General features: G+C 47.2%; 2 protein-coding genes across 13 annotated transcripts; both read left to right on the top strand.

Annotated features, from left to right (window-relative positions):
* Positions 1 to 36,962: 36,962 nt before the first annotated feature.
* Positions 36,963 to 48,453, top strand: LOC125509000 (ycf20-like protein). 12 transcript variants are annotated; one of them, XR_007283903.1, is made up of 4 exons: positions 36,963 to 37,387; positions 37,572 to 37,606; positions 37,747 to 38,142; positions 45,820 to 47,613. XR_007283903.1 is itself a non-coding variant. In XM_048673837.1 (4 exons), the coding sequence occupies exon 4, from the start codon at positions 47,628 to 47,630 to the stop codon at positions 48,060 to 48,062; it is 435 nt and encodes a 144-aa protein (XP_048529794.1). In that variant the 5' UTR covers positions 36,973 to 37,387; positions 37,572 to 37,606; positions 37,747 to 38,142; the 3' UTR covers positions 48,063 to 48,453. The 12 variants fall into 12 exon arrangements, 11 of the variants coding, with proteins under 11 accessions (XP_048529791.1, XP_048529789.1, XP_048529790.1 ...); XM_048673837.1 differs by lacking the exon at positions 45,820 to 47,613 and adding an exon at positions 47,628 to 48,453 and having other exon boundaries at positions 36,973 to 37,387; XM_048673829.1 differs by lacking the exon at positions 45,820 to 47,613 and adding an exon at positions 47,621 to 48,453 and having other exon boundaries at positions 36,974 to 37,387; positions 37,581 to 37,606.
* A 3,193-nt stretch (positions 48,454 to 51,646) lies between these two features.
* On the top strand, positions 51,647 to 54,777 carry LOC125508999 (uncharacterized protein At3g52155, chloroplastic). The gene is made up of 5 exons (XM_048673826.1): positions 51,647 to 52,069; positions 52,662 to 52,761; positions 53,321 to 53,500; positions 53,648 to 53,765; positions 54,526 to 54,777. The coding sequence occupies exons 1-5, from the start codon at positions 51,802 to 51,804 to the stop codon at positions 54,580 to 54,582; spliced, it is 723 nt and encodes a 240-aa protein (XP_048529783.1). The 5' UTR covers positions 51,647 to 51,801; the 3' UTR covers positions 54,583 to 54,777.
* Positions 54,778 to 72,089: the final 17,312 nt, after the last annotated feature.

Below are 72,089 nucleotides of genomic sequence, written 5' to 3'. Positions count from 1 at the left end.
CCTTAAGACACAGATCAACCAAAACCCTAATGTCACCTAGATACTCCAATGTCACCTCAAGTATCTGTGGGTATGATTATACGATATGCATCACACAATATCAGATTCATCTATTCAACCAACACAAAGGACCTCAAAGAGTGCCCCAAAGTTCTACCGGAGAATCACGACGAAAACGTGTGCCAACCCCTATGCATAGGTTCATGGGAGGAACCCGCAAGTTGATCACCAAACATACATCAACTGAATCACGTGATATCCCATTATCACCACAGATATCCATGGCAAGACATACATCAAGTGTTCTTAAGTCTTTAAAGACTCAATCCGATAAGATTACTTCAAGGCGAAAACTCAATTCATTACAAGAGAGAAGAGGGGGAGGAGAAACATAAGATCCAACTATAATAGCAAAGCTCGTGATACATCAAGATCGTGCCAAATCAAGAACATGAGAGAGAGAGAGAGATCAAACACATAGCTACTGGTACATACCCTCAGCCCCGAGGGAGAACTACTCCCTCCTCGTCATGGAGAGCACCGGGATGATGAAGATGGCCACCGGAGAAGGATTTCCCCCTCTGGCAGGGTGCCGGAACGGGTCTAGATTGGTTTTCGGTGGCTACGGAGGCTTCTCGCGGCGGAACTCCCGATCTATTTTCTGTTCTGGAAGTTTTAGGTTACGTAGGTATATATGGGTGCAGGACGTACGTCAGGGGAGCCACGAGAGCTCCACGAGACAGGGGGCGCGCACTAGGGGTCCAAGTCCATCAGGTGTGTTTCCTTCCAAAAATAACTTCTCCAGTTGATTTCGTTCCGTTTCGACTCCGTCTGATATTCCTTTTCTTCAAAACACTGAAATAGGCATAAAACAGCAAATCTGGGCTGGGCCTCCGGTTAATAGGTTAGTCCCAAAAGTAATATAAAAGTGGAAAATAAAGCCCAGTATTGCCTAAAACAGTAGATAATATAGCATGGAGCAATGAAAAATTATAGATACGTTGGAGACGTATCACAGAGGCCGGCGGTTTAATGACCGATCAGATATGCGACTTGAGGAGGCCGCTTTGTACTTTCGGCTGTGATTCCCACAGTGTGCCCCTAGGTGCGGAGGGAGCATTCTGTGTTTCCGTTGACCGTTATGGTGTCGGGTGCTTCCTCTTGAGCACTGCGTTGGTTTTCCCTTGAAGAGGAAAGGGTGATGCAATAAAGTAGCGTAAGTATTTCCCTCAGTTTTTGAGAACCAAGGTATCAATCCAGTAGGAGATCACGCTCAAGTCCCATGCACCTACACAAACAAATAAGAACCTCGCAACCAACGCGATAAAGGGGTTGTCAATCCCTTCACGGTCACTTACGAGAGTGAGATCTGGTAGATATGGAAAGGCCTACCAAGAATAATAGGACATGAAGGATTGCGATCTATACCAAGAACAATGTAATCTACGGGCACATAGTTCCTATTTGCAACAATAAGAACATCATTAATTCTTCCCATAGGTTTCTTAATAATGGAATCCGCAAGGTGCAAGTTTAAAGAACAATCATCAAAATCACGGAATCCTAGCAAATCACATAAAGTTTTCGGAATTGTGGAAACACTAGCACCCAAATCACACAAAGCATAACACTCATGATCTTTAATTTTAATTTTAATAGTAGGTTCCCACTCATCATAAAGTTTTCTAGGGATAGAAACTTCCAACTCAAGTTTTCCATCATAAGATTGCATCAAAGCATCAACGATATGTTTAGTAAAAGCTTTATTTTGACTATAAGCATGAGGAGAATTTAGCACGGATTGCAACAAGGAAATACAATCTATCAAAGAGCAATTATCATAATTAAATTCCTTGAAATCCAAAATAGTGGGTTCATTGATATCTAAAGTTTTAACCTCTTCAATCCCACTTTTAACAATTTTTGCATCAAGATCTAAAGACTCTGAATTTTTGGAACACCTTCTAGGTAAAGGTGGCTCATATTCAGTCCCATCATTATCAAGATTCATATTGCAAAACAAAGATTTAAAAGTGGACACATCAATAACTTTTAGATCTTCATCTTTATTTTCATAGAAACTAGAAGAACACGCTTTCACAAAGCAATCTTTCTTAGCACGCATCCTAGCGGTTCTTTCTTTGCACTCATCAATGGAAATTCTCGTGGCTTTGAGAGACTCATCGATATCATGCTTAGGTGGAATAGATCTAAGTTCCAAAGAATCAACATCAAGAGAAATTCTATCCACGTTCCTAGCCAATTCATCAATCTTAAGCAATTTTTCTTCAATCAAAGCATTGAAACTCTTTTGCAAAGTAATAAATTCTTTAATATTAGATTCAAAACCAGAGGGCATCTTATTATAATTTCCATAAGAATTGTTGTAGGAATTACCATAATTATTAGAGGAATTACTAGGAAACGGCCTAGAATTAAAATTACCTTTATACGCGTTATTACCAAAATTGTTCCTACCAACAAAATTCACATCCATAGATTCATTATTATTCTCAATCAAGGTAGAAAAAGGCATATCATTAGGATCAGTAGGTGAACTCTTATTAGCAAACAATTTCATAAGTTCATCCATCTTTCCACTCAAAACATTAATCTCTTCAATTGCATGCACCTTTTTACTAGTAGATCTTTCAGTGTGCAATTGAGAATAATTAACCATAATATTATCTAGGAGTTTGGTAGCTTCTCCTATAGTGATTTCCATAAAAGTGCCTCTCGCGGCCGAATCTAAAAGATTTCTAGAAGCAAAGTTCAATCCGGCATAAAAAATTTGTATAATCATCCAAAGATTCAAACCATGTGTAGGGCAATTATGTGTCATTAATTTCATCATCTCCCAATATTGTGAAACATGTTCATGATCAAGTTGCTTAAAATTCATAATATCGTTTCTAAGAGAGATGATCTTAGCGGGAGGAAAATACTTAGAGATAAAAGCATCTTTGCACTTATTCCATGAATCAATACTGTTTTTAGGCAAAGAGAAAACCAAGCTTTAGCACGATCTCTAAGCGAAAACGGAAATAGCTTCAATTTAACAATATCATTATCCACATCTTTCTTCTTTTGCATATCACACAAATCAACAAACTTGTTTAGATGGGTAGCGGCATCTTCACTAGGAAGGCAAGAAAACGGATCTTTCATAACAAGATTCAGCAAAGCAGTATTAATTTCACAAGATTCAGCATCGGTAAGAGGAGCAATCGGAGTGCTAATAAAATCATTATTGTTGGTATTGGTAAAGTCACACAATTTAGTATTCTCTTGAGCCATCGTGACAAGCAAACAATCCAACACACAAGCAAACAAGAAACGGGGAAAAAGGCAAATAGAAATAGAGAAGGGGAACGGAGAAGAGAGGGCGAATAAAACGGAAAGGGTGAAGTGGGGGAGAGGAAAACGAGAGGCAAATGGCAAATAATGTAATCCGAGGGATAAGAGTTTGTGATGGGTACTTGGTATGTATTGACTTGTGCTTGACTTGGCGCGAATCTCCCCGGCAACGGCGCCAGAAATCCTTCTTGCTACCTCTTGAGCACTGCGTTGGTTTTCCCTTGAAGAGGAAAGGGTGACACAGTAAAGTAGCGTAAATATTTCCCTCGGTTTTTGAGAACCAAGGTATCAATCCAGTAGGAGATCACACTCGAGTCCCACGCACCTACACAAAAAAATAAGAACCTCGCAACCAACGTGATAAAGGGGTTGTCAATCCGTTCAGGTCACTTACGAGAGTGAGATCTGATAGATATGATAAGATAATATTTTCGGTATTTTTATGATAAATAGAAATAAAGATGCAAAGTAAAATAAAAGGCAATAGAAATAACTAAGTATTGGAAGATTAATATGATGGAAGATAGACCCGGGGGCCATAGGTTTCACTAGTGGCTTCTCTCAAGAGCATAAGTATTATGGTTGGGTAAACGAATTACTATCGAGCAATTGATAGAATTGAGCATAGTTATGAGAATATCTAGGTATGATCATGTATATAGGCATCATGTCCGAGACAAGTAGACCAAAACGATTTTGCATCTACTACTATTACTCCACACATCGACCGCTATCCAGCATGCATCTAGAGTATTAAGTTCATAAGAACATAGTAATGCTTTAAGAAAGATGACATGATGTAGAGGGATAAACTCATGCAATATGATATAAACCCCATATTTTTATCCTCGATGGCAACAATACAATATGTGTCGGTTCCCTTTCTGTCACTGGGATCGAGCACCGCAAGATTGAACCCAAAGCTAAGCACTTCTCCCATTGCAAGAAAGATCAATCTAGTAGGCCGAACCAAACTGATAATTCGAAGAGACTTGCAAAGATAAAACAATCATACATAAAAGAATTCATAGGAGAATAAAATATTCTTCATAGATAATCTGGATCATAAACCCACAATTCATCGGATCTCGACAAACACACCGCAAAAGAAGATTACATCGACTAGATCTCCAAGAAGATCGAGGAGAACTTTGTATTGAGATCCAAAGAGAGAGAAGAAGCCATCTAGCTAATAACTAAGGACCCGAAGGTCTGAAGTAAACTACACACACATAACCGGAGAGGCCATGGAGTTGATGTATAGGCCCTCCGTGATCAATGCCCCCTCCGGTGGAGCTCCGGAAAAGGCCCCGAGATGGGATCTCTCAGGTACAGAAGGTTGCGGCGGTGGAATTAGGTTTTCGTGGTGCTCCTGGATGTTTGGGGGTACGTGGATATATATAGGAGGAAGAAGTACGTTGGTGGAGCAATGAGGGGCCCACGAGGGTGGAGGGCGCGCCTAGGGGGTGGGCGCGCCCCCCTGCCTCGTGCCCTCCTTGATCGTTTCTTGATGCACACTCCAAGTCTCCTGGATCACGTTTGTTGAGAAAATCACGTTCCCGAAGGTTTCATTCTTTTTGGACCCCGTTTGATATTCCTTTTCTTCAAAATCCTAAAATAGGCAAAAAACAGCAATTTGGGCTGGGCCTCCGGTTAGTAGGTTAGTCCCAAAAAATGATATAAAAGTGTAAAATAAAGCCCATTAACATCCAGAATAGATAATATAATAGCATGGAGCAATCAAAAATTATAGATACGTTGGAGACGTATCACCGGGTGGACTGGGCATCTTAAGCTTTAGATAGGCGTAGTTTGGGACCGCATTGAAACGAGCAAAGGCGGTCAGCCCGAGCAGTGCATGATAGACAATGCGGAATGTGACAATATTGAAGATCAAGTCCTCGCGTCGGAAGTTTTCCGGTGAACCGAAGACGACTTCCAGTGAGATTGAGCCTGTGCCGTGAGCTTCTACGCCGGGTATTACTCCCTTGAAGGTAGTTGTGGTGGGCTTGATCCTTGAAGGGTCAATGGTCATTTTGCGGACAGTGTCTTGATAGAGTAAATTGAGGCTACTGCTACCGTCCATGAGGACTCGCGTGAGATGGAATCCACCGATAATTGGATTGAGGACCAGAGCTGCCGAACCTCCATGACGGATACTAGTTGGGTTATCCTTGTGATCAAAAGTGATAGAGCAGGCATCCCATGGGTTGAATTTTGGGGCATCCGGCTTTATGGCATGGTCGTATCGTAGTTCGTGCTTGCGCTCCCTTTCAGAGGTATGGGTCACGAATATCACGTTTACTGTTTTTACTTCGGGGGAAATTGCTTCTGTCCCTCGGTGCTCGGTAGGCGAGCCTCATCTTCTTCACTGTCACCGGGCGGACCCTTCCCTTTTTGTTCGGCATTGAGCTTGCCGACCTATTTGAAAACCCAACAATTTCTGCTGGTATGGTTGGCGGGTTTGTCGGGGTTGCCATGGATCTGACAGGGCCGATCTAGTATCTTGTCTAGACCGAACGGACCATCTCTGTTTGCCTTAAATGGCTTCTTCTGTTGACCAGTTTTGGAGCCCCTAAATCCGGCATTGATCGCTCTATCTTGGGTTCCTTCATTATTATTGTGGCGCTTGTCTTTATTACATCATGGCTTGCCATCGCCATCCCTGACTTCGAAGGTGCCAGGATCGCTCGCGCTATTGCTTCTACGAGTGAGCGAGCTATCTTCTCTCGCGCAAAAGCGGGTCATTAGTGTGGTAAGAGCTGCCATGGATTTTGGCCTTTCTTGGCCGAGGTGGCGGGCGAGCCAATCGTCACGAACGCTATGTTTAAAGGCCGCGCGTGCTTCGGCATCCGGACAGTCGACAATTTGGTTCTTTTTAATTAGGAACCTAGTCCAGAGTTTCATGGCTGATTCTCCGGGCTGCTGGATGATCTGACTGAGGTCATTGGCGTCCAGAGGCCGGACATATGTACCTTGGAAATTGCCGTGAAAAGCATCTTCCAAGTCTTCCCAGCTGCCAATGGAGTTTTCTGGGAGGCTGTTTAGCCAGTGCCGGGCTGGTCCCTTTAATTTTAGTGGGAGGTATTTAATGGCGTGGAGATCATCACCGCGGGCCATGTGGATATGGAGAAGGAAATCCTCAATCCATACTGCGGGGTCAGTTGTTCCATCATATAATTCAATCTTCATGGGTTTGAACCCCTCTGGGAATTCGTGCTCCATTACTTCATCAGTGAAGGAGAGGGGTGTGCAGCGCCTCTATATCGGGCCAAGTCGCGACGTAGCTCGGATGGAGTCCGTCTGCGGTTTTCGGCCCGGATGTGGTTATGCTTGTCACATCCGGCTAGATAGTCGTCATCGCGCCGGGGCACGCTCCTGTGATCTGTAGATCGATCTATTCTGACCTGCTCTACGTTCCAGGTCCTGCCGCGGGTCATATGTATATCCCCGAGCTGTTGTGTCTCTATCTTTACGGCGAGGTAGTATGGGCTGGTGTTCGGCTTGAGTTGTCGTTTTGTCCCGGCCACGTGGTGGTCGGTCAGCCGCGTTACGCGCTGATGGTACGAGCTCTAGTGCCTCATCGTCTAATTGAGGTAGTAGCTTACGCTTCGGGTAGCTTTTGGTTGGTCGTGCAAGGCCATATTCCTCGGCTTCCAGGACATTAGTCCATCTTTCGTTGAGTGTATCCCGTCCGGCTTGAAGCCATTGCTGCTTCCTTTTCAGGCTCCTCGCGGTTGCGATGAGCTGTTGCCTAAAGTGTTCTTGCTTGAGGGGCTCCTTCGGCATGATGAAATCTTTGTAACTTGGGCTTATGTCGTCTTCGGAGGGTGGCATGTAATTGATGTCCTTCGAGTCCTCGCTTCCGACTGACTCGTCAGGGTTACCCTGCCCCTCCTCCCTATCATCATGTTCGAGTGTTGGTTCGACGGGGGCATCTGGGTCTTCGGCGTTCTCCGGAGTGTTATTGTCTCCATTGATGGTATTGCTTTCCTTGACACGACATCGCTGATGCTGCTTCTTTGGTGGTTTATCAGTGTTGTTTGTCCTTGATTGGATCCTTACTGCCCTCACCGCCATCCTCTCTTGGCGTATCTACCATGCATACGTCAAATGTGGAGGTGGCCGCCCAGCGTGTGGTATGCAGCGGGTTTTGGCTTTGTTCGTCTCTGGCATCAATGTCCATATCGTAGATGTCTTCGGAGTTACGGTCAAGCATGTCGGTAAGGTCCTCGACAGTGGCTATGAAGTGGGTGGTGGGTGGGACGTAAAATTTCCCGCTCTCAACCCCTAGTCCGGGCTGGGTGTAATTCGGATGTTGCTCCTTTGTAATGACGAGTGATCGCATTAGGTCCAGAGCCTCGCTTAAAGGCGAGGTTCGGCCGGGGGAAAGAAAGTCTGTGGAGTATGGCGGGAAGAGAATCCCTTGGCCGGGCTCGCATAATGGTTCGGGGCCTGTCCGGCTTCATGACGATTGTCGTTGATACTACTTCCTCTGGCTCTCCCATGCTAGGCTCAATGGCCGCAAAGAGTCCGGCGGGCTCGAGAATCCCGTCTTCGGACCTGGTGATGTGCTCTAGATCTAAGGCCAGAGCGGGGGTTGGGGTCGCGAACCCATGGAGGATAAAGTCTCCTCGGATATCAGCGACATAATCCAGACTTACAAAACTAATCTAGTGATCTGGGGCGTAGTTGTCGATCTGCTCGAGACGACCAAGCGAATTGGCCCGCAGTGCGAAGCCGCCGAACACAAAGATCTAGCCGGGGAGAAAGACCTCCCTCGGGGCAGTATTGTTGTGGATGATGGATGGGGCCATTGAACCTTTTGGCGACGACACGATGGAACTCTCAATGAAAGCACAAATGTCGGTGTTAAAACCGGCGGATCTTGGGTAGGGGGTCCCGAACTGTGCGTCTAAGTTCGATGGTAACAGGAGACGGGGGACACGATGTTTACACAGGTTCGGGCCCTCTTGTTAGAGGTAATACCCTACTTCTCGCTTGATTGATCTTGATGAATATGAAGATTACAAGAGTTGATCTACCACGAGATCGTAATGGCTAAAACCTAGATGTCTGGCATGTATGATTGTGATCCCCTCTACGGACGAAGCCCTCCGGTTTATATAGATACTGGAGGGGTCTAGGGTTGTACAGAGTCAGTTTACAGAGGAAGGAATCTCCATATCCAAACGCCAAGCTTGCCTTCCGCGCAAAAGAGAGTCCCATCGGGACACGGGAGGAAGTCTTCTATCTTGTATCTTCACGGCCCATCAGTTCGGCCCACATCACATGGCCCGGACGCCCGAGGATTAATTCAGGACTCCCTCACTATGATAGTTGATCTACATAGTATGTGGATTTTTTTCTTTGCGTGCTTTCGTATGAATTTAAGATTTCTAGTACGAGGTATCCAAATGTAGATGAGTAAATTTGATGACTGATCGTTCACTGCTCGTGGAGGCTCCCGGACGTGTCCGCAGATCATTTGAGAGTCCGGGTTTGACTAATACGGTTGTAGATGCTCTTACAGTCTGGCCTTAGAGCATCTCCAGCCGCGCCCCCAATAGACCCCCAAGGCCCTTTTTTATCATCGACGGGAAAAACGGCCCAGTCGCGCCCCAAGAAACCCAGTTCTCTCGCCTGTTAGGGCCGAATTTGGCGCCAGCAGACCCAGGTCGAACCTGGCGCACTGGGGGTTGCCCGGGGGCGTCAGGGGAAATAGTTTTGGCGCGAAAACCCGAGGGGAGCGCTGAGTCAGCGACTAGACGCATTTGTCGTCCTCATCGCCTCGGTTTCCCGCAAGGAATCAATGCCAAGGCTGCCGCCGGTCAGCCTTCCATTGATTCCTCACGGGCAGCGCAGTGAAGGCGCGCCGCCACGCGGCCACAAGGCTGCCGCCCACTCGCCTCCCACACGTCGCTATAAGTACTGCTCTCCCTCGCTGCAATCCCTCTCTCACCGTCGACGCCCCATCTCTCTTCTCGTCTACCTCTCTCCCCGTCTGCAGCCACCATCGATGGCCCACAAGTTCCCCATCGACGGACAACCACGCTTGGTGAACGCCGTACTTTCGGCACCGCCACAAGGAGCAGCTCGCCTCCACCAAGAACGCGCCGGTGAGGGGCTGTTACAATAACGAGGGTCACCGCCTGTGGTGGGGCGTCCCCGGGCGCACGCTCCACGCCGTCCTCGAGCACCTTGAGGGCGGCAACGAGCCGCCGCTCGAGTACCCGACGGCCCCGGTCCCGGTCCCCCGCCAGAGCGGCAGCTCTTCTTGGCTGTCGAGGCCCATGGCGGGCGGCTCCTCCTCCCGCTCCTCCGGGTCGCCGGCGCTCGCCCCGGTAAAGGCCGAGCCCGTGGAGACGCCGCTCGGGCGGCGCACCCGTGGTGGCCCCTCCCCCCCCCCCTCCCGCCTCGTCAAGCCGAAGCCCGAGCCGGGGCTCGTCACCATCAGGAAGGAACACGATGACATGGCCGCCGACGAGTAGGCCGCCCTCAAATGGGCGCGGGACGACTACGTCCAGCTAGAGCTGGAGCGCCAGCGCCGCGCCCACCAAGAGATCACCGCTCGGCGCCGCGCCCGCGACGAGGGCGGCGTCATAGTCCTCGAGGACAGCGACGACGAGGCACCATCACCCACCAACCCCATCCGCCAAGGCGACCCACGGCAGGGCTGCAGCAAGGACGGCAGCGGCATGCACGGCGGCGGTGGCGACGACGACGACGACAAGAACACGGCCTTCTACAAGCTCTTCGGTATGTAGAAGGCTCGGGACGACGGCGGCTGCGGCGAGCGGCAGCGTAGTTTAGGTTTTAAATTAGGTTAAGTTATTATGTCTTCTAAATTATGTACAAATATGAATGAGTTTCGTCCAAACTTCGTCCAAATTGAGCCGAACTTCTTTTAGAAAAGGGCGCCTAGGGGCCAACTTGGGGCGGCGAGTGGGAACTCGACCGCTTTCACGATAAAATCAACGCCGGCTCGCCTTCAGGAGGCACTATTTTCATCCCTGGAACGCGGAACGAGTGGAGATGCTGAAACGAGCTTGATGGGTGAGACCGCATTCCGCATGGTGTCCGATCACCACGGCGCGAACGTAGAGCAGCTTGCCGGCTCGTCCGGGTCCTGCGTCTGTTTCAACTCCGTGTGAACTTTTGTCATGACGGCTGGCTGGCGGAGTAGCTCGGCCATCGTCCCCTACACAGTAAAGAGGGTTCGTGTCCGTCCCTGTCACGAAGAGAAGATGCAGGGCACGTAGTTTTTCTGATTTAGTTTAAATTCAATTGGATCAGCTTGGCCAAAGAGTCTGCAGTCATTGTGTACGTTAAGTGGTGATAGTTTTATTTTTTTTCTCCTTATTATCAGTTGTCTAAAATTTTCATAATTTTTTTCTTTGAACATAGTACAGATGCATACGCTCATATACATATAATTTTTTTATTTGCTCATAAATTTTTCATAAACTATATGTAGTGATACAAATAATCTGGTGCATCCGTATATGATAAATAATGAATAAATATGTGGCTTCCTGTTGAAAAACAGGGCTGGAGGAAATAAGAAGAATATGAGTTCAGTATATCATTTGGACCAAACTAAGGAACGTGCAGACCAGAACGCCATCAATTTATCGGGAAAAGAATACAATTTCTCTTGAGATTTTACGACTACTAGTAGTACTACACTTCCAATCTTCCACGTGAATGTATGTTAAGTTTTATAAGAAGTGAGGACGAGAACGTAGCTAATGGCCAACACCGTCGCTCGGCGTCGACCAAAGCGTCCGGCCACGACCAGCGCCGTCGTTCGCTGGTGCATAAGCTGGCGTCAACGTCACCGGAGCATCGCCTTTGGCGATGTCAGTGTTACTGGAACCTTGGCCGCCATGCGTGTGCCGATCATCCGGAGCAACCCGAGCATGAACCTGAGACGGTGCGGCCACTAGGAAGATGAACAAGAACACCGTGGCATGCGGCAGGAGAGACATGGACATGGTGATTTGAAGCTAGCTAAAATATCTAGTACTGGCTGTGCACCTGTGGACGATCTTGCGTTGTTGCGAGCTCTGTTTGGATATGTTAGGAAGTTGGAAACCTGGGACATATTTATAAGGGAAGGAAAATATCATCCAATGCAAAGGAATTAATCTTTGACAGTCAAGTACGGCTAGCGAAGTCAACCAACTTGGCGTTTCCCTCGGATTCAGGCACAAACATTTGAAAAAGTCCATGTCGATTGCCCCTTTTCGGGATATAGGATTCGCGCGCTGTATGTGAGACAGCTCTATCACAGTCTTGCATACCAGCAGACAACGCAGTAAAGGGCGCCACCGGTATATCATCAGATGTAGCAACCAGTCCGTAGCCAAGTTGGTTAGAGCATCTAAAGCTGTGATGGGCAAATCCGGTGCCTCAAACCCCTGCAAACGCGCCCTCAAACACCTGCGGATACGTCCGGACATGTCCTCGAATACTAATCGGGCACTTTTCAAATTCTATCGTTCACATATGTGTATTTCATATCCGGTATCCTATGTTCATACTAAGCATGCAACATAGAACTAAACTACGTAGATCATCGAACATACATGGAATCAGACGTACAAATGCACATTTCGATTACCAAAAGATCACCAACGGATCTTCAAAAGATCGCCAAAATTCACATAATTCACATAAACAATGGACAAGTTTAAACTAGATTACTAAGAACTTGAAATTAAAGACGGGACGGCGGAGCTTCACCACTTCCTCGCTGGTCCTTTGCGCTTCCGGTTGCCGGCACAGCTGTAGGCATCCGCGGTTAGTGGAGGGTCTTGGTCATCCGAGGAGGAGGTGCAGCTGTCGCGGTTACCGTCATCGGAGTCGGAGTCGGATTCGGAGAGGACGATGAGCCCCTTCATCCGACGGATTGCCCTGTCCTGCTCCCGCTTCAACTTGGCGACCCGAGCCTTCTGCGGCGCTGCCTCCTTTGCCTCGCGCTCCGACTGCTCAATAGCAAGCCGAAGCGCCTTGGCGTTCTTCCATCAAAGGCGGCGAGTGTCCGTCTCCACCATCATGAGGGACCGGCGTTAGACCCATGCGAGGAGCCGCGCGTCCTCATCGGGGTCCACCTCCATCCCGCGGTGGCGGCGCACGGACTGCTCCACCCTGTCCCTCTCCAATGCACGTTGCCTCTCGCGGAGCGCGCCTCCGATTCCAGAGTGCGCGTGCGGGCCGGCGGCTCGGGCACTAGCACCGACCGTTGCCTGCATGGTGGAGCGGCCGGCGAGGGAAGGAACGGCATGGGGGCGGTGCGGATTGCGCTGTCCCGGCGTCGCTGCGCACGGGCCGGGAGGGTCCAGCTCTGGCATCTTTTGGCTGTGAGGTGGGATCATTTCCGTTTATGTACCTAGGGATTCCCATTCATCACCGTAAGCTCACTAACAAGAAACAAAAAATTATTGAAGATCGATTCAAAAAGAAGCTCGACAGTTGGAAGGGTATGCTTTTGTCATCTAGAGGATGACATGCCGTCAACAACGTTGTCCTTACTAGTCTACCCATGTTCATGCTATCCTTTTTTGAGATACCTAAAGGGGGTGTTGAAAAGGCTATACTCTTATCAGTTTAGATTTTTCTGGTAGTGCGAGGAGGAAAGGAGGAAGTATAGACTAAATGAGGCATAGTGTGTAGGCCTAAGGATCAAGGTGGATTGGACATTGAAAACCTCAAAATAAAAAAACAAGTGCTTACTCAACAAATGGTTATACAAGCTACTGAACCTAGAAGGTGTTTGACAAGAGTTGATGCATAACAAATACTCCGAACTCCGAAACGTTATAGAAAACAGAGGCTAAGCCTATCTATTCACCATTTAGGATGGGCTTGATGAAGGTTAAGTCATCATTTTTTAAGAAGAGAATCTTTTAAGGTTGGTGACAACCAATCGCGAGTTTTTGGGAAGATGCCTAGTTGGATGACACTCCATTAGCTCTGCAATATTCGCCATGTATAATATTGTGTTTAGGAAAGATGGATCAGTGGCTTTTATTCTTGGGGCTAACCCGTTTGACATCTTATTCCGCGGGGCTTTATTGGGTGACAAAGGGACTAAGTGGACCCATTTGGTTTCTACGTTGATGTCGATTAATCTAATTCAGATGCTAGATTCGTTTGGGTGGAGGTTAACCACTAACGATGTCTTCATTGTGAAGTCTATGTATGCGGATATTATGGACTATGGACTGATTCTTCGCAAGAAGAAAACATGTGTGGAAAACAAAGATCCTTCCAAGATCAAAGATTTCATATGGTCTTTGCACAGGGAGGTAGTTCTTACCGAAGATAACGTTGCTAAGCGTAACTGGCATGCTAGCAAAAAAATGTTGTTTTGTGATCATTTATTTCTATCATGTTCGTTACTACCTTAATCGGGTGCACAATTCATGCTACATAAAATGTCGCACCATCTACGGCCATTCCAAATTTGTTTCCAAATTCTTTGGATGGTATTCATCATAAGCTGAAAGGTTAAATACGTGTGGGAGTTTGCGCCATTCTCTGGAATTCCCTGAATGGCTATGTTTTTAACACATTATCTACTCCTAATTTCTTGCAGGTCATCTATAGAGCTATAACTTTAATCTGTGTGTGGTCATCATTACAGCATGTGAACACGCGGGCGCTTATGTCCTCAGGGTACAGCCGGCTGAAAACAGTTATTCGGTATTTATTCAACTAGCTTGGCTAGCGAGCCACTCGTAGATTATGTGGGTGAGCCATGTAATCTCGAGTTTGAGCGGTTGTGGCCGTGTTTTCTGTTTACTTGTATCATTATTTGGTACTCTGCGGCCTGAACTTGATTCATGTTTAATGAAATGGTTGCATGCATCCTGCAATGCAGAAGCCATGGAACTCCCTTTTAAGAAGAAAAGATGATGAATTGATTGAAAATTATTTCTCATAAAAAAGGGGACAACTATCTTTCTGGGTAGCCCCTAAGATATTATTTAAGGTATTGGTAACCATATAGAGGATCTACTGGAGTACATTTTCTCCACTTTTGGTAGGTTTCAGGAGTTGGGCCAATAGTAGGACCTTTGGAGATGCTTTTATACCCCTTACCCGCTCTGAGTTTTCTTTTGATCCAACGCTCTGAGTTTTCTAGTCGTCTTAGGTAGTTTTTTTATGCATCTCCGTTGATTTCTTATTTCAAATATTGCTTTTTTTGAAACGTCCAGCATTGCTGGCTTTCCATCGATTTTAGCAGAGAGAGAGAGAGAGAGAGAGAGATGACAAACAGGGGTGATCAAGTGATCAAGTGCTGGAAAAGAAAAATACAGCTAGTTCGAAGATGAAAGTCTGCGGACGTAGAGGCACTTGAGGGGATAATCTCATGTTACATCCCCGAAGGGTTGCTCTATGCACCGTGCACCTGCCATCCTCCACTGTTCCATGTCGCGCCTGCATGCATTAATAATGTGTCTCGCGTTTGCCTGCTTTCCTCTAAAGACATATGAATTGCGCTCCAGCCAGATATGCCAGGAGATGAGCGCCACAATAGATTTCGTGCCCTTCCTGTGTCCGAGGGCTGTTGCAGCTTCAATCTTTTGCACTTTGTGCTTCAATCTCAAATATAGTGTCACGGGACAAATTTTTTTCCCAAGACTGTTTAGAAAAAATCACAGCTAAAGACAAAGGATGTAAACGTCGAATCAACCAAACAATGTTTAGCGTAATCCATTTCATCATATTCAGCTTTTTCTTTAGAAAAGGAAGTAGGGCATAGACGCTCGCAAATAGGTACACACACTCATCTCTAAAACCATATGCCACTAGAAAAATAGCGTTAGAAAATCTGAAATGAATTCAGAAAATATGTGAGCATCCATGTCAAATCTAAAACTTCAACCGGGGTGAGCTGATTCCACTGCAAAGAACCTAGCCATCCAAACTAGGCTTTGTTTTGTCTTAACTCTCTTTTTTCAAACTTAACTTTTTTGCAGGTACAACTATATTTTTGCGGGGTTGCCCATAAAACTTAGCTTAACAAAGCGAACACAAAATATATTTGTCGGATGGAGAAAATATGTGAGTACATTATATTTATTTCATATATTAATTACCAATATCATATGAGTTTTGCTTTGAACAGTAACATACTTTACATAAAAAAAGGGCGTGCTTTCAGAACTCTATCTTCGACAGCTAGCACATGATGCCGTTATGCCGAACAAATGGCATAAATACTGAAATGGACGGGAGCAATAATACATAATCCACTAGCATGGCCAACCTGGATATTCCTACAAACATGCTTGTCACCAGAAAATGGACCAAGTTTTCTACAGAAATTTCAAAGCTGTATTAATGTTATATTCAACGTTCATCAATGAATGGACCGAGCCTTCAGGCCTTAATTAGCAGGCCTGTGGCTTGGTGAAATAGTCCAAACTAGAAGATGTCAAAGATGATAATACACTTAGTTAGGACGCGTGCTTAGCTTATCATGGGTATTTGTCTAAAAAAAACTGATCATGGGTACATCTCGTGTCTGCAGTTTTGGTATTGAAATAATACACTTTTTAAGTTTCAGGAAAATAAGAAACATGCACGTAGAGGTTGAATACAAGTATGTACTCCCTCCGTAAAGAAATATAAAATATTTAGATCACTACATTAGTGATGTAAATGCTCTTATATTTCTTTACAAAGGATTCTTTAATTTATCTCATAAAATATTCTAATTATAGTACAAATTGCTAGGTTTCAAACTTAGGGAAAAGTACATCGTGGTAATTTGATTTAATTTTGTGCCAGTACAAAGTAACACTACGCAACCCATTACACACACGGGAATATTAGGTGATTCCCTTTTCGCAAAATAATACTCCCTTTGTTTCTAAATATAAGTTTTTTTAGAGATTTCACTATTTTTTTTTGCGGGGATCTCTAAAAGGGCTTATATTTAGAAACGAAAGAAGTATTACATATGAAGAAAAAATGATTAAACCTACAGTCTAAAATACGTCTATACACGTTTATATGCAGTAAACATTGAAATCTCGAAAAGGCTTATATTTAAAAACGGAGAAAATAATAATTAGGTGCTCCCTGCTCTTGCAGTCCTTTCATGCTACAAAACCTCAACCCAAGTTATTAAATGTTGAAAATATTTTTGTATTGATAAACTGTAGGTATCATTAACTTTCAAAGGGCCAGTGGCCGAATTATATTAGATAGGAAGAGAAGTATATAGTACAGCCGCGAAGCAGTCTAGGCGGACTAGAGCTGGGACCCAACACAAAATTAGGCGTTCGCCGGCAGGTCGCGGATGCAACCTGCAGCCCGCCACATTCTAATGTCTTCCTTAATCAACTCCAGTACCCTGTCTACGATGCTGGCGACATTATCAAAAATTCTCGCGTTTCTCTCCTTCCATATCCTCCAGTGTATCAGGATAGCGATCGTGTCGAAATTCCTCCATAACGGTTTCGGGATTGCCACCCTAGCCTTCAGCCACCGGTCTTCCGTCGTGCTAAAATGCTCGCTGGGAACCTGGAAATCAGCCCCCGTCCAGGTCCTGAAGCTCCGCCAGAGCTGCTATGTAAATCTGTAATTTACAAACAAATGTGAGCAGTTTTCCGGCTCCTGCGCACAAAGGGGGCATATGCCGTTGGATGGCCAACCCCTTCGCTCAAGGTTGTCCGCCGTGAGACACTTTCAGTGGACCGCCAACCACATAAAAAACTTGCATCTCGGAGGTGCCTTAGATTTCCATATTGGTCTGGAGCAGGCAAATCGTGTGTTGCCCATGAAGAAGAGTTGATATGCACTCCGGACAGAGAACTGGCCATCCGAAGTGAGCTTCCATACAAGGCGATCATGGGAGTCCGGAGCCAGGGTTGTTTCCTGAACCAAGTCCCAGACTTGAAGGTATTGTGCTATGGCAACGAGGGAGGTCCCTCCGGCGATGTCCCTGATCCAAGATCTGTTGTGGAGAGCCTCTCTGACCGATCTGCCCTTGTCCCTGACAAACGAGTAGAGGGCCGGCGCCATGGTCGCGATTGAGCGTATGTCCGGAAGCCAATTGTCAGTTCAAAAGTTGGCACTCGCTCCATCCCCCAATGTCATACGGCAAGCAGCAGCAAACATGGCCTCCGCTTCCTTTTCTGTGCTGTCCGGAAGCCATTGCCACGGCCGCTCTTCCAGGTTCCGCCTCAGCCACGACCATTTGCATCGCAGGGCCATCCCAAAGCACTTAAGGTTAATGATCCCTAGTCCTCCAAATTCCCTTGGCATGCAAACCCTTGCCCAAGGCATGAGGCAATGCCCCCCACTAATCTGCTCTTCTCCTTTCCAAATGAACCCTCTACATTTTTTGTTGATGATTTTAATGGCCCACATCAGGAGTGGTAACACAGCCATAAAATGGATCGGTGGCGCCATCAGCACCGATCTTGTAAGGGAGAGGCGGCCCGCCGTGGCTAGCATCTTCGGCTTCCACCCTTTTAGTTTTCCGGAGAACTTGTCAATTATGGGCATCATATCATGGCGCCTAAGCCTGAAGATAGACAGTGGCAAGCCCAAGTACTGAATCGGGAATTGTTGTCATCTGCATTGGAAGTGTCCCTCAACTGCCATGGCAAGGTCGTCCTCACAGCGGATGCACGTGATCGTGCTTTTGTGTAGGTTGATCCGTAGCCCTGACGCCTCCCCAAATAACTTTAGGATCTCTGATATAACCCACAGGTCCGAGGGCACTGGTCTGAAGAACATAACTGCATCGTCAATGAATATAGATGTCCTAGGCACCTTGCTTTGACATCCCATATCAGAGAGTAATTTCTGTTGTGCTGCCCACTGTAGTTTGCAATGGATGGTGTCCATGGTCAGGATGACAAGAGCTGGTGAAAGGGGGTCTCCTTGACGGACTCCCTGACCGAGAGCGAAGGCCTCAAAGAGCTCACCATTGATGAGTACGGAGGAGGAGGCCGTGGATAGAAGCCCGTAGATCCAGGCGCACCACCTCGATCCAAAGCCCCTTTTTTCTCAAAACCTCCAAGAGGAATTCCCAAGATAAAGTGTCGAAGGCTTTAGAAATATCTATTTTCATGAGTACCGATGGTAGCTTCTTACGGTGCAGCAGCTTAGCAGTGTTGCGTACAAATTTCAAGTTCTCGTGGATATTGTGTCTGCTGACGAAAGCACTCTGAGCCTGCGATATTAGAGACGGTAACAGAGGGGCCAACCGAACAGCTAATACCTTGGCAAAAATCTTCGCTGCACCATGGATGAGGTTAATCGGCCTGAAATCGCCGACGTCCAGAGAATCAATCTTTTTAGGCAGCAACGTGACAATGGAGTTGTTCACGATTCCAAAAGAAGCGAACTGTCCCTCATACAGTGCCTTCATGACGGCCATGAAGTCTGCAGCGATGATCTCCCAGCAAACCTTGAAGAACATGCATGTGAAGCCGTCCAGCCCCGGCGCCCAATCGGATGGCATATCCTGAATGACCCGCTTGACTTCTTCCTCAGTGAATGGGGCTTCCAAGGCACGTGCCTGCTCCGCAGATAGTTGTTGCAGATCAAGAACATCCAGGTTGATAGAGTGTCCACATTTGGTCGGCTTGCCCATCAAGTTACCAAAGAACTCCCTTGCAAGGCTCAACTTGTCCTCAATTGACGTGACCGTCCTGTCGCCTGTTTTAAGATATGGGATAAGGTGCTTCCTGCAGCGACCATTAGCCTTCATATGAAAATATTTGGAGCTGGCATCACCCTCCCATAGATCCCTCACCCTTGCTCTCTACCTTAACCGCACCCTTTCCAGGGAAGCATACGCGAGGCACTTGCCTTTGAGAAAGGATCTCAAACTTCTCTCGGCATCAGATAGATGTCTGCTCTCCTCGGCGCTATCCAAACGCAAGATCACTTCACTAGCTATTTGGAACTGCAGGTTCATGAAGCTCAACTTCTTCTGGCCCCAGCGCTGAAGTGCCTTGGCGGTCCGCAACAGTTTGGCATTGAAAATCTTCATGGGATCAGACCCATAAACCTGCTCCTCCCATGTTGCTTTAACCGTGTCGAAGAATCCTGGTAGTTTGCACCAGAAGTTCTCGAAACGGAATCTGCGCGCCCGCGGCCTCGCCGAAGAGCATGTGCGAAGCAAAGGGCAGTTGTCCGAAATCGTGGAGCTTAGCGGGAGCAGATCGCTAATAGGATATAAATCCTCCCAGGAGTTGTTAAAAAATACTCTATCCAGCCTTGCCATGATGGAGTTTTCTTGCTGGTTGCACCACGTGAAGTGTCTCCCCACCATTGGCATGTCATGGATGTAACACCCTGAGAATCATGCTACAGTAATCCCCTTCTAATGATGCCTTGTCATCATTGTTACTGTTGCTAATCTTCACTTGATCCAAATCACCGATTCAAATTCAAATCCAATCTAAAGTCAAAAACTCTTATTTGTCAGACAGGAGATCTAAAATGTTCATCTTGTGGCAAATAGTCATTTGTTAATATTGGCGGTGAACCAACATTTTTGCAAGGTGTTTAAATGGCCTAAAGCAATTAAAGCAGTGGCTAAAACAATAGTTTAAATGGCTTTTACTTTATAAAAATTTCAAACTATTTCAAAAGCCTCACAACCTTGTTATGGCAGTGCTAACTATTGCAATGTAATTATGTGGCCAAGTCCCACATTTTACAAAATCCTTTTGGCACCCCAAATATTACCATGATTTTTCTATAAAAAGAAAAGAGCAAAAGTAAAAAAGAAAAAGAAAAACCCCCCTGGGCCTTAGTCATCTGGGCGGCCCAACCCAGCAGCCCACCTCCCCCGGTCGCCTCCCTCCTCTCTGTTCACCCGACCGAGCGACCGCAGCCCTGTCGCCGTCCCCGTCAGGGAAGGGATAAGGGCGACGTCCCCTCGACCCCGCGGGCTCCCCGCACCCACTCACTCTCCCTGGACGCCCCCTCTCCCCTCTCTCCCTCTGGCCTTGCCCCCTTCTCTAGTTTCACCTCGCCCCGACGCACCGTCGCCGCCTCATTGCGGCGCCACCGCGGCCATCGTACCCTCCTCGCCGCTCCGATGTCCCCGCGAGCCCCACGGCTGTCTTCTGCTTTGTCTGCACCGACGACCTCAAGGCCGGAGCCACCCCAGCGTCGGATCCCCTTCGTCTTCCTCCTCGGTGGCCACCGGGCGACCACGCCGTCGATCTGCTCCACTGGTTCTCCTCGAGCCCGCTGCACAGACCCCACGCTCCCGCGGTGAGCTCCTGCGCCGAACGGGCCCTTCCCTACCCCCCTTTAGTCGCCCGTAGCCCGTGCTCCGGTGTTAGGCCGCACCCTACACCGCCTGGCCTCATCGCCGGCGTAGCCATGGTGACCATAGGGTCCCGTGCGTGCCACCATCGCGCTCACCGCACCGCGTAGGCCTCATCTAGCCGCTTGGGTTGCCCGCAAACGCACCCCAGCCCCGATACCGACGACGATCGAAGTCCGGTGTCCGCCTAGCCGCTCGTCGTCGACATTCCCGACCACCGCAGCCTCTGCCACCACCCCAGATCACCTCGTCGTCGTCTTCTCGTTCGAACAAGCCCAGCCACGCTAGAAACGATGCCCTGTGCGCGAAACCCGGCCACCTCCCGAACGCCGCTGCCGCCTCTGCTCGCCGTCAGCAATGCTCCGGTCGTCCCCGACGTCGGTCGTCATCACCATCGTGTGCGCGGCGCCGGGTCGCGCCCTTAGGTCCAAGCCGCAGGTCCTGAGGCCCCCTGTAGCACGGCCCCGGCCAACTCCGGCGAAGCGCCGCTGCGGTTTTGGTTGCCGGAGCTCCTCTGGCGCCGCCGCTGACCTGGCAACCGTGGGGCCCACCCTGTGTGGCTGACCGTGGGCCCCAGCGGCTCAGTTGACCGCGTTGACCACGGTCAACGCGGGCACTGTTCACCCCCTGCCAGACTTGTGGGCCCTCACGCTTAATTAAGATAATTAAGTTTTTAAACTAATCTGCTAAATAGAATGCTCACTGACACATGGGGCCCACACCCCTAATTAACCCTGTGTGAATAATTAATCCACTGTTAACCCACAGAGGCTGACATGTGGGTCCCTGTGGCCCCACTGGTCAGTTTGACCTGGTCAGCGAGTCTGTTGACTACTGACGTCATCTCCGCGCCTAGTGTGGGGAAACCCTAAAAGGAAGAGTCCTAGGAGGGGAAGGCACCTCCTAGGTGCCTTGGGGGGAGGGAATCCTCCCTTGGCCGCCACCCCTTTCCCATCTAGGGCTGCCACCCCCCCTAGGGGTGGGAACCCTAGAGGGGGCGCACCCTCCTCCCTCTCCCCTATATATAGTGAGGCCTGGGGCTGCCCATAACACGCGATCTGATCTCTGCCTGTTGGTGCAGCCCTCCCTCTCTTTCTCCTCTTCTGCGGTGCTTGGCGAAGCCTTGCAGGATTGCCACGCTCCTCCATCACCACCACGCCGTTGTGCTGCTGTTGGATGGAGTCTTCCTCAACCTCTCCCTCTCCCCTTGCTGGATCAAGGCGTGGGAGACGTCGTCGGGCTGTACGTGTGTTGAACGCGGAGGTGCCGTCCGTTCGGCACTAGGATCTCCGGTGATTTGGATCACGACGAGTACGACTCCATCAACCCCGTTCACTTGAACGCTTCCGCTTAGTGATCTACAAGGGTATGTAGATGCACTCTCCTTCCCCTCGTTGCTAGTCTCTCCATAGATGGATCTTGGTGACACGTAGGAAAATTTTGAATTTCTGCTACATTCCCCAACAGACGGATGTCGCCCCTGTGATCGACTACGTCACCGACGAGCCCTCCTTCTCGTCTGAGTAACCAGGCAAGCAAACCCCCCTTGAGCATTCCGATATCGCCCATTTCTTTCCCTCTCATGCTTGCATTAGAACTGCTACTGCTTTATGTATGATCCTACTCTGATGCATAGCCTGTTTTTGTTACCTGCTTTCATACCTTACCTGCTTATCCTAAACTGCTTAGTATAGGTTGGTTAGAGATCCATCAGTGACCCCACCTTGTCCCAGTTGCCTCGCTTTATGTTCGATGACTCGATCAACGTGATTGACGTCCAGGCCCCGACACCGCACATCACCCCCTAGTTGTATGACTCTGTAGAGTTACCATCGAGTGCCGAGGGTGGAACCTCTTACCTCACTCCTGATGAGATCTCTGTAGTGTAGCTATACGGTCGAGGTCATCGAGGGTGATTTCCTCCTTAACCACTTCCGTTACGGCTCTGTCGTGCAACCCATCAAATGTGAACCTCGAGGGTGGATCCTCTTACGTTCACCTTGATGATAACATCGAGTGGGATTCACCGGGGGTGATTCCTCGGGTTTTCCCCTTGGTGTTAGACACACAGTTACTATGGTTACTATGACTTTGCACTAAGCCATGTTAATAAAGATGGGTCGGCCCTGAGGGGTACCCGCGCGAGCTTAATTGCGAGTGATGTGGAGTCGGGTTGACCTGGAAGGTGCCCGCGAGATACTACGAGGCGTGGTCGGGCATTCTTAGCCCTTGCCGCAAGTACTCGAGACGGGGCGATGGGGTCACATCGATCGTGAGTCTCTGCTCGTTACCGCATGCTCCTAATCCACTACGGTTTGGATATTTGATCCGAGGGGCCTCTGTCCTGATAGCACTAACCATCACGTGGGCATAGTATGGGCATTCTGCGTCGTATGCATCAGCCGAAGCTTAATAGACGTTAGCGACTGAGCGGCGCGCGCCGGGTTGGACTGCGTAAGCTCCTGCCTTGTTGAAGAAGGTAGCTAGGTCTGCTCACCGGCCGCCCACGCAACGTGCAGGAGTTCCCGGGGCGATGGCCCATGACCCCTGGGGCATAGGTTTAGTCTGGCATGCTGGCCTCTCTATTAAGCCTAGGTCGGGTTGCGGCGTATTGTTTGGCCGAGGCCGGGCATGACCTAGGAAAGTGTGTCTGGCCGGAGTTAATCAAGCGTGGTGGGTAAGTTGGTGCACCCCTACAGGGAAGAAAACATCTATCGATAGCCTGTCCTACGGTAACGGACACTTGGAGTTGTATCTCGATCGATACAACTAGAACTGGATACTTGTGATGAGAATTGGATTGTGATGAGCAATGGATAGTATGGCTCTGGGATTGCTTTCTCACAGGGAGTCGAGAAAGGATCTTTGGCCGAGGTTGATAACACTACTGCTACTTTACTTTATGCTACTCTACTCCCTCCTGTTGCTGCAAGATGGTGGTTTCCAGAAGATGCTAGTCATCGATAGGACTAAGCCTTTCCTCTATTCTGGCATTCTACAGTTTAGTCCATAGATACAGCCCATTTCCTTTTATACATATGCATACTTAGTTTAGATCTGATGTAAGTCTTGCGAGTACTTTGGATGAGTACTCACGGCTGCTTTGCTACCTCTTTTCCCCCATACCCGATTGTTGCGACCAGATGACGGATCTCAGGAGCCAGATGACACCACTGATGACTACTGCTACCCCGAGGGTGACTACTACTATGTGTCGGCCGCTGACGACTTGGAGTAGTTAGGAGGCTCCCAGGCAGGAGGCCTTGCCTTTTCGATCGTTGTTGTTTTTGTGCTAGCCTTCTTAAGGCAAACTTGTTTAACTCATGTCTGTACTCAGATATTGTTGCTTCCGCTAACTCTTGTGTTTTTCGAGCTTATGTATTCGAGCCCTCGAGGCCCCTGGCTTATAATATAAAGCTTGTTTTATTTTAATTTGTGTCTAGAGTTGTGTTGTGATATCTTCTCATGAGTCCTTGATCTTGATCATACACATTTGCGTGTATGATTAGTGTACAGTCAAATCGAGGGCGTCACAATGGAGACCCAACCTGTTGATAGTGTGTCTGAACTTGTGCATCAGCCTTCTGTTGACCCGCCGTGAACTGCGTTCCTCCTCGCTACACACAAGATTGAAGTCCCCACCGAACTGAACAATCTCATTCAGAAATCTCTCCTTATCTTCGTCTCCTTGCGGACCATACACTGTTGAGACCATCCATTCTTTTCCGTATGTCAGAGAGAGAACCTTAGCCGAGATCATGAATTCGCCCTTGTGAATATCAGTCACACGCAGGTGATCTGCCTTCCATGCCAACAGAATACCACCCCTAGTGCCCACCGCTGGCAAGAAATCAAAACCATCAAAACCTAGCCTGAGACTCTGGCATACCACCACCGAGTCCACAACAGCCAACTTGGATTCTTGAAAACAAACAAGAGGTCATTGCAAGTCTGCATAAACAACCGGATCGAGATCGCCTAGCGGGGTTATTGAGCCCCCTAACATTCCATACCAAGACTCCTAGTGACCTATCCATGGATAACTTGGTACAACCACCGAATCCGTGTGGGGACACCTATGCGCCGCATGGTTCCACCACCTCGGGGAGGTCGAAGGCGCAGAATCCATGGTGCGCCGGCTCGTCGAAGTCGACATCTTCAGAAGCAAAGATGGCAGCCACCGCCTTGATGTGATGAGGGGCGAGCGGCTTGTCGAACAGCTTGAGGTACTCGACAATCGCCTCATCAGAGACATGTTCTTCAGCCTTGATCACCCCCATGCGCCGCAGCAGGACAGTTTGGGCCCGTTGCACGGGTCCCATGTTGCGGTCGTCGTTGTTCTTGCCGAGTCGGGCACTCCGTCTTGGCGTGAAATTAGGTGGCAGGGCTTTCTTGCAAGGTGCCGGTGCCGACGCTGCTGGCCTGGGCCCCAAGATGGATTGAACAGGTGTGCACCCGATGGCCTGTAGCAGCGCCACTTCTGCATCACAAGGCCTGAACACATTGCCTTGATCTGCCTTGTTCATCACAGGAGGGAGAAGCTGATGTTGCTCAAGTGGCACCCCTACAGGAGTGTGCACTGGGCTTAGAGTGATGTTGCTCCCCGGGATGCTCTGAACTGAGATCGCCTAGATGTTGTGCTGTATCTGGATCATGTCATCAAACAGTTGAATCTCTGTATCCCCATGCCCACTAGCCAGAGTGTTGTTAACAAGAGCGCCCGGTGAGCCAGGGGGCCCTTGGCAACCAGCAGATGAGCGCCTGCAGCAGGCTTGGTAGCCTATACTAAAGAGCTCAAAGAGTTGAGCTCGTCCTCATCCAGCTCACCACCGTGTATCCTTGCCTCCTGCACCACCCTAGCTGGAAATTCCGGGCTGAAGGCAAGCCGTCGTGGCATGGCCACGCCCCAGAATGATGCCTTGTCGATGACCGGGGTTGTACCCAACGCCTTGGAGTCAACTGCCGTGGAAGCAACGGATCGCTGCAGCTCCGGCGTGTCAACACATGCTCTCGAGCCGACGACGGTTGCTGCCAGCGACCCGGATGCGTCGACGCCCCCAGTGGGCACCATCTTTGTGGTGGTGGCCACATCATGGCCGGAGGAAATGTGCACTGGCGGTGGACCAGCCCCTGGCTTGCAGAAACGGGGCGAGCATGCCCCCTGCCGGCGCCAAGAACCCGGCGACCCTGCGGTCGTGATGTCTACTACACAACCTTCTTCTTGTAGACGTTGTTGGGCCTCCAAGTGCACAGGTTTATAGGACAATACCAAATTTCCCTCAAGTGGATCACCTAAGGTTTATCAATCCGTGGGAGGCGTAGGATGAAGATGGTCTCTCTCAAGCAACCCTGCAACCAAATAACAAAGAGTCTCTTGTGTCCCCAACACACCCAATACAAATGGTAAATTGTATAGGTGCACTAGTTCGGCGAAGAGATGGTGATACAAGTGCAATATGGATGGTAGATATAGGTTTTTGTAATCTTAAAATATAAAAATAGCAAGGTAACTAATGACACAAGTGAGCACAAACGGTATTGCAATGTGTTGAAACAAGGCCTAGGGTTCATACTTTCACTAGTGCAAGTCCTCTCAACAATAATAACATAATTGGATCATATAACTGTCCCTCAACATGCAACAAAGAGTCACTCCAAAGTCACTAATAGCAGAGAACAAACAAGAGATTATTGTAGGGTACGAAACCACCTCAAAGTTAACCTTTCTGATCGATCTATTCAAGAGTCCATAGTAAAATAACACGAAGCTATTCTTTCCATTCAATCTATCCTAGAGTTCGTACTAGAATAACTCCTTAAGACACACATCAACCAAAACCCTAATGTCACCTAGATACTCCAATGTCACCTCAAGTATCCGCGGGTATGATTATACGATATGCATCACACAATCTCAGATTCATCTATTCAACCAACACAAAGAACTTCAAAGAGTGCCCCAAAGATTCTACCGGAGAGTCAAGACGAAAACGTGTGCCAACCCCTATGCATAAGTTCATGAGGTCACGAAACTCGCAAGTTGATCACCAAAACATACATCAAGTGGATCACGTGATATCCCATTGTCACCACAGATAAGCACATGCAAGACATACATCAAGTGTTCTCAAATCCTTAAAGACTCAATCCGATAAGATAACTTCAAAGGGAAAACTCAATCCATTACAAGAGAGTAGAGGGGGATAAACATCATAAGATCCAACTATAATAGCAAAGCTCGCGATACATCAAGATCGTGCCGAATCAAGAACACGAGAGAGAGAGAGATCAAACACATAGCTACGGGTACATACCCTCAGCCCCGAGGGTGAACTACTCCCTCCTCGTCATGGAGAGCACCTTGATGATGAAGATAGCCACAGGAGAGGGATTTCCCCCTCCGGCAGGGTGCCGGAACGGGTCTAGTTTTTGGTGGCTACGGAGGCTTCTGGCGGCGGAACTCCTGATCTATTCTGTCCTCTGGTGTTTTTAGGGTATATGGACATATATAGGCAAAAGAAGTCGGTTAGGGGAGCCATGAGGGGCCCATGAAGGTGGAGGGCACGCCTTCCTGACTCGTGGCTTCCTCGAAGCTTCCCTGACGTCTACTCCAAGTCTCATGGATTGCTTCCATTCCAAAAATAACTCTCTCGAAGGTTTCATTCCGTTTGGACTCCGTTTGATATTCCTTTTCTTTGAAACACTGAAATAGGCAAGAAAACAGCAATTTGGGCTGGGCCTCCGGTTAATAGGTTAGTCCCAAAAATAATATAAAAGTGTTTAGTAAAGCCCATAAACATCAAAAACAGATAATATAATAGCATGAAACAATCAAAAATTATAGATACGTTGGAGACGTATCAAGCATCCCCAAGCTTAATTCATGCTCGTCCTCGAGTAGGTAAATGATAAAAACAGAATTTTTGATGTGGAATGCTACTTAACATATTTATCAATGTAATCTTCTCTATTGTGGCAAGAATATTCTGATCCATAAGATTCAAGACAAAAGTTTAATATTGACATAAAAATAATAATACTTCAAGCATACTAACAAAGTAATCATGTCTTCTCAAAATAACATGACCAAAGAAAGCTATCCCTACAAAATCATATAGTCTGGCTATGCTCTATCTTCATCATACAAAATATTTAAATCATGCACAACCCTGATGACAAGCCAAGCAATTGTTTCATACTTTTGATGTTCTCAAACTTTTTCAATCTTCACGCAATACATGAGCATGAGCCATGGACATAGCACTATGGTGGAATAGAATGGTGGTTGTGGAGAAGACAAAAAGGAGAAGATATTCTCACATCAACTAGGCATATCAACGGGTTATGGAGATGCCCATCAATAGATATCAATGTGAGTGAGTAGGGAATGCCATGCAACAGATACACTAGAGCTATAAGTGTATGAAAGCTCAAAAAGAAACTAAGTGGGTGTGCATCCAACTCGCTTGCTCACGAAGACCTAGGGCATTTTGAGGAAGCTCATCATTGGAATATACAAGCCAAGTTCTATAATGAAAAATTCTCACTAGTATATGAAAGTGACAACATAGGAGACTCTCTATCATGAAGATCATGGTGCTACTTTGAAGCACAAGTGTGGTAAAAGGATAGTAGCATTGCCCCTTCTCTCTTTTTCTCTCTCTTTTTTTTGGGCATTCTCTTTTTTTATGGCCTCTTTTTTCTCTTTCTTTTTTATTTTTCGTCCGGAGTCTCATCCCGATTTGTGGGGGAATCATAGTCTCCATCATCCTTTCCTCACATGGGACAATGCTCTAATAATGATGACCATCACACTTTTATTTACTTACAGCTCAAGAATTACAACTCGATACTTAGAACAAAATATGACTCTATATGAATGCCTCCGGCGGTGTACTAGGATGTGCAATGACTCATGAGTGACATGTATGAAAGAATTATGAACGGTGGCTCTGCCACAAATAAGATGTCAGCTACATGATCATGCAAAGCAATATGTCAATGATGGAGCGTGTCATAATAAACAGAACGGTGGAAAGTTGCATGGCAATATATCTCAGAATGGCTATGGAAATGCCATAATAGGTAGGTATGGTGGCTGTTTTGAGGAAGGTAAATGGTGGGTTTATGGTACCGGCGAAAGTTGCACGGTACTAGAGAGGCTAGCAATGGTGAAAGGGTGAGAGTGCGTATAATCCATGGACTCAACATTAGTCATAAAGAACTCACATACTTATTGCAAAAATCTATTAGTTATCAAAACAAAGTACTACGCGCATGCTCCTAGGGGTATATATTGGTAGAAAAAGACCATCGCTCGTCCCCGACCGCTGATACGTCTCCAACGTATCTATAATTTTTTATTGCTCCATGCTATATTATCTACTGTTTTGGACTATATTGGGCTTTATTTTCCACTTTTATATTATTTTTGGGACTAACCTATTAACCAGAGGCCCAGCCCAGAATTGCTGTTTTTTTGCCTATTTCAGTGTTTTGAAGAAACGGAATATCAAACGGAGTCTAAACGGAATAAAACCTTCGGGAACGTGATTTTCTCACCGAACGTGATCCAGGAGACTTGGACCCTACTCCAAGGAATCAAAGAGGCGGTCACGAGGGTGCGGGGCGCCCCCCCTGCCTCGTGGGCCCCTCGTTGCTCCACCGACGTACTCCTTCCTCCTATATATACCTACGTACCCCCAAACGATCAGAAGAGGAGCCAAAAACCTAATTCCACCGCCGCAACTTTCTGTATCCACGAGATCCCATCATGGGGCCTGTTCCGGAGCTCCGCCGGAGAGGGCCGTCATCACGGAGGGCTTCTACATCATCATAGCCTCTCCGATGAAGTGTGAGTAGTTTACCTCAGACCTTCGGGTCCATAGTTAGTAGCTAGATGGCTTCTTCTCTCTTTTTGGATCTCAATACAAAGTTCTCCCCCTCTCTTGTGGAGATCTATTCGATGTAATCTTCTTTTTGCGGTGTGTTTGTTGAGATCGATGAATTGTGGGTTTATGATCAAGTCTATCTATGAATAATATTTGAATCTTCTCTGAATTCTTTTATGTATGATTGGTTATCTTTGCAAGTCTCTTCGAATTATCCGTTTGGTTTGGCCAACTAGATTGGTAGTTCTTGCCATGGGAGAAGTGCTTAGCTTTGGGTTCGATCTTGCGGTGTCCTTTCCCAGTGACAGAAGGGGCAGCAAGGCACGTATTGTATCGTTGCCGTCGAGGATAACAAGATGGGGTTTATTTCATATTGCATGAATTTATCTCTCTACATCATGTCATCTTGCTTAAGGCGTTACTCTGTTTTTAACTTAATACTCTAGATGCATGCTGGATAGCGGTCGATGAGTGGAGTAATAGTAGTAGATGCAGAATCGTTTCGGTCTACTTGTCACGGACGTGATGCCTATATACACGATCATGCCTAGATATTCTCATAACTATGCTCAATTCTGTCATTTGCTCAACAGTAATTTGTTCACCCACCGTCGAATACTTATGCTCTTGAGAGAAGCCACTAGTGAAACCTATGGCCCCCGGGTCTATTCTCATCATATCAATCTCCATCACTTTAATCTTGCTTTGCTTTTTTTACTTTGCCTTTACTTTTTACTTTGCATCTTTATACCAAAAATACCAAAAATATTATATCTATCAGATCTCACTCTCGTAAGTGACCGTGAAGGGATTGACAACCCCTAATCGCGTTGGTTGCGAGTAGCTATCGTTTTGTGCAGGTACAAGGGACTTGAGCGTGGCCTCATACTGGACTGATACCTTGGTTCTCAAAAACTGAGGGAAATACTTACGCTACTTTGCTGCATCATCCCTTCCTCTTCGGGGAAACCAACACAAGCTCAAGAGGTAGCAACCGCCACTCATAAGGAAGACAGACAATAAATAAATCATGCTCCGACTTCATCACATAACGGTTCACCATACGTGCATGCTACGAGAATCACAAACTTTAACACAAGTATATCTCAAATTCACAACTACTCAACTAGCATGACTCTAATATCACCATCTTCATATCTCAAAACAATCATGAAGTATCAAACTTCTCATAGTATTCAATGCACTTTATTTGAAAGTTTTTATTATATCCCTCTTGGATGCTCATCGTATTATGACTAGTTTCATAACCAAAGCAAACTACCATGCTGTTCTAAAGACTCTCAAAATAATATAAGTGAAGCATGAGAGTTCAATAATTTCTATAAAATAAAACCACCGACGTGCTCTAAAAGGATATAAGTGAAGCACTAGAGCAAATGACAAACTACTCCGAAAGATATAAATGAAGATCAATGAGTAGTCGAATAATTATGTAACTATATGAAGACTCTCTAACATTTAATAATTTCAGATCTTGGTATTTTATTTAAACAGGAAGCAAAACAAAATAAAATAAAATGGTGCTCCAAGCAAAACACATATCATGTGGTGAATAAAAATATAGCTCCAAGTAAAGTTACCGATGAACGAAGACGAAAGAGGTGATGCCTTCCGGGGCATCCCCAAGCTTAGGCTCTTGGTTGTCCTTGAATATTACCTTGGGGTGCCTTGGGCATCCGCAAGTTTAGGCTCTTGCCACTCCTTATTCCATAGTCCATCGAATCTTTACCCAAAACTTGAAAACTTCACAACACAAAACTTAACAGAAAACTCGTAAGCTCCGTTAGTATAAGAAAATAAATCACCACTTAGGTACTGTTGTGAACTCATTCTAAATTCATATTGGTGTAATATATAATGTATTCCAACTTATCTATGGTTCATATCCTCCGATACTACTCATAGGTTCATCAAAATAAGCAAACAACACATAGAAAACAGAATCTGTCAAAAAACAGAACAGTCTGTACTCTGTAGTAATCTGGAGGTTTCGAATACTTATGTCACTCCAAAAATTCTGAAATAAATTGATGGACCTGAGGAATTTGTCTATTAATCATCTGCAAAAAGAATCAACCTAATCGCACTGTCCAGTAAAAAATGGCAGCAAATCTCGTGAGCGCTAAAGTTTCTGTTTTTTACAGCAAGATCACAAAGACTTCACCCAAGTCTTCCCAAAGGTTCTACTTGGCACAAGCACTAATTTAAACATAAAACCACATCTAAACAGAGACTAGATGAATTATTTATTACTAAACAGGAGCTAAAATCAAAGAACAAAAATAAAATTGGGTTGCCTCCCAAGAAGCGCTATCATTTAACGCCCCTAGCTTGGCATGATGATTTCAATGATGCTCACAAAAAAGATAAGAATTGAAACATAAAGAGAGCCTCATGAAGAATATAACTAGCACATTTAAGCCTAACCCACTTCCTATGCATAGGGATTTTGTGAGCAAACAATTTATGGGAACAATAATCAACTAGCATAGGAAAGGAAAACAAGCATAACTTCAAGATTTTAAGCGCATAATGAGGAAACTTGATATTATTGCAATATGTAGAAGCATATGTTCCTCTCTCATAATAATTTTCAGTAGCATCATGAATGAATTCAACAATATAACCATCACATAAAGTATTATTTTCATGATGCACAAGCACATAAATTTTACTACTCTCCACATAAGCAAAATTCTTCTCATTCGGAATAGTGGGAGCAAATTCAACAAAATAACTATCATGGGATTGAAAATTGAAATCAAGATGACAAGTTTCATGGTTATCATTATTCTTTATAGCATACGTGTCATCACAATAATCATCATAGATAGGAGGCATGCTTTCATCATAATAAAATTGCACATCAAAACTTGAGGGAGAGAAAATATCATCTTCATCAAACATAGCATCCCCAAGCTTGTGGCTTTGCATATCATTAGCATTATGCGTATTCAAAGAATTCATACTAACAACATTGCAATCATGCTCATCATACAAAGATTTAGTGCCAAACATTCTAATGCATTCTTTTTCTAACACTTTGGCACAATTATCGGAAACCTTATTTTCATGAAAGACATTAAAAAGATGAAGCATATGAGGTATCCTCAATTCCATTTTTTATAATTTTCTTTTATAAACTAAACTAGTGATAAAACAAGAAATAAAAAGATTTGATTGCAAGATCTAAAGATATATCTTCAAGCACTAACCTCCCCGGCAACGGCGCCGGAAAAGAGCTTGATGTCTACTACACAACCTTCTTCTTGTAGACGTTGTTGGGCCTCCAAGTGCACAGGTTTGTATGACAGTAGCAAATTTCCCTCAAGTGGATGACCTAAGGTTTATCAATCCGTGGGAGGCGTAGGATGAAGATGGTCTCTCTCAAGCAACCCTGCAACCAAATAACAAAGAGTCTCTTGTGTCCCCAACACACTCAATACAATGGTAAATTGTATAGGTGCACTAGTTCGGCGAAGAGATGTTGATACAAGTGCAATATGGATGGTAGATATAGGTTTTTGTAATCTTAAAATATAAAAATAGCAAGGTAACTAATGACAATAGTGAGCACAAACGGTATTGCAATGTGTTGAAACAAGGCCTAGGGTTCATACTTCCACTAGTGCAAGCCCTCTCAACAATAATAACATAATCGGATCATATAACTATCCCTCAGCATGCAACAAAGAGTCACTCCAAAGTCACTAATAGCGGAGAACAAACGAAGAGATTATTGTAGGGTACGAAACCACCTCAAAGTTATCCTTTCTGATCGATCTATTCAAGAGTCCGTAGTAAAATAACACGAAGCTATTCTTTCCGTTCAATATATCCTAGAGTTCGTACTAGAATAACACCTTAAGACACACATCAACCAAAACCCTAATGTCACCTAGATACTCCAATGTCACTTCAAGTATCCGCGGGTATGATTATACGATATGCATCACACAATCTTAGATTCATCTATTCAACCAACACAAAGAACTTCAAAGAGTGCCCCAAAGTTTCTATCGGAGAGTCAAGACGAAAACGTGTGCCAACCCCTATGCATAAGTTCACGAGGTCACGGAACTCGCAAGTTGATCACCAAAATATACATCAAGTGATCATGTGATATCCCATTGTCACCACAGATAAGCACATGCAAGACATACATCAAGTGTTCTCAAATCCTTAAAGACTCAACCCGATAAGATAACTTCAAAGGGAAAACTCAATCCATTACAAGAGAATAGAGGGGAAAAACATTATAAGATCCAACTATAATAGCAAAGCTCGCGATACATCAAGATCGTGCCGAATCAAGAACACGAGAGAGATAGAGAGGTCAAACACATAGCTACTGGTACATACCCTCAGCCCCGAGGGTGAACTACTCCCTACTCGTCATGGAGAGCACCAGGATGATGAAGGTGGCCACTAGAGAGGGATTTCCCCCTCCGGCAGGGTTCCGGAACGGGTCTAGATTGGTTTTCGGTGGCTACGGAGGCTTCTGGCGGTGGAACTCCCGGTCTATTCTGTCCTCTGATGTTTTTAGGGTATATGGACATATATAGGCGAAAGAAGTCGGCCAGGGGAGCCACGAGGGGCCCACGAGGGTGGGCGCGCCTCCCTGCCTCGTGGCTTTCTTGAAGCTTACCTGACGTCTACTCCAAGTCTCCTGGATTGCTTCCGTTCAAAAAGTAACTCTCCCAAAGGTTTCATTCCGTTTGGACTCCGTCTGATATTCCTTTTCTTCAAAACACTGAAATAGGCAAGAAAACAACAATTTTGGTTGGGCCTCCGGTTAATAGGTTAGTCCGAAAAATAATATAAAAGTGTTTAGTAAAGCCCATAAACATTCAAAATAGATAATATAATAGCATGAAACAATCAAAAAATTATAGATACGTTGGAGACGTATCAGGCCGCCACCCCAGTCCCCGCGATGCCATATCCTCTCGGGCCTCCAAAAGGGTGACCGCCCGAGTTGGGCACATTCCCCCTGCCGGTGCCATCGATCCTCCCTCTGTAGCAGCACCGGGAGTAGTCATGCCTCCTTGTGACATCCTCGTCGTCGTCAGGTTCGAAGTTGGGGTCGAACTGGAGGTACGATACGGTGTGATCCACCACATCCAGGACGTGAATGGTGAGCGGGTGAAGCAGAGTTGCCCTCTCAGTAGGCGGGGCAGGGAGAGGTGGTGACATTGGGAGTTCCTCTTCGAACGAATCCATCAGGCCAACCGGCTCCGGCACCTCCAGATCATAAATCTTCGGGATGCCCGACGGTTTGCGCATCCATGCAGTGACCTCCAGCTGCCAACGGTCCTTCGGAGGTAATATCTCAATGAGCTGCCCGTTTAGGTTGTTGATGAGCTGGCTGATGGCCCCGCATTCCCAGGTGCTCGCCGGCAAGGCCTCGATCCCGAGCTTGCAGAAGAAACCAAGCTTGCCGCTCGATGCAAGCGCACTCCTGTGCCATTGCCGGAAGGCAATGGGTGCCCCCGCGTAGCGCAGCTTGCCAGAGAAGGAGAACACCCTGTCACAATCCGCGTTGGAGGCGAACGTGATGAAGAAATCGGCGGGGTGGGTGACCTCGACCCTGACATGCCGCCTTTCCACCCCGCAGATTCGAGCCAGGGACTGGACCAAGGCCTCGGGCGAGACCGTAGGCCGCCTCCCCCCACCGTGGCAAGCAGTGCGCGGTTGCGGAAGTCCGCCTCCAGCTCCTCCATACCAGCTGTGCGCGAGATGAGCCTGCCCCTTCCGTCCCGGCATCAGATCCGGGTCACCATGGGTCAGGATCTCCCCTGGAAAGTGGTCGCGAGCAAGAGGGGGGTAGTGTGCCATCGTGACTGGAGGCGGCGGGCGGCGGGGTGGGGAGGGGGGGGCGGGGCGGCGCCTGCTGGCGGACGGCGGCGGGGTAGCTGGGACGAGATCTGGCTGGACGGAGCGTAGTGTTGTTGGAAGCAAGGGGGGCACGCGAGGACAGCACAGTGGAGGCGCGAGTGGGCGGGCAACGGCCGGATCTGGGATGCGGTGGGAAGGAAAGCGACGAGTCTGGGCGTGGCGGACAATCACGGGCGATGTGGCCGGATTCCCAGCAACGATGGCATCGAATCTTCCCAGAGCACTATGCTTTATTGTGACCTGAGTCCAGGCACTTAAAGCATCTGCCCACCGACCATCTAGGAATCCAAAGCTTGGGGTGGACGGGCCGGCTGACGGAGGCTGCCTCGTCATGACGGCGCTGACGACAACGATGACGCACCTCGACCCAGGCGCTGTTGTCTGGCTCCAGATCGGCCGAGGCGGGACGAGACCGACCCAAAAGCGGCGCGTCAAGGACAGTGTGGGATGTAGCAGCCGCACCAACTCCATTTTGTCTTGGGGCGTTATCTGGCCGCCGGACCTCGGAGTGAGCGACCGGCGGGCGAGGCTGTGGTTGGGTGCCGCGGCGACCGTGGATTGGGCCGACGGTGGTGGTGGATGCGCGAGAGCAAGAAGACCGTTGGGACGCCATCTCTCGAGCCCACATGTGAATTTGTTCCTGTACGGACTGGTATCATTAACTTTTAAGTCAAAATTCAATTCATGGTTTGAGTAAGAAAGAAAATGCATGTCCAACTGTGAGCAATGCCCGATATCCTAATTCACAATATATTATAGACACACAAGAGCAACGATTCGGTGCCCAGACTCATTTGCACCTGCGATGAAAGAAAAAAATCAAAACAAGTAGTAAAAAAGTTCAGAAAATATCAGTTTTCTTTGCATGGTTGATACTTTAGTGCGTGAGGTTCACTTCAAATTTCAGAACATTTGGACATTTGAGTAGCTCTCGACAAAAAAAGACAAATCAAGATATGTAAAAATGTTTACTGTACTCTTCTCACCCAATTTGTCTTTTTCTGAGAGCTACTGATATATTCAAATGATCTGAAATTTGTAACACACCTCACGCATCAAATTATCTACCAAGCAAAAAATAAATTTAGATTTTTAGAATTTTTTGTGAATTATTTCTTGACCCGGTGTAGATGAGTCCGGACTCAGAGATGGATATTCAATAGACTCTATATTATTCTTAATAAATCTTAGTTTGGTACTCCTTCGATTTACAAACTAGTATAAGATATTTCAACTTTTTTCCTGACCAAATGTATATTGACATGTTTAGTGTGTTTTTCACTCATTCCAGTCCGTATTTAGTCTATATTGAAATATCAAATCATCTTATATTTATTAACTGAGGGAGTCAGTACTATTTATAATCAAATTCAAGGCTTTGCGTCTCACTCGATGAATGAAGTTTATATTAATAAAATAGTTAAAAAACGCAGTTTTCTAAAGTTGGGTCTAATCGACGATCTACCCACATGTCCGTTTTCTCAAAATCGCAAAATTACCCTTCTCACAAACCCTATCTCCTCCTCCTTTCCCCATCCCGTAGCCACCATCCTCCACCCCACTACTCTCTCCGGCCGGCACGCCACCGCCTTCCAGCCCGCCCCTCGTTTCCTCTGGCCGGCGGGCCACCCCACTCCCACTCCGCCCATAGGCTTGACTCGCCATTGGAGAGCACGGACGAGGCCAGCGCGTCTCCAGCGGGTAGACGAGGCGGCGCGCTCCCTGTCCTTGTAGCAGGGTGAGCTGGCGCCCTACGCCGCCCCCACTCCCTCTGCTCGGCCGTCCAGACGCAGGAGCTGTCCATCCCTCGTCGGTCCCCCTCTTCTACCACCGGCTGGTTCTTTCCAACAGCACATCCTAGCTGCTGCTTCATACATGGCGAACGTGGAAGAATCTCATCAAAGTAAAGGTCTTTAGTTATCTCTACTTTCTGTTCTGTAATTTCTGTGTGCTTCGATTGATACGGTAGGAGTCTGTTCTGTCTTGTAGAGTTTATTCGAAGGATACATTTCATGTAGAAATAGATGTTCTGTCGTATTTTTACTCATTTATGCTGCTGAAATTTGTACTGATTGTGTGTTTCGAAGGAGATGAAGCTACAAGGAGCTCCTGGTGTGAAGAGGTAAGCGTTGAATGGTCTTTTCCTTCTCCAGTTAATTTCTGTTAGTACATTTTGGCTATGAAACTTTCAAAATACATTCTGGCAACACTAAAGTTTATAATGGTATTTTGGAGTTTGACCGAAGTTTTAATGGTACACAGGCAATTTTCTGCTCATAGTCTCAGCCACACTCTGCTGTTCTTACGCTCTTGATCTGGTCTGCCGTCGTCCCTCCCCCTCCCTCAACATCCTCTGTGTCGGTCCAGTCCTCGCCGGGCCGTCAGCCCTGCAACCAGCACCGTCCTGCCATCTGTTGCACTACTCCTCCTCCTCATATCCCTCCCCTCCCACCGCTCTCTTCCACTCCGTCCTGAGCGCATAGCCCCGGCTCACCAGACCATGCTTCTGCGGCACGGTGCACCTCTCTGCGCGCCACGACCGCCAGCAGGAGGCCTCTGCGCTGGAGGTGGCCGCCATGGCTCCACGCTGGCGCGACCCAATGTCCTTCGCCAGACCTGCTTCTTGTGGGCTGCAAAGACGAGCGGAGGAGCAATCAGGTTAGCTCTCCAGACCGCTGATTTACGCCACACCCATGATCGCTAATTCAGTGATTTTGTTTGTTGCCTAGCTGTAATAAGCTTATTGATTCTTTCAAGCCTAAGTCCAAAGTAGATTCATAGTGCTTGAAATATGTGTTTGGTGGCATCGTTGCCATCTGCCTCCAGTAAAAAACTTGCAATTTAGCAGAAACTTGAAGATTTGGGTTGTTGTTTACTGCCACTTTGACTATGTGCTTAAGTCTCTATCGGTAGCAGAGGATCGATGATTTCCTTCTTACCTACAACTCTCCACCGTTATATACTTAATGTGCCAGTCTTCATGAATTGTATGGCAATGGATGCGTCAATATTAGAACAAGAAGATTTATCGAATGGAACATGAGAAGCAAGGTCATATTGCTATTTTGGGGGAAGAAAATGTTCCCTTCACTGCCTGACTCCTGATGATATACCCACTAACATACTTGCATGTTGATCCAACATTAGTAGGATGATATATACACTTGAGACTAACCCATTTGAACCTCAACTTTGCCCCTCCACTGTTCACATATTTCTGCTCAGTGGCCTGAGGAGCTAGGGTTCTGCCGGTTCTAGGGCGGAGATTGTAGGGGAAAGATGGAGGAAGACGAGGTCGAGGGCGCGGCGGCCGGCGGCTCAGCGCCGTCCTTGCGTGGTGGAGAAGAGGCGGCGGCGGCGCAAGAGGCGGCTAGGGTTAGGTCTCCCGGCTCCCTAAGGGAAGCCGAGCAAATACTGATTGCTTCTTGCTTCCTTAGATTGATACATCTCCTCTCCTTATATAGAGGTTTACTTGACTCGTAAGCAAACGACCCTGATAACGATAAGATAATTGGGCTAAGCCCCTAATAACGGTAAGATAACTTGGGCCACAGCCCACTGGGCTAAGCCCCTAATATGCCGGTCATAACACTTCTCTCCGCCTGCACAAATAGCTCGTCCTCGAGTTGTAAGGCGGGGAAGCGCTTGCTGAACTCCTCGAGGTGATCAACCAGCGTCAAACACCTCCGCGACAGCTGGGGCGGCCAGGTCGTCGAGCCCGGCGGCAACGGCGTCCTCCTCAATGTAGTCTGCAGCCTCAAGGTAGAATAGTCGGGGGCAGACGTGGCCGGGCATGTAGGTCTCGTCGCAGTTGAAGCACAACCCTTGGCGGCGACGCTTGAGTACCTCGGCCGAGGTGAGCCGGCGGAACGGGCGCGCCGCGGTAGCGGCAAGGGGTGCCGCGGAAGCCTGAGCATGCCGACCCTGCGCGGGAACATCTGGCCAGGGTGGCGGCCCGGCGGCCCGGGACGGTGATGCCTGCTGGATGGCCACTGCGCGGTGCTCGAACGCGCGGGCATAGTACATGGCCGTCTGGAGGTCCTGGGGTCCCTGCAGCTCGATGTCCACGCGGATATGATCTGACAGACCGCCGACGAAGAGTTCGGCCCGCTGTGAGCCGTCACGCCGGACGCGTGGCACGCCAGGGCCTGAAAGCGGTCGGTGTAGTCCTGCACTGTAGAGGTGAAGGGAAGGTGGTCCAACTCCGCCAGCCGGCTCCCACGTATCGGTAGTCCGAATCGAAGGAGGCAGAACTCGCGAAAACGCTCCCATGGGGGCATGCCGCCCTCGTCCTGCTCGAGGGCGTAGTACCACGTCTGTGCGGTGCCGCGGAGGTGATAAGAGGCGAGCTAGGTGTGGTTCGACACGAGCGTCCGTTGCCCCCGGAAGAACTGCTTGCACTGGTTGAGCCAGTTGAGGGGGTCCTCGGCACTGTCGTAGGTGGCGAAGGCGAGCTTGGCGAAGCGCGGCGGTGTCTGAGCATGACCGTCGTGAGTGTACGACTCGGGGGTACGGAGCAGCAAAGAGGATGGCGTTGGTCCGGTGTGCATGAGTGGTCGTAGGAAAGCGGTGGCCCGTTGAAGCCAGCGTGGAAACCCGCGGAGCCGGAGGGCCCGTCGTACGGCAGGGAGGGCGCCGGCTGGTCCGCGACCATGGTGTAGACTGGCGGCGGTGACGTCCCGGCCAACCAGGCCGGAAGCTGGGACGGCGAGGGCGGGAACCGCACTTGCCGAATCGGCACGCCCGCCGGCGCGGTTGTAGTCAGCCCGGTGCTTGCGCCGGCTGGTCCGCGACCATGGTGTAGACTGGCGGCGGTGACGTCCCGGCCAACCAGGCCGGAAGCTGGGACGGCGAGGGCGGGAACCGCACTTGCTGAATCGGCACGCCCGCCGGCGCGGTTGTAGTCAGCCCGGTGCTTGGCGGCGGAGGCGCCGGCAGCGGCAGCTGCTGCTGCCTAGAAATGGCGGAGGAGGCGGGTGCGGCGATGGCCGCGGCCGGCCATTGTGGCCAGATCGAGGCGGTGGTGGGGGCTGGCTGTAGCTGCAGCGAGGGCTGCAGCGGCCCGACCAGCGTCGCGGTGGCCCCGTGGTGCGGTGGCGGCGAGGACCCGGGTGGCGTGGGTGACGCGGCAAGGGCCGGCGCCGGCCACTGCGGCCATTGGGGCGCGGCGGCGGGCGGCGGCTGAAGCGGCTAGTGGTGGTGTAGAGGCCCGGTCGGCGCCGCGGGTGCCGAATACCACGGCAGGGCGGCTGGCCTGGTCGCGGCGGCTGGCGGCCCGTAGGGGCCGGCTAGGTATAGCCGTATCCCCTGGACGGCGGTGACGAGATCGTTGAGGACCCCGGTGATCTCCGCCGGGGAGTAGACAGCGTCCGGTGGTGCGGTGGAGGGCGCCGTCATCTGGGTGGTGGCGGCGCCGGAGGATGCGACCAGCGGCGCGGACGGGGAGGGCAGCGGCGCGGTGGTGACGGTCGGCACCGGAAGCGGCGGGATGGGCGGCGGCGAAGACATGATCGGAACTGAGCTACCTGATACCAAGGTGTTAGGAGCTAGGGTTCTGCCGGTTCTAGGACAGCGATTATAGGGGAAAGATGGAGGAAGACGAGGTCGAGGGCGCGGCGGCTGGCGGCTGGGTGCCGTCCTTGCGTGGTGGAGAAGAGGCGGCTAGGGTTAGGTCTCCCGGCTCCCTAAGGGAAGCCAAGCAAATACTGATTGCTTCTTGCTTCCTTAGATTGATACATCTCCTCTCCTTATATAGAGAGGTTTACTTGACTCATAAGCAAACGACCCTAATAACGATAAGATAATTGGGCTAAGCCCCTAATAACGGTAAGATAACTTGGACCACAGCCCACTGGGCTAAGCCCCTAATATGCCGGTCATAACACCCATGTTTGACATGTATCAAGCGTGTGTTAGAGTTATATTGATGATGGCCTTTGGCCTTTTGTATTCTTGCCTTTTGGCATCCTCATGTACATTATATATATGGTGGCTTTGGCCTCCTAGTAATACAAGTTGCATATTTCCTGACATGGTATTAGAGCTTAGGTCAAATTTTTTCGCACGTGCAACTCATGCTTGATCCTTCCATCGCGTCGCCGTCGTCCTCTTGCCTGGCGTGACCGCTCCCTCATCTCCGCTGCTGCCATTTCTTTCCATCAGATTGTTGTTGTCTCCACTCTAGAGCGTGGCTAAACGCCGCTCCCGTGCATCTTGCACCTTCCGGCTCCTCCAACTGGTTCACGCCGGCCTGGCCGCCACGGAGGAGGTTCTCCACCGCCGCCGGTGAACTTCAGGCTGTCGCCCGGCGCTCCTTCGGCTGCCGCTCGCAGCCCATCGGGCGCTGCTCCTCCGGTCTCGTCTTCCCGTTGCCGCCCGGCTGCTCCTCCGGCCCCGTCTGCCCGTCGCCGTCCGACTCCGGCCCAGTCTGCCCGTCGCCGTCGGCCCCTCCCGCCCATCGCCGCCGGCCGCCCGTTTGGCCCCGGTCTCTCCGCGCAGTTGGCATCCGCGTGCGCTCGCGTGGTCGTGTGCGTGTGTGAAACTGCCGCACTTTCAGTTCCCGTTCAGATCAGATCGATTCCTCCGATTCCGCAGGCTCTGGTTGCTTGGGCTCCTGGTGGGCCGCTGTGAGTGGTTTGCCAATTCTTTCGGCTCTTGGCTCTCCTGCTGACTTCTAAAAGAGAGAGAGAGAGACAAAAAAAGAAAAAAAAAGAAAAAAAAGAAAGAGTGCAATGTTTTCATCTGGTACACCTCTCCCTCACCGCTCGATGTTTTTTGGTGGTGTTCCATATATTGATCCCGTCTCGCACATGAGCCGTTCCTCGGTGCTTGGTGCTCGCCCACTTGGAGGTGGTGGCTGTCGCTCTACTTCGACACCTATTGCGACATCCATCGGTGCTGCTAGTCGCTCTACATCGACTCCTATTGCGGCTTGTGCGCACGGCGGTGACCGCTCTATGTCGACTCCCCATGTGGCTTCCACATGTGGCTCTATGTTGACTCTACCTTCGGCTTCCATGGGTGGTGGCGACTGTTCATCGTCGGCAGATGCTTCTACCTCGACCTCTTCTGTCCTGTCCTTGTCTGCATGTGAGATTGCACAGCTGCAATGCCTGCTTGATGCTTGGGATTCTTCACCGACAGTTTCTGCAAGTTCTGTGACTGACTCTTCCGGCATTGAGAAACCACTTCCTACTCATTCAGGTACATCCCCATGGATTCTTGATATTGGAGCGTCTTTTCGTATGACTTATGATTCTTCAACTTTGACCTCCGTTCGACCTGTCGAGTCTCCTGTTCGTGTTCTTACGGCTGATGGCACTCCCCTCCCTGTAGCTCGTCGAGGCACTCTTAGCACTTCTTCATTTCATGTTCCCTCTGTTGCTCATGTTCCTCGACTTACCATGCAGCTCATATCTGGTGGTCAGATTGTTGACTCTAGTTGTAGGGTCATTCTAGACTTTGATTCATGTTCTGTTCAGGATCGTCGCACGGGCGCTCTACTTGGTGCTGGCCCTCGACGTTCTGATGGTCTCTGGGAGCTTGACTGGCTTCGTCTTCCCTCCGCTGCCACCTCTGCCAGTCTCGCAACCCCTGTTGTTGCATCTACCAGCTCTTTTCAGCAGTGGCATCATCGTCTTGGCCATTTATGTGGTTCTCGTCTCTCGTCTCTGGTTCATCGTGGTGTTCTGGGGTCTATCTCTGGTAATGCTTCGTTGGATTGTATGGGTTGTCGGCTTGGTAAGCAGATTCAGCTACCCTATCCTCACAGTGAGTCAGTGTCTGAGCGTCCTTTTGATCTCGTTCACTCTGATGTTTGGGGTCCGGCTCCCTTCGCTTCGAGAGGGGGTCATCGCTATTATATTATCTTTATAGATGACTTTTCTCGGTACACTTGGATCTATTTCATGTCTTCTCGTAGTGAGGTCTTATCTATATACAAAAAATTTGCTGCCATGGTTCATACCCAGTTTTCCACTCCTATTCGTGTTTTTCGTGCAGATTCAGCTGGTGAGTATATCTCCCATGCGTTGCGAGGATTTCTTGCTGAGCAGGGTACTCTTGCTCAGTTCTCTTGTCCTAGTGCTCATGCTCAGAATGGCGTGGCTGAGCGCAAGCATCGTCACCTTCTTGAGACGGCGCGTGCGATGATGATCGCCGCCTCTCTTCCTCCTCACTTATGGGCTGAGGCTGTTACTACTTCCACCTATCTCATCAACATTCAGCCATCTGCTGCTCTACAAAATGGTATTCCTCTCGAGCGTCTTTCTGGTCGTTCTCCTGATTATTTGGCGCTCCGTTTGTTCGGTTGTGTCTGCTATGTTTTGCTCGCCCCTCGTGAACGCACCAAACTGACCGCTCAGTCTGTTGAGTGTGTCTTTTTTGGATATAGTGATGAGCATAAGGGCTATCGGTGTTGGGATCCTGTCGGTCGCCGGATGCGTATTTCCCGGTATGGGACCTTTGATGAATCTCGTCCCTTCTACCCGCGTCCATCCTCCTCGTCTTTTTCTATGGAGGACATCTCTTTTCTTACTTTTCTAGATACACCTCCCTCTGTGCCCAGTATTCCTACTCCTCATCCTGCTGTTGCAGATCCGACGCCGTCCTCTCCTACGGTTTCTTCTACTCACCGTCGCATGATTCTCCACCTTCATCGCCGATAGCTTCCCCTTCTCCACCTTCATCGCCGATAGCTTCCCCTTCTCCACCTTCATCACCGATACATTCCCCGTCTCCACCTCCAGTGATTCCACCTCTTCCGTCCTTTCCTTTCCATTATACTCGCCGTTCACGTGTTGTGAATGAGTCTACCGATGTGCCCTCTACTTCTGGTGTGTCGTCTCCCTCCTCTCATCAGACTTATGGTCTTCGTTCTCGGCCTTGTCCGCCCCCTGACCGATATTCCCCTTCTTGTTATGGTCTTTCGGCCGTTCTTGAGCCGACTTCTTATCGAGATGCTATTGTTCATCCTGAATGGCAGTTCGCGATGGCAGAGGAGATTGCTGCCCTTGAGCGCAACGGCACATGGGACCTGGTTTCTCTTCCCCCCGTGTTCGTCCCATCACTTGTAAGTGGGTCTATAAGATTAAGACTCGCTCTGATGGTTCTCTTGAGCGTTATAAAGCTCGTCTTGTGGCTCGTGGCTTTCAGCAGGAGCATGGTCGTGATTATGATGAGACTTTTGCTCCTGTGGCCCATATGACCACTGTCCGCACACTTCTTGCCGTGGCCTCTGTTCGCCACTGGTCTACGTCTCAGCTTGATGTTAAGAATGCCTTTCTTAATGGTGAGTTGCGTGAGGAAGTTTATATGCAGCCACCACCTGGGTATTCAGTTCCTGATGGCATGGTTTGCCGTCTTCGTCGCTCTCTATATGGCCTTAAGCAAGCGCCCCGCGCTTGGTTTGAGCGTTTTGCCTTTGTGGTCACTTCAGCTGATTTTTCGCCCAGTGCTCATGATCCAGCGTTGTTTGTCCATGTTTCTGCTCGTGGTCACACTCTTCTTCTTCTATATGTTGATGACATGATCATCACTGGCAATGATTCTGAGTACATTGCCTTTGTCAAGGCCCGTCTCAGTGAGCAGTTTCTTATGTCTGATCTTGGTCCCCTTTGTTACTTTCTTGGGATTGAGGTTTCCTCCTCCTCTGATGGCTTTTCTATTTCCCAAGAAAAGTATATCCAGGATCTTCTTGCTCGTGCGGCTCTTAGTGACGAGCGCACTGCTGAGACTCCTATGGAGCTCAATGTTAACCTTCGTGCTTCTGATGGTTAGCTCTTGTCTGATCCGACGCGTTATCGTCATCTTGTTGGGAGTCTTGTCTATCTTGCTGTCACTCGTCCGGATATCTCCTATCCTGTCCATATTCTGAGCCAGTTTGTTTCCGCTCCCACTTCAGTTCACTATAGTCACCTTCTTCGTGTTCTACGATATCTTCGTGGCACGATCTCTCATCGTCTCTTTTTTCCTCGTTCCAGCTCTTTACAGCTCCAGGCCTATTCAGATGCTACGTGGGCCAGTGATCCTTCGGATCGCCGTTCACTTTCTGCTTACTGTGTTTTTCTTGGTGGTTCTCTCATTGCCTGGAAGACGAAGAAACAGACTGCAGTTTCTCGTTCGAGTGCAGAGGCCGAGTTGAGAGCTATGGCTCTTCTGACGGCAGAGGTGACTTGGTTACGATGGCTACTGGAGGATTTTGGTGTTTCTGTTACTACACCTACCACCCTCTTGTCCGACAGTACAGGTGCTATCATTATTGCGCGGGACCCTGTGAAGCATGAACTTACCAAGCATATTGGTGTTGATGCTTATTATGTGCGCGCTGCTGTGCAGGATCATGTTGTTGCTCTTCAATATGTGCCTTCCGAGTTACAGCTAGCGGACTTCTTCACGAAGGCACAGACTAGAGCACAACATAGATTTCACCTCCCCAAACTCAGTGTTGTCGAGCCACCATGAGTTTGAGGGCGGGGGGGGGGGGGGGGGGGGGGGGTGTTTAGAGTTATATTGATGATGGCCTTTGGCCTTTTGTATTCTTGCCTTTTGGATCCTCATGTACATTATATATATATGGTGGCTTTGGCCTCCTAGTAATACAAGTTGCATATTTCCTGACAGCGTGAACACTCCGTTGGCACCTTTTTGACATATATTGCCTTCCTGGTTCTCTCAAGTCACCAATGTGGCAGTGTCATGTCTATGATAGGCGATTTTATGCTCACATAGTGTGTTAGAGAAAGTTAAGTCACCTTGTTTGGTTTCTTATCTGCTTATAAACTTGGAACTTTATTGATATAAAACTAGGAAAGATGACATCTGCTTTGCTTGTATTTCCTTGTCTTCTGTTGTCTATCGACCATTCCTGCCATCTCACTTCTGGGGATGCACTACTGGATTCGACCCACCATGTATGTGCATTTCCTCTATCAGTGTTGGCCCCTTTGCGAAACTTCTGGTACATCTGCACTGGAAGTTTGTTCCATGCCACGCGCATTAACAATCTAATGTTATGTTCTACTCCCTCCGTTCCTAAATATAAGTCTTTTTAGACATTTCAAATGGACTACAACATACGGATGTATTTAGACATATTTTAGAGTGTAGATTCACTCACTTTGCTCCGTATGTAGTCACTTGTTGGAATCTCTAAAAAGACTTATATTTAGGAACGGAGGGAGTATAACAAATCTATTTAAGACATCGTCGCCTTAAAACACTGTAATACTGTAACTTTACCACAAAATGTCAAATATGAACTTTTGCTGCCCAGTCACAGACACGAGTTACTTCAAAAGCTACAAAAATCAGCAAGACGGAAGTGATATTTTGGTTGGTAATATTTTTGTAACAACCATATCTTCTTATTTGTACACATATTTTACAGCCATCATATTCTTAGCTACGGATGGGACATGCTCTTTTTTTGGTGTTTGAAAATGAAAATAGCAACTAAATATTTCTTTAGTCTCAAATCTCTATAAATCTTGGTTGCTAAAACTCAATAGTGATCAGTCATTGGGACTTCAGTTTCATTAGTCTAATGCTTGAATATTGAGGTTCGTCGCAGCTTAGATCACATGGCAGTGACAACCCACAGTTATCAACTAATGATTTTAAACTTATAATGTCTTCTCCCACTTTGTTTTATGTTAGTGATATTGACACGCTGTGTTGTATACTGGGTTGTATGGAGGCAAGAGAGAAGAACGATTCTTAGTCTTGCTTGTTTTTATTCCTCGTAGGGGGTCCTCTGTATATAGAAGACCTAAAAATCCAATGTAAGTAACACATCATCGATCTTATTTCTACTTGCTTGAGGACCAAGCTAAAAGATTTCTTCCTAATTTAAAAGATAGACTATCTAACGTAGAGATTGGAGAACTCATCCCTTGAAATCGGAGTTGGGGCACAAGGAGGGGCTGGGGGTCCGACGGGTGTGACAAAGTTTAATTAAACCATTTTATATCATGAAAATGAAAACGATGGTAGTACCAATTTTTCGTATGGAAGCATATGGGAATATCTGCAGAATTAGATACAAGAGTACAAGATTGTATCATAAGTCTTTGAGATTTTGAGTACCCTGCCTTTGTGAAGCTTGGGAACCATGATTTGATATATCTACTCTGTTTAGTTACCAGATGAAAAACTCAAGATGGAGGCCTGTGTTTGCCTTGGAGACAGGTGGACCACCTAACGCAGATGGCGAAGACTTTGAAGAGGACAGTGGTTTTCTTGGCAGGACAAGGCTTGGCCGACTCGCCCAAGCTGCTGGAAGGCAACTACTTGAAAAGCTGAACTCTGCCAGAAGCAAGTCTCCCACAAAGATATTCCTTGTGCTCTTTGGATTCTACACCGCCAATGCTTTGGCAACAATCCTAGGGCAGACTGGTGACTGGGATGTTCTTGTTGCTGGCGTCGTAGTGGCTGCCATTGAAGGAATCGGCATGCTTATGTACAGAAAACCGGTCACCAGGCCTCCTGGACGATTTCAGTCATTTATTTCAATGGTGAACTTCTGGAAAGCTGGTGTATGTCTTGGCCTTTTCGTGGATGCCTTCAAGCTGGGAAGCTGAGTTCTCTGGATTCACCTTATCTTGTTTACGTATCAGTACTGCGGTTGATCCATTGAGTCCATCATAAAGCAAGGATTTAACACCACAAATGGCCATGCGCTCATGGATCAAGTTTTGGTGTTGCAGTTGGCCCAAGTGCTTGCAGAGATAGCTTATACGTGATTGATTTCTTGTTCATCGAGATGTTGTGGAATTAGTGTTCTTCTGGGGTGGTGTACTCTTGGTGAGGACTGATCGTATACCAATGTGTTGCGAGCATCATCTCGCCTCATCAGGACTGAAAATGTACATATGATTGTTGAGTTTCTCTTAGAATCTGAGGCTGTGATGGAACTCTTAGTCGGATGTTCATTTTTGTGCCGCAAGGAAATAATCAAGGCTGCATTGTAAATGCTTGTGCGTAGCATGTGATGAGCTGGTTCTTTCTTCTATGCTTTATGAACACGAAGGTTTGTTCTTTCTTTGTAATTTGCTTTGCATTTCTTACTCAGTACCCTCCCCCTTCTTTGAAACGGGAAAAAAAATCTATGAGACCGAGTCTATCTTCTCATCAAGTTGGACCCATGTGATAACATGACAGGTGTCTTGCACACATCTCAAAGCCTTTCTTCCCTGTAGGCCTTAGAGATGCCCTAACGCCGACGCCCAAAACAGACATGATATCTGTCCACGGACTGGTCTGGACTATATGGATGCCCAAAACAGACATGATATTCGTCCATGGACTGGACCGGACCAGTCCGTGTATATGGATGTGAAAGCCGGCCATCCAATCGTATTCCTAAACGTCTGTTTAGGTTTGGCCAATTTGAAATTCAATGGATGCCCAAAACAGACATGATATTTGTCCGGACCAGTCCGTGTATATGGATGCGAAATCCGGCCATCCAATCGTATTCCTAAACGTTTGTTTAGGTATGGCCAATTTGAAATTCAACTGCACATAATGTTCGATCACAACCAAAAAGAAACTAAAAAGAGGTAGATGTTCATAGTTTTTACATGTATGCTCACAAAAGTATGATAGTCCGCAAGAAAATGAACTTTTTGCCCTGCTGGACCGGCTATTTGAGTCTTCATGCTAAACTCTGTCGCCGCCTCGTCGCCATCCGCTTCCTTCTCGTTCGCCCCCTTCTCCGCAGTCTCCAGCTCCTTCAAGCGCTTCAACATCCTAAGACGGACGGCTTGCACGATCATCCTTGCATCGCCATCCAACTAGTTCATTTTCAAGGTCAACATTTTCGAATCCTCCGAAGCGGTTGCGATCTCAACCTTCTTCTCTTCGAACTTGGCCTTCTTCTTTTCAAGTTTGAGCTTCTTATTAGTCGCCGCCATCAAGATGTTAAATCTCTCAGCCTTACATATCTCTTTGACCTCTATGTTATCTTGGTCACCGCCCTTTCTCGCTTCCCCTCGGTGCCAATGCCAGTGGTCTTGACGTAGTTGGCAATGAATAAATTCCACTTTGGATGCCCACTCAACTTCAACCAACAATGCATGAGGATGAAATTTCCCTTCTCCAACTTCAAGAACAAGTTGCATGCACGGCAAGGCTACAAATAGAAACATTGCCAACAAGTTGCATATCCGGTCCGGCCAAATGACCATCACATAGAGCATATCCGGTCATGACTGACGCATATAACAACTTACTTGGTCGGTGATTTGTGCTACTTGGCCACCGACTGATTAGTTCCTTCAAATGGCCACAATATTTGGACACGACCTCTTGGATGATGTACCATCGATGGTTGAGCGAATTTGCTCCACGGTTGCATGCGGACGAGTTCATCGGTGTAGGGCCCGAAATGCTTGTTCTTATGGAACCAAGTATGAATGTTGGCCTTCTCTTCGGTGTGGAAATCCAAATGAACCAATAAGTGAAAGGTCTTTGCATGGCTTCTCTTGGCTGACCGGTTGAATACCGGGAACATGTTGAAAAGGAGACACTATGTGATCAACGACAATGTCTACACCTGCCTGCCGTGTTCTTCCCCCTGAAGAAACCGTGACCCACTTGTTTCAAATGCTCTTTTGTGATTGACTGTTGGAACACTGTGGGAATCTCCTGGCAAAATAGTGATTGCAGATTAGCCCTCTTGCATGAGGGAAGCTGTTCATGGAACAAACCACTGTTTATGGAGGTCTTTACCATTGTGGTTGGGGATATGAAAAGAGAGGAATAACAAGCATATGCCATCACTAGTTTCTTGGAGGAACATGTTCATAAGTGACATGTCAATGATGGTACACAGAACAAAGGAGGAATTGCATCCCTTCACCAGGGGCTTGGTGGAATCCATCTAGTTTGTCTAGTTTGGTTGTTCCTTTTCATCCTTCTCTATTTTTCTGTATTTCCTGTGCTTGTGTTTTCTAACTTGTAGTCCCCCATCTCTCCATATACCCCCCCCCCTCGGGCCTCATCCATATTGTAATTACGTAACCTTGTCCACTTGGTAATGAAAAACTGTCATCAGGTTAAAAAAACATGTTGGCCCAAATGTTGCATCCTTTTACTTCGTGCCATGGATCGGATCGATGCTAGTGATCAACCACAAAGCGCACAACAACTTGTTCTCCCTCATGTTGAAGTTTTCTCCTATATCTTTCTTCTTTGGATCGGCCGCAAATTCATCCGATTCAAGGTCATCGTCGCAATCCTCCTACTGCTCCTGCTGGCCGATGTACGAATCCGGCTACTGGGTGTCCGTGCCTGGCTGCGTGCTAGACTGTGTACTTACCCGACTGCGTGCCCGACTGAGTGTACGTGCCCGGCTGAGTGGACTCTGAGTCATCCACCTACCTGCCCTCGTAGCAGCCTCCGCCTCCGTTATGGATCATCTCAAACATCTCTCTGTTTGCGTCGTCATACGTCGGCTTGCCCGGTTAAGACATACCGGCAAACAGAGAGCGGGCGCTGAGCTGCTCCACGCTTGTCGTCCGCATTCAGGTAAGCTTCAGCAATGTAGATGCGGAGAAAAGGAGCCGCGTCGCATTGACATCGAGGCAATAAGGCATGTGCCCGGCGACAGATGTCGGGGGCTACCTGCCGAACTGTTGGGTGGCGTAGAAGTAGGGAGGCATGTATTGATCCGTCTAGGACGACATCTTTACGGACGAAGACAGTGGCGGTGCCCCGCGTCCCAGGCCCCGCCCTGCACCACACGCCCCCTTCATGTTCGCCGCCACGACGACCGCCCCTGCCGCCCTTCTTTTTGAGCGTAGCCACCTCCTTTGCCTCCTGTTTGAGGCGGCATTTTTACCATGTCGCCGAGTTGATCTTTCACGGGGATGAAAGTGGGGCTGCATAGTTGAGGGTTGGTCGTGAGAGAAACCATAAGGGTGGTGAGGGAGAGAGGTGGAGGGTGTGGTGTGAAAGTTCGGGACTGCTTTAAAGTTTGTGTGACCTAGGAAACGCATACAGTGGAAGCAACCAAATGTCTGTTGGGCCTGGTGAGACTACCAAACGAGGTCCCTAAAAAAAAAGGGCTACCAAACGAGTTTCTGTACCCTGGAAATAGAAATATTGTTGTGTCACTCACTGAAGAAATATTGGTCTGTCGCTCACCAGTCAGGAAAAGAACAGAGGTCACAGCATCTTGGCCAGAGTTCGCAAGCCCGTCATCACTCATCAGCAACCACGCCATCGTCCTTGCCTGTTCCTTCTATCCATCCGTTCCGCTCTCCCTTCTCCATCCCATGTAACCAAATCAGCTCAGCTCAGCGACAACAGCGGCAGATGATGAGAGCTCCTCCTCGGCTACTGTCGCCTCCTTCCTCCGCCACGGCTCCTCACCTCCTCCTCTACGCTTCCTCCGCGGCCTGCCGCCTCCCTCCCTCCGCGGCCGCTGTCGCCCGCTCCGTCTCCGTCTCCACCACCACCGTCGTCGACGCCCCGGCCCCCGCCGCCGAGCCGGGCTCCTCCGACTCGGCCTCCGCCACGCCGCGACGCCGCCTCATCCTCCTCCGCCACGGGGACAGCGCGGTTGGGGAACGCTTCACCAGAGGTATATATATACATATCGTACGTGGCAGGCAGAATCGTTCAAAGAGTGTAGGTGCAGCTTCTTTGACGACTTTTCCGTTCAAAGAGTTGCCTGGGCGCTTGAGCTCCCAATACTTTGGGGGTACTATCAATTAACTCTCACATTGGGTAACATCATTGGTGCTTTGGGAGTTTGGGTGTCGTAGAGGTTATGGAATGGAATTGTAACACTGGGACTATTACGATACACTAAACTTGTAGTCTGTTATACTTGAGTTAAAATGTCAGGTTAAAATTCATGATATTATGAATAAGGGGTTTCGTAAATTAGTTGGACGTCGAGCACCAAATGAGAAATCAGGGATCAAGAACATTAAACGGGGTCAGCGTGTTTTTATGCGACAGACTTCGGTCAGCATTTTAGTCTGGTTCTATGTGCCATTATACAATTTTAATCTGTAATTTAATTTAGTTCTTCTCTTTACTTTTCACACGATACTGTTGTACTCTTGTTTAGCTGCAGTGCTAAGAAACCTAGATGCATTCCTTATTTGTGGTCGCTGGCCTTTTGCTTCATTCTTGAAAACAACATCTCATATTGCCATCAATGACAGATCATGACAGGCCACTGAGCAAAGCTGGAAGAGCTGATGCAATAAGCGTTTCTGATAAATTCCATCAAATGGGATGGATACCTGAGCTTATCCTATGCAGGTACATCCTTATCTTGTGCAGAACAATGTGTACACAGAATAGGGTTTAACGACAGCAGTAGGCGTGTAATGTAGGAGCACTTCAAGGTCCAATTTGGTTGCCCTCGTATTTGTTACTAATTGTGTGGGTGGGTCAAGCAGTTTTAGAAAACTGAAACTGAGGAGGTCCCATTAGAATGCTGGACTTTCACATTAACCAGTTCTTTCCCATTGGGATAGGGAAATTTTTGGGTTCTAATTTCTAAATGGGGTCTGAAATCATGTATTCAAGCCACTAGTGTAAATGTTGTTTCTCCGTGATTCACTTAGATAAGCAGTGGATAATGACATATATTACATCGAAATGAACATATTACAAGGGTTACTTTTCTATTCTTTAGTTTCATCTTTTTGTGCTATTTGACTTTTGGAGAGACCGAGAGATACTTTCATTTGAAAATGCCAAATTGTAAGCTATGTCTTTGAAGATGACGTAAAATCACCTACTTTGATTTACTCATATGTGCCTTAATGGAGCATGTCATGCCATTCATACCTTCCTAAACTGTTTGTGAACACAGTGATGCAACTCGTACAAAGGAAACTCTTCAGATCATGCAAGAGCATGTTCAAGGATTGTCTCAAGCACTTGTGCATTTCATCCCAAGTTTCTACTCGATTGCTGCAATGGATGGTCAAACTGCCGAGCACTTGCAAAAGGCAATTTGTGAATATTCAACTGATGAGATACTAACGGTGATGTGAGTCTGCTATTATTTGTTCTTCATTATGCTATGTTCTCCGAAGTATGCTCAGACTACATAGTCACTTCCTTCTAAGCACCTGTGCATGATATCTCTGAGAGTTGCTAGGCCTGTTTTTGATGCTTTTGTAGAATAAAATTTCAGGTGCATGGGACATAATAAAGGATGGGAAGAAGCAGCCTCTATGTTTTCTGGTGATTCCGTGGTGCTCAAGACGTGTAATGCTGCATTGCTAGAAGCTGCTGGGAAATCATGGGTTGAGGTTAGTATTATTCTGATGCCTGTGCTTCTCTTTTTAACCCCTTGATAGTACTGCGATGTGCCTACCATCATCATGGTTGCCAACAATGCCAATCCAAAAACTGATTGTGCAGATGTATAAATTACTCCTAATCCTATATTTTTCCTACACAGTTGCTGATTTTTAGCTAATGTGGAATTTTAAATGATGCAAGCAGACTATTCACTGGTGATTTTCAGCTAGGCGGATCCTTTAATTCTGCAGTACTCCCTCTGTAAACTAATATAAGAGCATTTAGATCACCAAAGTAGTGATCTAAACGCTCTTATATTAGTTTACGGAGGGAGTACTTGTTTTTGTGAGTCATGTGAAAAGCACACATTAAAGGCAATTTAGAAAGCCAAGTATGACTAATGTTACTGTCTGTTTGAAGGATACCTGAATGAGACTACTCAGGAAAATATAAAAGCTTTTGGCAGTACAAAGAATTTCTGAAAATGCTTGTGTTTTTTCTTTGAAAAGTATATTAGTTCATGTTCATGTTCAATGGGAAATCAAATCACCATGTGGCTAATTGAAATGGTCAAGTATTATCACCATATCTGAAGTATTTTAGAAACAATGACCAGTTTCATGCTGTATTGGTCATGATGTGGGTTCATTATACTCTTCTCCATCAAACAAAATGATGTATAGCTTCATAGTGCACCATTTTTCATGAAATAAAAATGCAGATAAATTGGCAGAAATTTGACCGATTTTCTATCGTCATGATATGCAGGCTTTTTCGCAGGCTGGCCTTGGGGGGTGGAAGCTTCATGGCATTGTAAAGCCATAAAGTGATTAAACATTGTAGCTAAAGCTAGATGCAATTTTCGTAGTATTTTTGTTCTCATTTTGCCTCGTGTAGCTATGATTGAATGTTGTTGAAGTTATTGATGTGCATAGATAGATGAGATCAATGCATTTCACCAAACCTGACAAGACTAAAAAAAAAGACCACGTCGCTCTCGCCCAGGGCTTTTCTTTCTTTTTTCCTGAGGAAACTTCCGTTCTATCCATGCCATGGTAGTACAAAGAACATAAAAAAACTAAAAAAATCAATGTCTGCAGACCACCTAGCGATGACTGCAAGCACTTTAGAGAGCTGGAGGCGCGTCGCCGTCATCGCCCCTCCCTCGTTGGAGCCGGACCAAACTTGTTGTAATAAACAGTTGGGAAGTCGTCGTGCTAAGGACATCTCCAAACGCTGAGCCACAAATTTGCTCTGCCATCTGTCCGTGGACACCGGGGGGGGGGGGGGGGGGGGGGGGGGGGAGTCCGTGGATGTAGGAGGCAGTCATCCAATGTTGTCCACGTACATTTCAACCGTTTGAACCAACCGGATGAAATTCATGCAAATACGACGAATTTCATGTAAACCGGATGAAATTTATTACATTTCGAAGATTTTTCACATGAACCAGACAAAATTCATTACATTGTTCGTATAAACTGCCAAACCCTACTCTAAATGATCGTCCGCGCTAATTCCCCATGTCCAGCCATGAGCCCCGAGAACTAAAGCTCTGGCTATTGCCTTTGCCTTCTCCAGTTTCGCCTTGGCGCTCTCCAACTCCACATCCGGAGCCCCGCGGCCTTCTTGGGACTCGAGCGGCGGCGACCTACCATGCACTATTCCTCCTTGCTGCCGGCGGCGCCCACAGGCGTGCCTGCTTCGTGGTCGTGGCAATGGGGCGTGGCCAGGGTGGCATTGTCCTCCTCGTCATCGCTCTTGCCTCACACCTCATCTGTCGCCACGTCGAACTCCCTGTAGGCGGCCGCCAACTTCGCCTGATGGAGGCGGTACTGCCAACGGTCATAGCGGATGTCGCGGGCGGAGCGATATGAGTCGACCAACGCCTCCTACTCTGCCACGTCCATGTCCGACACGATGGCCGTGCCGGCGGCAAGTTGCTCCTCCGTGCACTAGTGCTCCTCGAGGAGGCCAAGAGGTTGTACGCCTGGTCGGCCCGCGCCTGCCGGAACTTGGCCTCCTCCTCCTCCCGCAGCATGCTTGTGTAGTGTGCATAGGCCTCGCCGATGCTGAGGTCCGCACACACAGGAGAGGAGGGTGGCACCGACCTCCATTAGGGTGTCGCCGACCTTCGTCTGCTGGCCAGCCTGCCAACCGGAAGCAACGGCGGCCATCTCCTTCTGCTCCGAGGAGAGCGTGTCCCAGAGGGATTTGGAGTGCGAGGAGGTCCCGACGGGTGTGGTGCAGAGAGGAGAAAGGGGCTGGAGGAGGATGAATGCGGCTATAGTCGGGGTTGGCGTTTATATAACAGGCGATGGCGATGGACCGCGGCGGTGAGGTTAATGGTGGGTGGTAGACGGATGGACGGGTGGCGCCGAAGTAGGTTCCTCGACAATCATGTATCATTAATGTAGGGGCGACAGACTGACGGGGTATCATTTGAATGCTGAGCAATCGCCTCCATCGGGAAGCGGCACGGGCAGCACTCTCTCAACCGGCGCTCCACTACAATGCTGACAGCGGTGAGAGGTCGCGGCCACTCTAGCCGGGCATGAATGATGTACTGACGCTCTGGAGCGGCGTCAAGTGTTTCGGGCAGAAAGCGCGCGGGTGAGAGAGCGATTTTCGGTGGGCCTGGGCAGTCAGACGCGGACATGACAAAAAATGCGTCCGGACCGCCGAGCAGACTGGTATAGACTCGCGTTAGATGGCACAACACGTCCGAACCACGCGATCTAGGCGGTTGCGGGTGGTTTGATGGTCCGCGCTGCAGATGGCCTAATGCCTCACAAGAATAGGAACCATGGATGATGAAGAGAAGTATAGGTTGAAAGGATCCGACGTATAGACACATAAACGAAAAAGAACAAAAACTAATTCAAGTAGATCTCCTGCAGACCAGCACCAAACCGAATCCTGCAAAATCCGTCGAAAACACACTTCCACACGCCTTTCAATGACGCTAGACGCATTGACTTGACGGGGAGAAACTTATCATATTTTCAAGGAGCTACCACCGCCTCATCTTCAAGCTCCAAATAAACTCATATAAAAACACCTAAAAAACAAGCAAGATCCCTCCGGTGCCCAGGGCTGTTCGATTTCGTATTGGTGTAAGGTAGATCTTTCCTTCGTCCAAGGGTGGCTACGGAGCTGTTCGATTGCGAGTTGGGTGTTTTTTTTTCTTTTTGTGTATAGATATACAGAAATAAATATTTGCTGTTATCTTTTAAGTTTTCTGGTTAGCAGATAACTTTTGCTGCAGCCAAGTATGTGTAGTCCAACTGGTGAATATCACAAATTAAATCTTAAATCCTAATTTCTACCAACATCTAGCAGCAGGATTTTAAGTGGCATGTGACAAATTAAATCTTAAATCCTAATTTCTACCAACATCTAGCAGCAGGATTTTAAGTGGCATGTGATGTTTACTGTAACATACTTTAAGGGATAGCTTCTACAACCGGACCTCTTAAACCCGCCTCATACGCCCGGGCGGGCCACCCGGTCACTACCCGGTCACGATTTTTTGACCCAGACAGGCCTCTCAAACGATACTCAAATGCCCGGACTGACTGGCACCCCCCATATCCAGCCCAAATATGAGGCGAATGTGAGGCCGTCCGGGCACGCCCGTCACGTCGGATCCGACAACCTGAAATTGCACCAAATCCACCAAACATTTTCTCCTCCTCCCGCTGCCCTCCAACCATTCCCGCGCCCGGACCCTCACCGGCCTCCAACCTTGCTCCCAATCCTCATCTCCGATCCCTATCCACCACCGGAGATGTTGTCCAGCCCGACCCACACCGCCGCAACGGAGATGCAGTCCGCCTCGTCCGTCGGAGGCGTGATTTCGTCGGCGGCGACTTGCAAGGCGGAGAACGTCGCCCGCAAGTTGCGGCGACGCCGGCAGCGAGAGAGGGAGGCGGCGGCGGCGCAGGGAGGTTCGGATGTGGTGGACTAGCTGTCTCCTTCGCCGTGCCCGGATCCCCGCACCACTTCCCTTCAAGCGCTTACGCGGATTACGCTGTCCGATCCCCTTGGGACACAGGATGATCCGAGCACCGGCTGGGCCATTCCGGTGAGCTTTCCGCCCACGCAGATGTCGGGGGTCGACGTGTGTGACTCGCCGCAGCTTGTTTGGGCGCAGATGAGCATGTGCTTCGGTAGTGCCCGGGCTGCCCTCAACCTGTTTGACGAAATGACCGAACAAGAGTCGGTGCATTTTCTTTGCTCTGTTCCGGTCATATTTTAGCATAGACCACTAGTTCATTTCGCTCATGATGAATGCTTGCAAATCTTAATCATGTAGGAGGCGTTCTTGTCGAATATGATCAATGACAATGAAGAATCGGCCGAAATGGAGTAAGAATTGGAGGCCGCCACACATTTGAAGTTGGGACACCATTCGATCCCAATCCGAGCAAGAAGAAGAAGACCAATACACCGAAGGCAAGAGGTCTGGCATTCTCAATATCTGAGAACATCTTGTTGGTCAAAGCTTGGTTGGCCACAACGATGGATCCAATATGTGGCACCGAGCAAAAGGGGAACACCTATTGGACGAAGATTTGGAAGGAGTATCACTAGCAAAAGGAGAATGTGGAGCCGCATCCTATCATGACCACTTGCAATGTGGCATCCCTCCAACATCGTTGGGGGATTATTCAAGGGGAAGTGAATAAGTACGTCGGCTACTACTCACAAGTGACCAAACACCCTCAAAGTGGGATGGGAGTCAACTCACGTAAGATCGATTGCCTCATCTTGTCATCCATTGTATATGCTTCTGAAGGAAATATGCCCTAGAGGCAATAATAAAGTTATTATTTATTTCCTTATATCATGATAAATGTTTATTATTCATGCTAGAATTGTATTAACCGGAAACATAATACATGTGTGAATACATAGACAAACAGAGTGTCACTAGTATGCCTCTACTTGACTAGCTCGTTAATCAAAGATGGTTATGTTTCCTAACCATGGACAAAGAGTTGTTCTTTGATTAACGGGATCACATCATTAGGTGAATGATCTGATTGACATGACCCATTTCATTAGCTTAGCACCCGATCGTTTAGTATGTTGCTATTGCTTTCTTCATGACTTATACATGTTCGTATGACTATGAGATTATGCAACTCCCGTTTGCCGGAGGAACACTTTGTGTGCTACCAAACGTCACAACGTAACTGGGTGATTATAAAGGTGCTCTACAGGTGTCTCCAAAGGTACATGTTGGGTTGGCGTATTTCGAGATTAGGATTTGTCACTCCGATTGTCGGAGAGGTATATCCGGGCCCTCTCGGTAATGCACATTACATAAGCCTTGCAACTAATGAGTTAGTTGTGAGATAATGTATTACGGAACGAGTAAAGAGACTTGCCGGTAACGAGATTGAACTAGGTATTGAGATACCGACGATCGAATCTCGGGCAAGTAACATACCGATGACAAAGGGAACAACGTATGTTGTTGTGCGGTCTGACCGATAAAGATCTTCGTAGAATATGTAGAAACCAATATGAGCATCCAGGTTCCGCTATTGGTTATTGACCGGAGACGTGTCTCGGTCATGTCTACATTGTTCTCGAACCGTGGGGTCCGCACGCTTAACGTTACGATGACAATTTCATTATGAGTTTATGTATTTTGATGTAACGAAGGTTGTTCGGAGTCCCGGATGTGATCATGGACATGACGAGGAGTCTCGAAATGGTCGAGACATAAAGATCGATATATTGGAAGCCTATATTTGGATATCGGAATCGTTCCGGGTGAAATCGGGATTTTACCGGAGTACAGGGGGGTTACCGGAACCCCCCGGGGGTTATTGGGCCTACATGGGCCCTAAGGGAGAAGAGGAAAGGAGGCAAGAGGTGGCCGCGCGCCCCTCCCCTCCCTAGTCCGAATAGGACAAGGAGAAGGGGGCGGCGCCCCCCCTTTCCTTTCCCTCTTCCTCCTCTTTCCCACTTCTCCTTCTCCAACTAGGAAAGAACTCCCCCTTGGCGCGCCCTCCTTGGCCGGCCGCCCCCTCCCCTTGGCTCCTTTATATATGGGGGCAGGGGGGCACCCTAGAACACACAAGTTGATCTTTGTGATCGTTCCTTAGCCGTGTGTGGTGCCCCCCTCCACCATATTCCACCTCGGTCATATTGTAGCGGTGCTTAGGCGAAGCCCTGCGACGGTTGAACATCAAGATCGTCACCATGCCGTCGTGCTGACAGAACTCCTCCCCGAAGCTTTGCTGGATCGGAGCCCGGGGAGCGTCATCGAGCTGAACGTGTGCCAAGAACTCGGAGATGCCGGAGTAGCGGTGCTTGGATCGGTTGAACCGGGAAGACATACGACTACTTCCTCTAGTTGCGTCAACGCTTCCGCTTCGGTCTACGAGGGTACGTAGACAACACTCTCCCCTCTTGTTGCTATGCATCACCATGATCTTGCGTGTGCGTAGGATTTTTTTGAAATTACTACGTTCCCCAACAGTGGTATCAGAGCCTAGGTTTTATGGTTTGATGTTATATGCACGAGTAGAACACAAGTGAGTTGTGGGCGATATAAGTCATACTGCTTACCAGCATGCCATACTTTGGTTCGGCGATATTGTTGGATGAAGCGGCCCGGACCGACATTACGTGTATGCTTACGCGAGACTGGTTCTACCGCCGTGCTTTGCACACAGGTGGCTGGCGGGTGTCAGTTTCTCCAACTTTAGTGGAATCGAGTGTGGCTACGCCCGGTCCTTGCGAAGGTTAAAACAACACCAACTTGACAAACTATCGTTGTGGTTTTGATGCGTAGGTAAGATTGGTTCTTTCTTAAGCCCGTAGCAGCCACGTAAAACTTGCAACAAACAAAGTAGAGGACATCTAACTTGTTTTTGCAGGGCATGTTGTGATGTGATATGGTCAAGGCATGATGCTAAATTTTATTGTATGAGATGATCATGTTTTGTAACCAAGTTATCGGCAACTGGCAGGAGCCATATGGTTGTCGCTTTATTGTATGCAATGCAATCGCCCTGTAATGCTTTACTTTATCACTAAGCGGTAGCGATAGTCGTAGAAGCATAAGATTGGCGAGACGACAACGATGCTACGATGGAGATCAAGGTGTCGCGCCGGTGATGATGGTGATCATAACGGTGCTTCGGAGATGGAGATCACAAGCACAAGATGATGATGGCCATATCATATCACTTATATTGATTGCATGTGATGTTTATCTTTTATGCATCTTATCTTGCTTTGATTGACGGTAGCATTATAAGATGATCTCTCACTAAATTTCAAGATAAAAAGTGTTCTCCCTGAGTATGCACCGTTGCCAAAGTTTGTCGTGCCCAGACACCACGTGATGATCGGGTGTGATAAGCTCTACGTCCATCTACAACGGGTGCAAGCCAGTTTTGCACACGCAGAATACTCAGGTTAAACTTGACGAGCCTAGCATATGCAGATATGGCCTCGGAACACTGAGACCGAAAGGTCGAGCGTGAATCATATAGTAGATATGATCAACATAGCGATGTTCACCATTGAAAACTACTCCATTTCACGTGATGATCGGTTATGGTTTAGTTGATTTGGATCACGTGATCACTTAGATGATTAGAGGGATGTCTATCTAAGTGGGAGTTCTTAAGTAATATGATTAATTGAACTTAAATTTTTCATGAACTTAGTCCCTGATATTATCTTGCTTGTTTATGTTGATTGTAGATAGATGGCCCGTGCTGTTGTTCCGTTAAATTTTAATGCGTTCCTTGAGAAAGCAAAGTTGAAAGATGATGGTAGCAATTACACGGACTGGGTCCGTAACTTGAGGATTATCCTCATTGCTGCACAGAAGAGTTATGTCCTGGAAGCACCGCTGGGTGCCAGGCCTGCTGCTGATGCAACTGACGACGTTAAGAACGTCTGGCAGAGCAAAGCTGATGACTACTCGATAGTTCAATGTGCCATGCTTTACGGCTTAGAACCGGGACTTCAACGACGTTTTGAACGTCATGGGGAATATGAGATGTTCCAGGAGTTGAAGTTAATATTCCAGCAGAATGCCCGGATTGAGAGATATGAAGTCTCCAATAAATTCTATAGCTGCAAGATGGAGGAGAATAGTTCTGTCAGTGAGCATATACTCAAGATGTCTGGGTATTGTAATCACTTGATTCAACTGGGAGTTAATCTTCCGGATGATAGCGTCATTGACAGAATTCTCCAATCACTTCCACCAAGCTACAAGAGCTTCGTGATGAACTATAATATGCAAGGGATGGATAAGAAAATTCCCGAGCTCTTCGCAATGCTAAAGGCTGCGGAGGTAGAAATCAAGAAGGAGCATCAAGTGTTGATGGTCAACAAGACCACTAGTTTCAAGAAAAAGGGCAAAGGGAAGAAGAAGGGGAACTTCAAGAAGAACAGCAAGCAAGTTGCTGCTCAGGAGAAGAAACCCAAGTCTGGACCTAAGCCTGAAACTGAGTGCTTCTACTGCAAGCAGACTGGTCACTGGAAGCGGAACTGTCCCAAGTATTTGGCGGATAAGAAGGATGGCAAGGTGAACAAAGGTATATGTGATATACATGTTATTGATGTGTACCTTACTAGAGCTCGCAGTAGCACCTGGGTATTTGATACTGGTTCTGTTGCTAATATTTGCAACTCGAAACAGGGACTACAGATTAAGCAAACACTGGCAAAGGACGAGGTGACGATGCGCGTGGGAAATGGTTCCAAAGTCAATGTGATCGCGGTCGGCATGGTACCTCTACATCTACCTTCGGGATTAGTATTAGACCTAAATAATTGTTATTTGGTGCCAGCGTTGAGCATGAACATTATATCTGGATCTTGTTTGATGCGAGACGGTTATTCATTTAAATCAGAGAATAATGGTTGTTCTATTTATATGAGTAATATCTTTTATGGTCATGCACCCTTGAAGAGTGGTCTATTTTTTGATGAATCTCGATAGTAGTGATACACATATTCATAATGTTGAAGCCAAAAGATGCAGAGTTGATAATGATAGTGCAACTTATTTGTGGCACTGCCGTTTAGGTCATATCGGTGTAAAGCGCATGAAGAAACTCCATACTGATGGACTTTTGGAACCACTTGATTATGAATCACTTGATACTTGCGAATCGTGCCTCATGGGCAAGATGACTAAAACGCCGTTCTCCGGTACTATGGAGAGAGCAACAGATTTGTTGGAAATCATACATACAAATGTATGTGGTCCGATGAATGTTGAGGCTCGTGGCGGATATCGTTATTTTCTCACCTTCACAGATGATTTAAGCAGATATGGGTATATCTACTTAATGAAGCATAAGTCTGAAACATTTGAAAAGTTCAAAGAATTTCAGAGTGAAGTTGAAAATCATCGTAACAAGAAAATAAAGTTTCTACGATCTGATCGTGGAGGAGAATATTTGAGTTACGAGTTTGGTCTACATTTGAAACAATGCGGAATAGTTTCGCAGCTCACGCCACCCGGAACACCACAACGTAATGGTGTGTCCGAACGTCGTAATCGTACTTTACTTGATATGGTGCGATCTATGATGTCTCTTACAGATTTACTGCTATCGTTTTGGGGTTATGCTTTAGAGACGGCCGCATTCACGTTAAATAGGGCACCATCAAAATCCGTTGAGACGACGCCTTATGAACTATGGTTTGGCAAGAAACCAAAGTTGTCGTTTCTTAAAGTTTGGGGCTGTGATGCTTATGTGAAAAAGCTTCAACCTGATAAGCTCGAACCCAAATCGGAGAAATGTGTCTTCATAGGATACCCAAAGGAGACTGTTGGGTACACATTCTATCACAGATTCGAAGGCAAGACATTCGTTGCTAAAAATGGATCCTTTCTAGAGAAGGAGTTTCTCTCGAAAGAAGTGAGTGGGAGGAAAGTAGAACTTGATGAGGTAACTGTACCTGCTCCCTTATTGGAAAGTAGTACATCACAGAAACCGGTTTCTGTGACACCTAAACCAATTAGTGAGGAAGTTAATGATGATGATCATAGAACTTCAGATCAAGTTGCTACTGAACCTCGTAGATCAAACAGAGTAAGATCCGCACCAGAGTGGTACGGTAATCCTGTTCTGGAAGTCATGCTACTAAATCATGACGAACCTACGAACTATGAAGAAGCGATGGTGAGCCCAGATTCCACGAAATGGCATGAAATCTAAGATGGGATCCATGTATGAGAACAAAGTGTGGACTTTGGTTGACTTGCCCGATGATCGGCAAGCAATTGAGAATAAATGGATCTTCAAGAAGAAGACTGACACTGACAGTAATGTTACTGTCTACAAAGCTCGACTTGTTGCAAAAGGTTTTCGACAAGTTCAAGGGATTGACTACGATGAGACCTTCTCACCCATAGCGATGCTTAAGTCTGTCCGAATCATGTTAGCAATTGCTGCATTTTATGATTATGAAATTTGGCAAATGGATGTTAAAACTGCATTCCTGAATGGATTTCTGGAAGAAGAGTTGTATATGATGCAACCAGAAGGTTTTGTCGATCCAAAGGGAGCTAACAAAGTGTGCAAGCTCCGGCGATCCATTTATGGACTGGTGCAAGCCTCTCGGAGTTGGAATAAACGCTTTGATAGTGTGATCAAAGCATTTGGTTTTATACAGACTTTTGGAGAAGCCTGTATTTACAAGAAAGTGAGTGGGAGCTCTGTAGCATTTCTGATATTATATGTGGATGACATATTACTAATTGAAAATGATATAGAATTTCTGGATAGCATAAAGGGATACTTGAATAAGAGTTTTTCAATGAAAGACCTCGGTGAAGCTGCTTACATATTAGGCATTAAGATCTATAGAGATAGATCAAGACGCTTAATTGGACTTTCACAAAGCACATACCTTGACAAAGTTTTGAAGAAGTTCAAAATGGATCAAGTAAAGAAAAGGTTCTTGCCTGTGTTACAAGGTGTGAAGTTGAGTAAGACTCAATGCCCGACCACTGCAGAAGATAGAGAGAAAATGAAAGATGTTCCCTATGCTTCAGCCATAGGCTCTATCATGTATGCAATGCTATGTACCAGACCTGATGTGTGCCTTGCTATAAGTCTAGCAGGGAGGTACCAAAGTAATCCAGGAGTGGATCACTGGAAAATGGTCAAGAACATCCTGAAATACCTGAAAAGGACTAAGGATATGTTTCTCGTTTATGGAGGTGACAAAGAGCTCATCGTAAATGGTTACTTTGATGCAAGCTTTGACACTGATCCGGACGATTCTAAATCGCAAACCGGATACGTGTTTACATTAAACGGTGGAGCTGTCAGTTGGTGCAGTTCTAAACAAAGCGTCGTGGCGGGATCTACGTGTGAAGCAGAATACATAGCTGCTTCGGAAGCAGCAAATGAAGGAGTCTGGATGAAGGAGTTCATATCCGATCTAGGTGTCATACCTAGTGCATCGGGTCCAATGAAAATCTTTTGTGACAATACTGGTGCAATTGCCTTGGCAAAGGAATCCAAATTTCATAAGAGAACCAAGCACATCAAGAGACGCTTCAATTCCATCTGGGATCTAGTCCAGGTGGGAGACATAGAGATTTGCAAGATACATACGGATCTGAATATAGCAGACCCGTTGACTAAGCCTCTTCCACGAGCAAAACATGATCAGCACCAAGGCTCCATGGGTGTTAGAATCATTACTGTGTAATCTAGATTATTGACTCTAGTGCAAGTGGGAGACTAAAGGAAATAAGCCCTAGAGGCAATAATAAAGTTATTATTTATTTCCTTATATCATGATAAATGTTTATTATTCATGCTAGAATTGTATTAACCGGAAACATAATACATGTGTGAATACATAGACAAACAGAGTGTCACTAGTATGCCTCTACTTGACTAGCTCGTTAATCAAAGATGGTTATGTTTCCTAACCATGGACAAAGAGTTGTTATTTGATTAACGGGATCACATCATTAGGTGAATGATCTGATTGACATGACCCATTCCATTAGCTTAGCACCCGATCGTTTAGTATGTTGCTATTGCTTTCTTCATGACTTATACATGTTCGTATGACTATGAGATTATGTAACTCCCGTTTGCCGGAGGAACACTTTGTGTGCTACCAAACGTCACAACGTAACTGGGTGATTATAAAGGTGCTCTACAGGTGTCTCCAAAGGTACATGTTGGGTTGGCGTATTTCGAGATTAGGATTTGTCACTCCGATTGTCGGAGAGGTATATCTGGGCCCTCTCGGTAATGCACATTACATAAGCCTTGCAACTAATGATTTAGTTGTGAGATAATGTATTACGGAACGAGTAAAGAGACTTGCCGGTAACGAGATTGAACTAGGTATTGAGATACCGACGATCGAATCTCGGGCAAGTAACATACCGATGACAAAGGGAACAACGTATGTTGTTATGCGGTCTGACCGATAAAGATCTTCGTAGAATATGTAGGAACCAATATGAGCATCCAGGTTCCGCTATTGGTTATTGACCGGAGACGTGTCTCGGTCATGTCTACATTGTTCTCGAACCGTGGGGTCCGCACGCTTAACGTTACGATGACAGTTTCATTATGAGTTTATGTATTTTGATGTACCTAAGGTTGTTCGGAGTCCCAGATGTGATCATGGACATGACGAGGAGTCTCGAAATGGTCGAGACATAAAGATCGATAATTGGAAGCCTATATTTGGATATCGGAATCGTTCCGGGTGAAATCGGGATTTTACCGGAGTACCGGGGGGTTACCGGAACCCCCCGGGGGTTATTGGGCCTACATGGGCCCTAAGGGAGAAGAGGAAAGGAGGCAAGAGGTGGCCGCGCGCCCCTCCCCTCCCTAGTCCGAATAGGACAAGGAGAAGGGGGCGGCGCCCCCCCTTTCCTTTCCCTCTTCCTCCTCTTTCCCGCTTCTCCTTCTCCAACTAGGAAAGAAGGGAGTCCTACTCCCGGTGGGAGTAGGACTCCCCCTTGGCACGCCCTCCTTAGCCGGCCGCCCCCTCCCCTTGGCTCCTTTATATACGGGGGCAGGGGGTGAAGGAAATATGCCCTAGAGGCAATAATAAAGTTATTATTTATTTCCTTATAATCATGATAAATGTTTATTATTCATGCTAGAATTGTATTAACCGGAAACATAATACATGTGTGAATACATAGACAAACAAAGTGTCACTAGTATGCCTCTACTTGACTAGCTCGTTAATCAAAGATGGTTATGTTTCCTAACCATGAACAATGAGTTGTTATTTGATTAACGAGGTCACATCATTAGTTGAATGATCTGATTGACATGACCCATTCCATTAGCTTAGCACCCGATCGTTTAGTATGTTGCTATTGCTTTCTTCATGACTTATACATGTTCCTATGACTATGAGATTATGCAACTCCCGTTTACCGGAGGAACACTTTGGGTGCTACCAAACGTCACAACGTAACTGGGTGATTATAAAGGAGCATTACAGGTGTCTCCAAAGGTAGATGTTGGGTTGGCGTATTTCGAGATTAGGATTTGTCACTCCGATTGTCGGAGAGGTATCTCTGGGCCCTCTCGGTAATACACATCACATAAGCCTTGCAAGCATTACAACTAATATGTTAGTTGTGAGATGATGTATTACGGAACGAGTAAAGAGACTTGCCGGAAACGAGATTGAACTAGGTATTGGATACCGACGATCGAATCTCGGGCAAGTAACATACTGATGACAAAGGGAACAACGTATGTTGTTATGCGGTCTGACCGATAAAGATCTTCGTAGAATATGTAGGAGCCAATATGGGCATCCAGGTCCCGCTATTGGTTATTGACCGGAGACATGTCTCGGTCATGTCTACATTGTTCTCGAACCCGTAGGGTCCGCACGCTTAAGGTTACGATGACAGTTTCATTATGAGTTTATGCATTTTGATGTACCGAAGGTTGTTCGGAGTCCCGGATGTGATCACGGACATGACGAGGAGTCTCGAAATGGTCGAGACGTAAAGATTGATATATTGGAAGCCTATGTTTGGACATCGGAAGTGTTCCGGGTGAAATCGGGATTTTACCGGGTTACCGGGAGGTTACCGGAACCCCCCGGGAGCCAAATGGGCCTTCATGGGCCTTAGTGGAAAGATGAAAAGGGCTGCCCACAAGGGCTGCGCGCCTCCCCCCTTCCCCTAGTCCTATTAGGACTAGGAGAGGTGGCCGGCCACCCCTCTCCCTCTTTCCCCCTCGGGGAATCCTAGTTGGAATAGGATTGGAGGGGAGTCCTACTCCCGGAAGGAGTAGGACTCCTCCTGCGCCTCCCTCCTTGGCGGGCCAGCCTCCGCCCTCTACTCCTTTATATACGGAGGCAGGGGGCACCTCTAGACACACAAGTTGATCCACGTGATCTATTCCTTAGCCGTGTGCGGTGCCCCCTGCCACCATATACCTCGATAATACTGTAGCGGAGTTTAGGCGAAGCCCTGCTGCTGTAGTACATCAAGATCGTCACCACGCCGTCGTGCTGACGGAACTCTTCCCCGACACTTTGCTGGATCGGAGTCCGGGGATCGTCATCGAGCTGAACGTGTGCTCGAACTCGGAGGTGCCGTAGTTTCGGTGCTTGATCGGTTGGATCGTGAAGACGTACGACTACTTCCTCTACGTCGTGTCATCGCTTCCGCAGTCGGTCTGCGTTGGGTACGTAGACAACACTCTCCCCCTCGTTGCTATGCATCACATGATCTTGCGTGTGCGTAGGAATTTTTTTGAAATTACTACGAAACCCAACAACTTTTTCACATAAGCGTCGCAACCCCAAACTTTTAAGAAATGACAGCTTAGGTTTCCCTAAACCATAGTTCATACGGTGTCATCTCATCGGAATTACGTGGTGCCCTATTAAAGTGAATGTGGTTGTCTCTAATGCCTAACCCATAAACTATCGTGGTAATTCGATAAGAGACATCATGGTATGCATCATATCCAATAGGGTGCAGTTATGATGTTCGGACACACCATCACACTATGGTGTTCCAGGCTGTATTAGTTGTGAAACAATTTCCACAATGTCTTAATTCTGTGCCAAACTCGTAACTCAGATATTCATCTCTATGATCATATCATAGATCTTTTATCCTCTTGTCACGACGATCTTTCAACTTCACCCTGAAATTACTTGAACCTTTCAATAATTCAGACTCGTGATTCATCAAGTAAATATACTCAACATCTACTCAAATCATCTGTGAAGTAAGAACATAACGATATCCACTACATTCCTCAGCACTCATTGGACTGCACACATCAAAATGTATTTCTTCCAACAAGTTGCTTTCTAGTTCCATTTTACTGAAAATGAGGCTTTCAGTCATCTTGCCCATGTGGTATGATTTGCATGTCCCAAGTGATTCAAAATCAAGTGAGTCAAAACAGTCCATTTGCATGGAGTTTCTTCATGCATATACACCAATAGGCATGGTTCGCATGTCTCAAGTGATTCAAAATAAAGTGAGTCCAAAGATCCATCAACATGGAGCTTCTTCATGCGTTTTATACCTATATGACTCATGTGGCAGTGCCACAAGTAGGTGGTACTATCATTACTATCTTTTGGCATGAACATGTGTATCACTACGATCGAGATTCAATAAACCATTCATTTTATGTGCAAGACCATTGAAGGTATTATTCAAATAAACAGAGTAACCATTATTCTCCTTAAATGAATAACCGTATTGCGATAGACATAATCCAATCACGTCTATGCTCAACGCAAACACCAAATAACAATTATTTAGGTTTAACACCAATCTTGATGGTAGAGGGAGCGTGCGATGCTTGATCATATCAACATTGGAAACACTTCCAACACATATCGTCAGCTCACCTTTAGCTAGTCTCCGTTTATTCCGTAGCTTTTATTTCGAGTTACCAACACTTAGCAACCGAACCGGTATCTAATACCCTGGTGCTACTAGGAGTACTAGTAAAGTACACATCAACACAATGTATATCCAATATACTTCTATCGACCTTGCCAGCCTTCTCATCTACCAAGTATCTAGGGTAATTTTGCTCCAGTGGCTGTTCCCCTTATTACAGAAGCACTCAGTCTCGGGTTTGGGTTCAACCTTGGGTTTCTTCACTAGAGTAGCAGCTGATTTGCCGTTTCATGAAGTATCCCTTCTTGCCCTTGCCCTTCTTGAAACTAGTGGTTTCACCAACCATCAACAATTGATGCTCCTTCTTGATCTCTACTTTTGTGGTGTCAAACATCGCGAATATCTCAAGGATCATCATATATGTCCCTGATATATTATAGTTCATCACGAAGCTCAAGCAGCTTGGTGGTAATGACGTCGGAGAACCATCACTATTTCATCTGGAAGATCAACTCCCACTCGATTCAAGCGATTGTTGTACTCAGACAATCTGAGCACAAGCTCAACAATTGAGCTTTTCTCCCTTAGTTTGTAGGCTAAGAAAATCGTCAGAGGTCTTATACCTCTTGACGTGGGCACGAGCCTGAAATCCCAATTTCAGCCCTCGAAACATCTCATATGTTTCGCGACGTTTCAAAAACATCTTTGGTGCCTCAATTTTAAACCATTTAGCATTACGCACTGAACTATCATGTAGTCATCAAAACATGTATGTCAGATGTTCGCAACATCCACAGACAACGTTTGAGGTTCAGCACACTGAGCGGTGCATTAAGGACATAAGCCTTCTATGAAGCAATGAGGACAATCCTCAGTTTACGGACCTAGTCCGCATAATTACTACTATCAACTTTCAACTAAATTTTCTCTAGGAACATATCTAAACAGTAGAACTAAAGCGCGAGCTACGACATAATTTGCAAAATCCTTTTGACTATGTTCAGGATAATTAAGTTCATCTTATGAACTCCCACTCAGATAGACATCCCTCTAGTCATCTAAGTGATTACATGATCCGAGTCAACTAGGCCGTGTCCGATCATCACGTGAGACGGACTAGTCAATGTCGGTGAACATCTTCATGTTGATCGTATCTTCTATACGACTCATGCTCGACCTTTCGGTCTTCTGTGTTCCGAGGCCATGTCTATACACATGCTAGGCTCGTCAAGTTAACCCTAAGTGTTTTGCATGTGTAAAACTGTCTTACACTCGTTGTATGTGAACGTAAGGATCTATCACACCCGATCATCACGTGGTGCTTCGAAACGACGAACTTTAGCAACGGTGCACATTTAGGGGAGAACACATTGTTGAAATTGTAATGAGGGATCATCTTATTTACTACCGTCGTTCTAAGTAAACAAGATGTATAAACATGATAAACATCACATGCAATCAAATAATAGTGACATGATATGGCCAATATCATATAGCTCCTTTGATCTCCATCTTGGGGCTCCAGGATCATCTTGTCACCGGCATGACACCATGATCTCCATCATCATGATCTCCATCATCGTGTCTTCATGAAGTTGTCACGTCATCTATTACTTCTACTACCACAGCTAACGGTTAGCAATAAAGTAAAGTAATTACATGACATTTATGTTGACACGCAGGTCATAAATAAATTAAGACAACTCCTATGGCTCCTGCCGGTTGTCATACTCATCGACATGCAAGTCGTGATTCCTATTACAAGAACATGATCAATCTCATACATCACATATATCATTCATCACATCCTTTTGGCCATATCACATCACATAGCATACCCTGCAAAAACAAGTTAGACGTCCTCTAATTGTTGTTTGCATGTTTTACGTGGCTGCTATGGGTTTCTAGCAAGAATGTTTCTTACCTACGCAAAGACCACAACGTGATATGCCAATTGCTATTTACCCTTCATAAGGACCCTTTTCATCGAATCCGATCCGACTAAAGTGGGAGAGACAGACACCCGCCAGCCACCTAATGCAACTAGTGCATGTCAGTCGGTGGAACCGGTCTCACGTAAGCATACGTGTAAGGTTGGTCCGGGCCGCTTCATCCCACGATGCCGCCGAATCAAGATAAGACTAGTAACGGAAAGCATATTGAACAAAATCAACGCCCACAACTACTTTCTGTTCTACTCGTGCATAGAAACTACGCATAGACCTAGCTCATGATGCCACTGTTGGGGAACGTAGCAGAAATTCAAAATTTTCCTACGTGTCACCAAGATCCATCTATGGAGAGACTAGCAACGAGGGGAAGGAGAGTGCATCTACATACCCTTGTAGATCGCTAAGCGGAAGCGTTCAAGTGAACGGGGTTGATGGAGTCGTACTCGTCGTGATCAAATCACCGGAGATCCTAGTGCCGAACGGACGGCACCTCCGCG

Source organism: Triticum urartu, chromosome 5 (assembly GCF_003073215.2).
Source record: "Triticum urartu cultivar G1812 chromosome 5, Tu2.1, whole genome shotgun sequence".
Classification (NCBI taxonomy): domain Eukaryota; kingdom Viridiplantae; phylum Streptophyta; class Magnoliopsida; order Poales; family Poaceae; genus Triticum; species Triticum urartu.
Note: the sequence above shows the minus strand (reverse complement) of the source record. Positions and strands in the feature narration are given on the sequence as shown.

Excerpts from the sequence above, each read along its gene's own strand:
- LOC125508999 (XM_048673826.1), top strand. The coding sequence starts at position 51,802 with ATGATGAGAGCTCCTCCTCGGCTACTGTCGCCTCCTTCCTCCGCCACG. Across the intron at positions 53,501-53,647 it reads GATGAGATACTAACGGTGAT|GTGCATGGGACATAATAAAG; the intron begins GTGAGTCTGCTA and ends ATAAAATTTCAG. Across the intron at positions 53,766-54,525 it reads CTGGGAAATCATGGGTTGAG|GCTTTTTCGCAGGCTGGCCT; the intron begins GTTAGTATTATT and ends CATGATATGCAG.
- LOC125509000 (XM_048673829.1), top strand. The coding sequence starts at position 37,985 with ATGCTTCTGCGGCACGGTGCACCTCTCTGCGCGCCACGACCGCCAGCA. Across the intron at positions 38,143-47,620 it reads ACGAGCGGAGGAGCAATCAG|TTACCAGATGAAAAACTCAA; the intron begins GTTAGCTCTCCA and ends TACTCTGTTTAG.